Source organism: Mesoplodon mirus, assembly GCF_964341445.2.
Source record: "Mesoplodon mirus genome assembly, chromosome: X".
Taxonomy (NCBI): Eukaryota; Metazoa; Chordata; class Mammalia; order Artiodactyla; family Ziphiidae; genus Mesoplodon; species Mesoplodon mirus.
In genome coordinates this window covers 89,037,911-89,109,999 of record NC_138981.1, presented here as the reverse complement: position 1 = coordinate 89,109,999, position 72,089 = coordinate 89,037,911, and the positions used below count along the sequence as shown (strand labels likewise).

General features: G+C 40.0%; 2 protein-coding genes across 2 annotated transcripts in view; both read left to right on the top strand.

Moving 5' to 3' along the window:
- Window positions 1-28,301: 28,301 nt before the first annotated feature.
- LOC309796797 (TATA-box-binding protein-like) lies at window positions 28,302-29,211 on the top strand (the record flags this gene model as incomplete). Its single annotated transcript, XM_082610138.1, has 1 exon — window positions 28,302-29,211. One exon carries the CDS (start codon window positions 28,302-28,304, stop codon window positions 29,208-29,210), a length of 909 nt encoding a protein of 302 aa, XP_082466264.1. The 3' UTR covers window position 29,211.
- Window positions 29,212-69,076: 39,865 nt separating this feature from the next.
- Window positions 69,077-72,089, top strand: part of RAB9B (RAB9B, member RAS oncogene family) — a 6,653-nt gene continuing 3,640 nt past the window's right edge. The window contains exon 1 of the mRNA XM_082610542.1: window positions 69,077-69,142. The gene's annotated coding sequence lies outside the window, so the exon portion shown is untranslated. The remainder of the gene's footprint in view (window positions 69,143-72,089) is intronic.

Here is a 72,089-nt window from a genome sequence, read left to right as displayed (position 1 = left end):
AATATATTTCCGTTTGCATTCTCTCTGTGGAGACTGTGATTTTGCCATTTTTCATTTTCTGATGCCCTGAGGGTTTTGCTCAGTCCTGGAGACAATGGTTGCCCAACTATTCCCGTGATTTCCAGGAACACCCCTATGTCTACGAGGAGCAGACATTGCACTTCCATGTCCACCTGTGTCTACCAGGTTGTGAAGCACTTTCAAATCAATTTTGGCATTTCACTGAACGTTATGTTCATCGTGAATTATTTTTAAAGATATCATTAAGTGCATTTGAGGCTATGCTTCCCTACTGGCCCAGTCTACCAAGTCCTCCACCCTCACCTCCAGAGAGATCCAGACCTCCGTGAGCCTGCTGCTGCCTGGGGAGATGGGCAAGCACGCCGTGTCTGAGGCCACCAAGGGGGTCATCAGATACACCACTGGCAAATTAGCTGCCTCCGGACCACCTGAGCATCACAAACCAAAGGCTCTTTTCAGAGCCACTCACTTGGCGGGAAAAGACCTGTAGCTCACAAAAGTGGGATGTGCTCTAGTTTTTGGACCTGTGCCATTCTTCCTCTTTTTAACACCCTTTTATGGTGAAGGAAACACTACCAAATATTATCAAATCTACATGAATATATGTCTCTAGTGCAGTTTTTTCCAAGGAAGATCATGGATTTTACTTAACCATATTTTATTTCATCACTCTTCTAAATGGTCGTTTCTATTAGTTATCTCTCTTGGTCAGCCTTTTTAGGGGTCTTTATTGTCAAAATTATTTTCCTAATAACTTCATTTCCTTTTTTTAGTCTCATTCTGCCACCTAGTACGGCAGTATCATCCAGACTTTTAAAATTTCAATGCCTCATGTTCATCAAAACTTCCAAATCATAATGCTGTCAGGAAATTATCTTGTCACCTTACTAACTCTAAATAGGAATGACAGTAGCATTTCATCAGCAAACATCGTATTGGGTTTTCATTTGAGGTCCATGTTCTCACAGTACCATCTTTCTTTGGTTTCTGAGAATGTTAGGTATCTAGCAGGTTTCAAACATTCACTCAAGGCAATGTAGCAACTTTTGAGATTAACATGACTTTTATCTTTCTGCTTATTCATATAAATCACATTAATAAATTTTCCATTATTAAATCACATTAATACATTTTCCACTATTAAATCACTTTAGCATTCTGGGAAGGAAATAGGTCCTTTGCCATGCGGTCTCATGAGCACGGTCACCAGCATGTCAGAGCTCTGATTTCTCATGACTTCTGCACCCTTGGCCATGTGCTTCTTCAAGGGTCCCCGAAGTCCTATTGTGTCCTGGGGGCTTCAATTTCCTTGTAGCCGCCCACACCCAGGGCTTAGCTGGACTCTGCTTTAAGGCAAAGCAGAGTGGGCTAGGAGAGTGGGCTTGACCCCTTAATTAGTCTTTCCTTCACGTGTTTTTGTTTGAGTCCTCAACTCTCTATGCTCCACATATTTGCCGCACAGCTGTGCTGAGAGGGCCACTGTGCTCAACCCCACTGGCCCACAACTAGGGCAATTTCTGCATTCCAGGCATTCTTCTACCCCTGTTTCTTGACCACGCTAGGACCACAAGCTGGAAAGTACTCAGAAAGCCCTCAAAAAGCACATTTATAATTTGTTTATTCCTTATTCCATCCTCATGGAGAGGCTGGCTACTCCCCCCAGGTCAGACTCCACACTCACTCAGGGGAGCTGCAGATCATTGCCTGGCAGGTGTGTCAGGGTTGCAAAAGCACATGATGTGTGAGGCTGCTTCGCCTCTTCATAGGGACGGTGACCTTGTAATTTCTTGTCCAATTAATGCCGACACTTTTGAGAATAAAAGGCCCACTACAAATCATTGTGCTAGGACAACAGGGAAAATCAGGGTGTGTGGACACCCTTTAAGGGAAAAGAACTGGGGAAAGAGTAAGAACATCTCTTGGGGCTTGGGGATTTGGAGAGCACAACGGTGAGTGGGAAAATGAGAATGCCTCACGTTTTCTTGATTTGTTCTCCTCAGAATTCTGGTGCCTTTGTTTTCTGGAGACAAATAGAGTTGTGAAGCTGCATTAACAAGGAAAAGACACACAACATGGTGACGGTGTCTGTTTGGATCCTGGAACTGCTGTGAGCTAGTAGCGCCAGGCTCCACAGCAAGAGTGATTAAGGACACAGGCTTTGGAGTCAGATTAGAGCCGGGTTGAAACTCCAGCTGTCCCTCTTACTAGATGTGGTGCTTTGGGTAAGTGACTTGGCCTCTCTGGACCTCAGTTTCCTCCTCTGTTGAATAGGGTCTACAAGACTGTTGTGAGGACTCAGTGAGACAATGCCGATGGAGTGCCCAGCGAATGGAGGTTATACTTATTCTCAGGCCGGAGATTCAAGCCCTCAGGCAATCGGAGGGGCGGGGGTGAGACTTGGTGCCAGACAGCTGTATGGACACGCTCTCCTGGCTGCCTTGGCCCCATCTGTTTGCTTAGGGCTGACAGTGAGATAAGGGTGGATGACTTTTCCCTCCGGAGCCTCACTTTAGTGAAGTTGCAGAGATAATGCAGCTCTGAGTTGTGATGGGAAGTTGCTAGGGAGCAGGTGGAAAGTGCCTCGTTACTTCGCTGGCTTTGGGAATTGCCGACTCGGCGCTCTGTGGGCCAGATGTTCCTCCTCACTCCCGTGAAGCCTCGGCCCCTCACCCTCTCCCTTTCCTAATCCTATTCACATTCCCAGTCTTGACTCAAATCCTACCTTCTCTGTGAAGATGACTTGACCATCCCAGCCTACAGTGACTTCTCTCTCCTTGAGCCTCAGGACCTTCAACTTTAAAATGGGTGTGCTATTTACAACGCCCTTGCAGAAGGGCTGTGATTAGGACTGAATGAGAGAATAGACGTACCATGACAGGTGCAGTGCCTGGTATAGGCCTACCGTGAGTTCCCTGCCTCTTTCTCTTCCTATTCTCTGAAACGCCATGATGCATGCGCCATGCTCGGGATCAGATGCAGCCTTCTACTGCCAACCATTCAGGAGTATGCTTGTGCTAGCTCTCCATTCAATTGTAATGTCACATATGTTGGGGGCTACATTTTATCCCTCCTCACCTTTCAGTAGCCAGCTCTACAGAAATCGCCATAGTAAACATTTTTTTTTAATTGAGCACTATATGATTCTATGTGGCAGGCACTCGGCTACATATGTTATACACATATGTCTAGTACTTACCCTTTGCCCTTATATTTTCCTCTTGGACAGGTAAGTGTAATTCTCCCTGTCAAGAAGTGTGAGGCTCAGAGAGTTTGGGTTAACTACGACCCAAGCTCCCACAACTAAGTAAGCGGTCTAGCTAAGAATCAGATCTGAGTTTGACGTCTATGCTAGATTAAGTGTGCAATGAATAGCTCTGAATGGGTGGGTGGGAGGATGGACAGAAGTAGAACCCAGAGTAGGAGTGCCTGTACTGTTCCTAGGACTTTGTAGAGGGAGGCCTGCTTGACAAAAACCTCTAGGTATTTGGATTCAGTGGGTCCCCAAGCTTAGTTAAGGGGATACAGTGCCACCTGGACAGGAAAAAAAGAGAGGGGGGTGATGACTCAAGCTGAACCCCAGGGAAACTGTCCCAGGGAATTCCATGGTGGCTCCAAGATTCCAAAAATCAGCTGTGGAGAACCCACCCACTGGCCATTCTCAAGGTGAATTCTAGAATAAGCACGGGTTAAACAAACCTCCTTTGAAGAGGAGTGTTAACCCAGAAAGGTTTGAATTCCCTTGGAGTCAAGGTGGGGCATTTCACTCCAGTACGTCCTTGGTGAAAATCAGGACAGAATATCAGGCCTGCAATGTATGATTACGTGTGGGGATAAACTGTGCTACGTTCTTGCCTCAGGTATGGCGATGGGGAGAGCGGAGGGGATTTGACATTGAATTCGGCAGACTCCAAAGCCCCTATGGCTTGACACTGGCCTGGGAACCCATGATAATGACCTCACAGGCTAGAAGGCTAGTGGTCCTCGGCAAAACACAGTGCCCAAACCGCTGGCCCTGGGCCTGAGCAGATCAGGCTGGTGGGACTGTGCTCAGTGAGGCTTTGCCTGGGTCCGGTAGAGGCGGGTCTCCTACAGGTGAGTGAGCTTTAGGGGTTTATGAGCTGTATCATTGGTCCAGCCAGATCTTCCAGAGGCCTTTCCTCTTGGCCTTTTAAGGGACAGATAATCCTACCGCTAAGAAAATGGTTTCAATCATGAAGGGGAAATAGCCAATTTTTATTACTAGAAAATGGAATGGAATGATACGACCAGTGAAAATAGCTTACTACTCCAAATTTCGGAAGAGTTCTTTTTACAAATGTGTGTATAAAAAAATCTTACTTGAAATACTCGTAATCAACTTCTTGCCATATTCTTGTTTTGGTTTTTTATCTTCTTTTTAAATTTAGGCCCGCTGCCGGCCAAGCTTCTGCTGCCTCAGGTTGCTGCCCTCCTCAGCTAAGACACTGTAGGGTATCCAGTGGGAATGCTGCTTGGAAGTCATGTCTCTCGGGGGCCTGGCGGCAGCTGTGGTTCCAGAGGCCGCGGCCGCGGGGGCCGGCGCGGTGGCCCTGCTCAGCTCCCGGGCCGTGGCGCTGGGCCCCGCCGAGGCCTGCGCTGCACGCCAGGGCCCCGGCCGCGGGCTCGGCGAGCAACTGCCTGCTCAGCGCGATGGGCGAAGCGGCGGAGTGCGCGGGGACGCCGCGCGAGGGCGGACGGGCGCGCGCGCGCGCGCCTGCGCCTGGAGGCGGGAGAGGCCGTCCGCAATGCCCGGCGCCCCCTGAGGGCCCTCTTGCCATATTTTGATGCATGGGACAAAAGACATGTCCGGTACGGTCTCTGAATTCATATCATTAAATCACCGTGATTAACAACCAGCCAGCAAAGTAAACCAGAGTGAATGAAACGTTCCAGTATACTCCATAATCTCTAAAGGCCGAATCTCCCAAGAAGGCTCTTACTGGTTTTCACTGTGCCACACTCTAATATTTTGGCCCAATGGCAAGGAATCACATCTCTTTCTCCCCTCAATCTCAAAAGCTCCTCGTGCCTAGAAGACTCTTTTTTGCTTCAAGCCCAGGACAACTCTTCACACTTTCAGTCCATTGGTAGGCCTCAGGAGCTGCAGGCTTTTCATTGGCTGAGCCGATCCAGAGTGGTGCTTGGGCTGCTCTGATTGGATGCTTCCAGCATCCTCCCCAGGGTGCCACAGTGCATGTCAAAAAGGTTTCTGTTTCCAAGAACAGTAGAAGGTGCTCTTGGGGGAAAAAAACAACTACCATTAATCTGAACAAGTCAGATTAGTAAATTCAGTTTCTTCCCCTTTGGATAGGTATTTTTTCTTGGACATTTTGCTTTCATTATTTCCCTGCTGTGTTTGGGTCCTCGTTTCTGCTTTTAAATGATTTCCCTGACACTAGTCATGTTGAAAAAGGTTGAATGGGTTATGTTTGTCCTTATAATGCTATTTTCTCAGAGTTGACGCTTATCATTAGTTGTTTAAGCAGTAAAGCTTTTTCCCTTAGTTTATCATTTCAGTAAACCACACTGTTAGATCATGTTTACTCACGGGGTGCCCTTTCTCCTTACACATGTACTTCTTTGGTCTTATCCTCTTCAATATCATACCACTGTATTCCTCTCTTTCTTACATTTCCTGTGTATCAGTCGTCCTTGAGCTTTTCCTAGAGATCTTCTCATCCAAAATTTTGTTTTTGGTGTGTAAGATCATCTGGAGGTACCACAGAGAGGGATTTACCTGCAGGTCCTTTGGTGGTAGTTTGTCCTGGTCTCCTTGGGAGTCTAATCCTTTTGGTTCTTTGAAATATTTTCCTATGATTCTTATCATATTCAACAATGTAACAAAATAAGATTCCCACACCGGTGGCTCATTTATCATAAATCTTTCGTCTGATGGCCCCAAGGATAGTTTCTCAGGTCTATTGCCCCGACAGAGTTCTCCACTGGACCAGAGAAAAAAGAATTTTAGAGCTCTCCTTGATCAGCCAATGGCCCCCTGCATAGCCACACACCTCAGAGTGGTCACGCTCTCTCTAGTATCCTGCCTTGCCCAATTCTTTCTCCTGAGTTTGTGGGTTTCTGAAAACATTAAAAAAACATTTTCTGTTTTGTCTCCCACGACGGTACTGTCCCTTTTCTCAGGGCCTGATTTCAGTAGGTTGTCCATAATATGTCTCCCTGGGTGCGTGAGGTACTTTTCATGTTTTCACATCCTAATCAACAGGGAATTTTACAAATTATTTTCAGAGTATAAAACGAAGGCCAAACATAACTGAAGAAACACTGGTGTCTAAAACACATCACAATTCACATTTTTTAGCACTTACAAGGACTGAAATGATAGAATATCTTCCCTCTTCACAGTGGTGGAAAGTCAGAAACTTTGAAAAAGTGATAAAAACTATTCACTCTTCAAATTCTTGAGGAAAATTACGTGGAATGTGTCACCTTATTTTCCCATAAGCAGTCAGCAGTGTTCTCTTTTCTATTATTATGGTTATAGGAGTATCGACAAAACACTGCTTACAATCAAACATCAATTTTAGCACACAGAGAAAAGCCCTTTCTATACACTATTAAATTGGAAGCAATGGGAGATGAGAATGGGATGATGAGAAAAGAAAGGAGGGCTACACGAAAATCCTGACAAGTACAACCCATAACAGCAGAAGCATTCAGCTGGCCCACAGATACACGAGAAATAATAAATAATTGCTGCTTTACTCCACTAAGTATTGAAGTAACTTACAATGTAGAAATTGGTAAATGATGCACTATGATGAAAAGATTCACTTTTTTCCACAAAGCTCAGGGATTTGAATGCATTCACTCACCATCAAAATCTGTTTCAGTAAGACTTTCCATCAATATTCTATGCTTACATGTGTTGGAAAAACTCCAATCTGTTACTATACCACCTCGTAAGCATCAAACCAGTGTTTATGTGTGAATAGAACCAGTGTTCTCTTAATAGAATGGAAGAGTCAGGAGATATGCCCACCTATATCTCAAAATTCATGTCTTTGCGGGTTGAATTATTTCTCCCTAAAGCTCCTATGTTGATCTCACAAAGCTTTACACCTGACAAGTGATTCTATACAGAGATAGGATCTCTACAGAAGAAATCAACTTAGACTGCCTTCATTAGGATGACCCCGAAAACAAAATGACCTGTGTCCATATTAAAAGGGGAAATATGGGCACAGACACCCTCATAGAGGGAGAAAACCGGGAACAGATGGAGGGGTGTCTGCCATCTCCACAAGACAAAGGGAGAGGCCTGGAACACAGGCTTCCTTCACACCAGTCTGAAGGAACCAAACCTGCTGACACCTTGATTTTGTTCTGACCTCGAGAACTGTGAGACATTATGAACGTATCCTTCAAGGAAACCAATCCCTGGCATTTTGGACATCAGCCACAGGGAACCAGTACGATTAGAAACATACAACGAAGCAAGCAAAAGCAAGCCAATAATCGCACCTGATACCCGCTTTTTTACCAAGGCTGAGCATCCACGAAGGCACTTACCCCTTCAGCCCAGAAATCCAGCTTGAACTTCAGACCCAGGGTTGGGGCTCACCGTTGCTGGCCTCTCATTGCTTGACTCAGAGACGAGTGGTGCTTCAGCTTCTCTGACTGGACCTCCCATCCTCCGAGGCCTGTATCAACAAGGTGGTTTTTAAAAAGAGTAAAGACTGAAAAGTATAGAAACAGATTACCTGAACAAGTTGGAGCAGACCCTTCAGTTCCAAGATTAATTTTTTTCCGGGTAGTTTAGGATCTGCAATCGATTTTCTTCCTGGAACTTTCGCATTTAGTTACTCGTTTACCATGTTTGGATCCACACTTTAAATGAATTCCATAACATGGGTAGTGGAGAAAAGAGTTTGAATGCGGTACTTTTGTCCTAGCAATACTATTATCCACGCGTTGATGGTTCTGATTAGTTGATTAGGCAGTGAAGGCTCTCCCTCAGTTTGTCTTTACAGTAAACCACACCGTTAGATTGCGACTGCTCACTAGGTGCCCTTCTTTCCTCAAGCACCCACTGAAGTGGATAATCACAATCGCTCACTCCCACTTCCCAAATTCAATGGCATAAATAACTACATTCCCATTATCTTTGTTTCTTTCTCGATTTCCCACGTTGTTCACCCTTGCACGCCCAGTCTTCACTCTCCAGCTCTATTATGCTGAATTTGTAATATGTTACAAAAATGATCCTATTTCATTTCTGAATCCGCGAATGCAAAACATGCAAAGCACAGTAGCAGTCTCCTGGTGTACTAGATCACTTAGAATGTTTTTACAGAGACCATAGCCTTGAGACCAGCACACTAAAATAACCTAGGTAATGCATCTCTGTTTCACATGGAGAGAAACTGGTATTTTGATGCAGCAACCATTAACGTGATAGACATTACGTGATTTTCTGTAGTCAGCTCTTTTCAAAGTGGTCCACATTTGTTTCTCAGAAAAGGCACCTGGCTCTACCAAGAGTTTGGAGTTCTGAATTTTTTTTTCTCCTGTGTGTACAACAATTTTTACTTCCTACACAGAGGAAGGTATGCACCTGATTTCATGGTAGATTTTAATGGCAAGCTGTGCAGCAAGTGCTCCTTTTTTCTAACCCTTTTAAGTTTCACCTTTCCCGAATAATAATAAGTAATGAACTTCATGAGGGGGCTTATTTGCCTAAATCCTATTTCTAGAGATCTCAAAGAGATCTCTGAAGGCAATATTGGGCCCCTTCTTACTTGCAGTTTTGCCTGAATTCTCTCTTGTGTCCTGTCCTGCCCCCCATTTTACTCTTCAGCAAGTGGTTCTGTGTCTAAGCTGGAATATTTGGTTTCTGGTCTCTCCACAGAATGACCCCCCAAAATTTATGAATTTTATACTTTTTATGTCTTTTCTCTCATTGTTTGCCTGAGAGAGACATCCTTTACCTGCTTCTACATCCTTGCCATTAGCTGTGGCTCACAGGCCTAGTTGCTCTGCGGCATGTGGGATCCTCCCAGACCAGGGCTCGAACCCATGTCCCCTGCATTGGCAGACAGACTCTCAACCACTGCGCCACCAGGGAAACCCGAAAGTTTTCCTTTTAAAGATGGAAAGTTTCTCTTCTAGGGAAGAACTGATTAGATGCATCTGTGGGAATTCTTTCAATATTTTCAAAAACCAGGGTATCAGAAAAGTGAAATGTTTGTGAAAATTTTGTTTTGCCACTTCTGTAAGCTATTATCAGTCCCCATTTATATATTTAGATGTATGCTTAAACTGGGATATGTTGAAACTCTATAATAGGGGTAGTTGATGTATATAACTGCTCCTCCACGTTTCCTATTGCATGTCACGCATAAAATACTTCTGAAAAATTCCATAATACGCTCATGCGAGGATGAGAATAAATTGGGAAATGAAATTCATAGGAAAATAAGTTAGACCTCATAAAACTCTATAAAGCCCGACATAGACAAAGCACTAAAACTGGGTTCAAGCAGAGGTTGTAATATTGTAGATAATCTAGCTTTTCTCTCTTTGTGTGGCTGAGAGTGACATCCTTCACAGGTTGGTACATCCTACTCCAGGGGTACTGAGAATTCCTTTTTAATTTTTCAATTTTTTTCTCAAATTATAGACGAGTTACAATATTTTATCACTTTAGATTTATAACAAGTGATTCAAAATTTTAGATATTATACTCTTTTTAAAGTGATTATTAAAGAACTGCTATATTTCACTCTGCTGTACAGCATATCCTTGTGGCTTATTTTCAAATGCCAAATGAATAGTTTTAAATATATGAAATAATAATCTCTAATGAAAACCATAGTAAATTACAAAGGACTGCAATCATGGAGTGCCTTCTCTCTCTCCAGCGATGTGCAAAGCCAGAAATAAATTTTTTGAAAAACGAAATAGAAAAATCAAAAAATCCTTTGAAATTCAGCAACATATTTATAGAAAAAGAAAACAAGAAAATCGATTCACCAAGAAGAAAACACAATGGATATTAAATTCCATAAATATTATTAAAAGCATTAACATTCAAATTACTTGAGGTAGAGGAAGGAGTCATCTTAGTTATCTTAATTGCTGAGCACCCTCCTCTTATTTTCATGCAAGGAGATAGAGACATGTCCCACTACCAGATATGGATGACTATACTTAGATCACCATGCTTAAAAGCAACTATTTGAAGGGAAAAACAACAAGTGAACTATCACACCTCTTTCCAACTTGATCTCCAGGCTGAGTATCACAGGAAGGGTGTTATTAGATCAGCTCTGGACACCCCACCACACTCTGGGCCAATTGCTTTGGCTCATGGGCTGCCAGTCCCTCGTGGGCTGCTGCTCTGGAGATGCTGGTTAAATCTGCTGTCAGTGGATGATCCCTTCATCCATGCACAACTGCAGTTCAGTCAAGGTTTTTGGATGAAAACCGAAAAGGTAAAGACTGCAAAAAGGAAAAATAAAGAAAAAAAGGATTCAGAGAAATCTGAATTAGGTACAAAGAAATTTCACAAGTTATTGTCACAAGCTTGACTCTAGAAAATTAGTTTTCTCTCAGTTTACACTGCTTTGCGGTCCTATTTTATGTATTTAGATGAATTAGGATTTGAGATATGTTGAAAGAGAATAAACGGGTTGGTGTGGTTTTTATATCTGTTACTGCATTTTATCAGCTACTATATCCCACATAAAAATCTCTGGATGATAATGCTATATACAGGTGGAAGAAATGCAATATCAGAGTCCTCACACCGAGAACACAAATGAAAAATGGTTACTCATGGGCTTCCCTGGTGGCGCAGTGGTTGATAGTCCGCCTGCCGATGCAGGGGATACGGGTTCGTGCCCCAGTCCGGGAAGATCCCACATGCCACAGAGCGGCTGGGCCCGTGAGCCGTGTCCGGAGCCTGTGCTCCGCAACGGGAGAGGCCACAACAGTGAGAGGCCCACGTACCGCAAAAAAAAAAAAAAAAAAAAAAGGTTACTCATAAAATGATTAAAAATAATTAATCGTTAACAAATTTAAAATTCTTTTTTAACATTATTTGGTTTCCTGAAATACCTCGCATAGAGGATAAATATAAGAGAGGTTGGTTGGGAAAACAGAAAAGAAGAAAAGAAACACTCAGCAATGTCCCTATTCTTTAAGAAACCACCAGAGGAGAGAAAAGCAATCAATAAGTTGGAAATACTTAAAAATTAAAATCAAACTACTTTCAAGAGCCTAAGATAATTCAGTCAAAGGCATACTTAAAGGTATTCATGGAGAAATAAGTTACATAAATTGAAACAAAAAGGGACTTTAGAAGAATTGAGGAAATGTGGGTCATCAGTGTGGTTTCATACCCAATGACTAGGCTTCCAATAGCGTTTCCTCTTGGACTTTTCAGGGACAGCTAATCCTACCGCTAAGAAAATGATGTCAATCATGAAGGGGAAAAAGCTAATTTTTATTACTAGAAAATGGAATGTAATGATACAACCACTGATAATAGTTTACTATTTCAAATATCTGAAGAGTTCCTTTTACAAATGAGTATATAAAAAATCTTACTTGAAATACTCATAATGAATTTCTTGCCATATTTTAATGCAAGGGCCAAAAACATATCCGGTACAGTCTCTGAATTCATATCATTAAATCACCTTGATTAAACACCAGCCAGCAAAGAAACCACAGTGAATGAAACGTTCTAATATACTCCATAATTTCTAAAGCCCGCATCTCCCAAGAAGGCCCTTATTGGTTTACCCTGTCTCACAGTGTAGTATTTTGGCCCATTGTCAAGGAATCACATCCCCTTCCCCCCTCAATGTCAAAATCTGCACGTGCCTGGAAGACTCTTTTTGCTTCAAGTCCAGGACAACTCTTCACACTTTGAGTTGATGGCCATGCCTCAGGAGTTGCAGGCTTTTCATTGGCTGAGCCGATCCAGAGTGGCACTTCGGCTGCTCTGATTGGATGCTTCCAGCATCCTCCCCAGGGTGCTGGGGTGCATGACAAGAAAGTTTCTGTTTTCAAAAACAGGAGAATGCACTGTTGGGGTTAGACACCACCTAAGATTAATTTGAACCAGTCCGATTAGTAACTTTAGTTTCTTCCACCTTGGATAGGTATTTTTTCTTGGACATTTTGCTTTAATTATTCCTGTCCTGTTTTTGCATCCTCGGTTCTTCTTTTAAATGATTTCCCTGACACTAGTCATGTTGAAAACGTTTGAATGGGGTATGTTTGTCCTTATAACACTATTTTCTCAGAGTTGATGCTTATCATTTTTTATTTATGCAGTAAAGTTCTTTCCCTTAATTTATTATTTCAGTAATTCACACTGTTAGATCGTGATTGCACACTAGGTGCCCTTTCTCCTTAATCACCTTCTGTATATATATATATACACCACAACTTCTCTATCCATTCATCTGTTGATGGACATTTGGCTGCTTCCATGTATTGGCTATTGTAAATAATGCTGCTATGATAATTGGGGTGTATGTATCTTTTTGCTTAATGCTTTTATTTTTTCCAGATATACACCCAGGAGTGAAATTGCTGGCTCATAATTCAGTTTTATTTTTAGTTTTTTAAGGAACCTCCATACTATTTTCCATAATGGCTGCACCAATTTACATTCTCACCAACAGTGCAGAGAGGAGTTATTTTGAATCTGTAGGAAATCCACTATGTCTGATGGTCAGTTAAAACATGGTCCTCAATCCCCAGGCCACAGACCAGCACTGGCCCATGGCCTGTTAAGAACTGGGCCTCAGAACTGGCGGTGAGTGTTGGGCGAGAGAGCGAAGCTTCATCTGTATTTACATCCACTCCCCATCACTTGCATTAAGGCCTGAGCTCTGCCTCCTGTCAGATCTGTGGTGGCATTAGATTCTCATAGGAGCGCAAACCTACTGTGAACTGCACATTGGAGTAATCTAGGTTGCGAGCTCCTTATGAGAATCTAATGCTTGCTGATCTGATGTGGAGCTGAGACGGTGATACTAGTGCTGGGGAGTGGCTGCAAATTCAGATTATCATTAGTAGAGAGGTTTGACTGCACAGAGAGCATAATAAATCAATTGCTTGCAGAGTTATATCAAAACCCTAACAGTGAGTGGCAAGTGAAAACAAGTTCAGGGCTCCCACTGATTCTGTACTATGGTGAGTTGTATAATTATTTAATTATATATTACAATGTAATAATAATAGAAATAAAGTGCACAATAAATGTAATGCCCTTGTATCATCCTGAAACCATCCCCCCAGCCGGTTCATGGAAAAAATTGTCTTCCATGAAACTGGTCCCTGCTGCCAAAAAGTTTGGCGACTGCTGAGTTAAAATGTGTTTCTAAAAGGAAAATAAGCAAATTGAACAAATTAGTATGGAATTTTCAAAATTGGTTTCTAAGAGATCTGTATTATGGTATAGGTTATAAAATTGCAAATAATAAAATAGCTTTTTGGTGCCTATCTGTTGGGAAGGGAGGTTAAATAACATAGTTGCTGGCATTCAGAAAAATCCCTCTTATATGATTAGAAAAATGGCAAAAAAGGATGAGACACATATGTATACATGAGGGTAAGTAGGGGTTGTTAATATCAATCCTTCTTCTGCTACCCTGAAATCACTAGGCCTAGGCCATGAGGCTTATTACCTAGATAAGGGAAGAGTGGCATCAAAGATCATGGATTAGGAAAAAAGAAAATATGACATCAAGAAACTCTCACCTGGGCCTTCCCTGGTGGCGCAGTGGTTGAGAATCTGCCTGCTAATGCAGGGGACATGGGTTCGAGCCCTGGGCTGGGAGGATCTCTCATGCCACGGAGCAACTAGGCCCATGAGCCACAACTACTGAGCCTGCGCGTCTGGAGCCTGTGCTCCGCAACAAGAGAGGCTGCGATAGTGAGAGGCCCGCGCACTGCGATGAAGAGTGGCCCCCGCTAAAATAAAAAATATATATATAAAATAAAATAAAATAAAATAAAAGAGTGGCCCCCGCTTGCCACAGCTAGAGAAAGCCCTCGCAAAGAAACGAAGACCCAACACAGCAAAAATAAATTAATTAATTAATAAACTCCTACCCGCAACATCTTCTTAAAAAAAAAAAAAAAGAAACTCTCACCTGACAAGAAGAGAAAGTAGAAAACTATTCGGCTTCTAGGAAATTATGTACAACTTAACCTAATATCTCCATAACAATGAGCTCACCTAGTGCCCAGATCTTGATTTCTAAAACCATTTTCCAATGAAAGGACCCAGGACTCCTTAGTTAAAGGGTTGATTCTAGAATTGGAGCAGAAAATATACAAGATGATCCTAGAGTATCTTGTAGTGTCAGTAAGTAATAAGGTGCTCAAAAAATCCCACAAAATTTAGAGTATGTCAAAGGGATACAGGAGTCAACTGAAAGAGTTCCCAATGGCCAGAGCTAGAGTAATTTGAGCAAGAAAATAAAGAATGCAGTATTGGATTATAACTCAAAGTATAAAATAAATATCCAGGAGTCCATACTACTATAAATAAATGATGAAAATAAATAATTGGGAAGAAGAGATAAATCTCCCCTGTGGAGGAATCCACATATTTTAGATACTCTTCCCTCAAAGAAGTGAAGCATATCTCCCTATGACTTAAGTATGGGATGTGTATAGTGACTTCCTTCCAAATTGTACAGTATAGAAAGAGGGTAAAAAGTATAACTTTACAGTGAAGAAGCCTGACACATTAAAAACTCAGCCAGGTGATCAAGGTTAACATCAACAGGAGTAAGTCATGATACTATACACCTTTAATATGTTGTGATGAAAATGGCACTTTACCTCTGTGGTCTTCTTCCCCAAAACACATAACCCCAATATAATCATGAGAAACACATTAGACAAATCTAAGTTGAGAGATATTCTACAAAATACCTGACCAGTACTCCTCAAAACTGTCAAGGTCATCAGTAACAATTAAAATCTGAGAAAAATGTCACAGCCAAGAGGAGACTAAGAAGACATAACAGCTAAATGTACTGTGATATCCTGGATGGTATACTGAAACAGAAAATGAACATTAGGCAAAACCATAGAAATCTGAATAAAGTATGGACTTTATTTAATAATAATGCATCAGTATTTGTCCATTACTTCTGACAAATGTACCATACTGATGTAAGATATTAATAATAGGGAAAACTGGGTGCAGGGTATATAGGAACTCTGTACTATCTTTGTAATTTTTATGTAAATCTAAAACTTTTAAAATAGAAAGTTTATTTTTTTAAGTTAACCTATATTTCATCCTAAGACACTCTTTGCTAACAATGACCCCACTGTCTGAAATATCTTTCTTGTTATATTTGTCTATTAAAAATCCTAACTATCTTTCAAAGTCCAGCCCTTATGGTTCCACTTCCATGAAGGCTTCTATGATCTACAGAACCAGAGGTGACAGTTTCTTTCTTCTGAATCCCCAAAGCACTTTGGACCTTTCTTATGCTATTCATTATATATCGCCTTCTAGTACAGTTAGTTATGTGAACCTCTTAGCTCGCCTTTGCCTTATAAATCTCTGGAGGGAAGAGAGTATATCTTTAATTCAGCAAACACTGATTTAATGCCCAATGCATGCCAGACACCCTGTTAGGGTTTGAAAGGAACAAGGATGAATGGGATTCTCCCTGTGAGTTACTGAAGGAACTCACAATCTAAAGGGGGAGGTAGAATGTATACAATTATAATATAAATCACACTGTGATAAGTTCTGTGGCGAATTAAGCTATTGACTGCCTTCTATGTACCAGGAACTTTAAAGGCATTCCTTTATTTAATCCTCATACAACCTGAAAGATAAGCATTATAATTACATTTTACAAATGAGGAAATTTAGACTTAGAGAGGCTAAATAACTTGCAGAAAATCAGGGATTCAAAGACAGGTATATTAATGTACAAAGCCCATACTCTTTGTATTATACCATGATTTAACACAATGCCTGCCATCTAGTAGATGTTCAAGAAATATTTGTTGAATGAATGACTAAAGCACTAGCACCCACTATCCTCTAATTATACATATTACATATGCACACTACATAGAACAATTTAAAGAAGTGTAAACAAAAAGATTAAAACTTTTAGTACCTACTTATTAATCCTCAACTGCAATCCTCAACTGATCCGTCACTACCTAATCTGGTCTTTTAATTATTTGGTAATTCACCTTGACATCTACCGGGCTCCTCCATGTCAATAATTCTCAATTGCTGAAGAACTGTGATCCCTTACATCATTAAAGAATGGTTTTCCAGGCTTCCCTGGTAGTGCAGTGGTTAAGAATCTGCCTGCCAATGAAGGGGACTCGGGTTCGAGCCCTGGTCCGGGAAGATCCCACACACCACAGAGCAACGAAGCCCGTGTGCCACAACTACTGAGCCTGCTCTCTGGAGCCTGTGCGCCACAACTACTGAAGCCTGTGTGCCTAGAGACCATGCTCCACAACAAGAGAAGCCACCGCAATGAGAAGCCTGTACACCACAACAAAGAGTAGCCCCACTCGCTGCAAGTAGAGAAAGCCCACATGCAACAGTGAAGACCCAACGCAGACATAAATAAATAAATAAATAATTTATTTATTTTTAAGAAAAAAGAATGGTTTTCCACAACTGTTTCCTACAACAAACCTCTGAAGGCTTGCTGAAGACAACTGAAGAGTTACAAACAGAGGTTCATTCAATAACAAATATTCATTTAACACCTCATATATGGCATATACTCTGCCAGCAACTGTCAAGTAAACAAAGTTTAATTAGTGGCATGCTTATCAAGCCATCATCCTAGTTAGTTTCTTCAGGCCTCAAAATCCTACAGCAGCTACTTCGTTAGTCATGAGGGAAATACAAATTAAATACAATTAAATATCATTACACACCCAACAAAATGCCTAAAATCAAAAAGACCGACAACACCCTGTGTTGGCAAGGATGTGGAAAAACTGGAACTCTCAAACACTGCAGGTGGGAGTGCAGATTGGAACAATCACTTTGGAAAACTGTTTAGCAGTATCTACTAAAGCTAAGAATATATGTGTCCAGTGATCCAGAAATTCTACTCCTGAGTATATACCTAAGAAATGAGTGTATATGTGCACAAAAAGACATGCACAAGAAAGTTTATTGCCACACTGCTCATGATAGCCCCAAATTGAAAACAATTCAACAGTAAGATGGATAAAAAATTGTGGTATGTTCACATGATAGAGTGGCAATAAAAAAGACCAATTTTCATTCAGGCAGCAACACAAATGAATCTCACAAAAATAATGTTGAGTGAAAGAATCCAGGTAAAAAGGAGTACACAGTGTTTCATTCCATTTACATAAAGTTCAAAAACAGACAAAAATAATTGATGCTGTTAGAAGTGAGGTTTATGGTTCCCATTAGATGACGTAGTAATTGGGAGAGGGCACATTGGAGAGCTTCTATGGTCCTGCTAACGTTCTGTTTCTTGATTTTGGTGCTACTTGCACCAGTGTGTTCACTTTGTGAAAAATGCATGGATCAATTTGTGCGCTTTTCTGTGTGTTATACTTCAATTAAAAAAAAAAGCTTACTCTAAACCAAACCCTTCAGCATCTTCCATCCTTTTAGCAGAGTCTCCTAAACTTGCCTGATCATGAGGATCACGTGGGGTGCTCGTTTAAAACATAAATTTCTAGTCCTGATCTCAACCTACTGAACAAAGATCTCTGGAGGCAGAGGAGTGCTGAGAATCAGCATTTTAAAAACAATCTTCTAAGTATATTCTCTTTTTTAAACCTTTACTGGTGTATAATTGATGTGTTAACACTGCACATACTTAATGTATACAACTCTGTGAGTTTGGAGGTAACTATTCACCCATGAAACCATCAACACTATCAAAGCCATAGACATATCCATCACCACCCAAAGATTCCTCTCACTCCTTTATTATTATCTGTGTGGGCATGTGTGTGTGGTAAAAACACAATGTAAGATCTACCCTCTTAGAAAAATTTTAAGTGTACAGAAAGACGAATCTTGAGTAAGTTAATTCTTTTTTTTTTTTTTTTTTTGCGGTACGCGGGCCTCTCACTGCTGTGGCCTCTCCCGTTGCAAAGCAGAGGCTCCGGATGCACAGGCTCAGCGGCCATGGCTCACGGGCCCAGCTGCTCCGCGGCATGTGGGATCTTCCCGGGCCGGGGCACGAACCCGTGTCCCCTGTATCGGCAGCCGGACTCTCAACAACTGCGCCACCAGGGAAGCCCAAGTAAGTTAATTCTTAACTTACCCAAGACTGTAATGTCAAAAAAGACATAAGATATAATATAGCTATGTATGTATTTGAAAAGACAAGAGATCCAATTTATGAATATATATGCCCTTGAAAAGATCTATGACAGGGAAAGTAATATATTCCTCCACTATATAAAAAAAAGCGAAGAGTTAGGGAGGAATTTTCAAATGTGTTGGGAAAGAGAAGTAATCAAAATGAGTTATGAAGCCAAATAGTTAACATTAGTAAGATAAAGGATTAGAAGAACTGATTGAGATAAATTCATACCATCTGTCCAGTTTACACTTAACCAAAAAAAAATAAAGAAAGATGCCGTAAAATTGATAGGACTTAAGTGAAAGAAAAAAATAGAAGTCATGCAAAATGAAGTGAAAGATGTCATCACTTCTTATCATGCTGTGGTAAGAACCTAAATTAATTCCTGAAAAGATTAGAAAGTTGGAAAAGATGTATAGAGGTTAAGTGAATTCTTACTCTTAGAGGAATTAGAAATACGGTAAAAGGAATAACTGATGACATATAAATCCTGTTCGTCTTTCAAGGTGTCCAAACAGTGAGTGTGTGTGTGTGTGTGTGTGTGTGTGTGTATGTGTGTGTGGTATTTAATGTATGTGTGTGTGGGTGGTCGATAAAAATATTATTTTCGGGAAAAAGTAAAGTCAAAGTCTAAAGAGAAAATAGATCTTCTCTTCTGTAGAAGCAAATTGAGGGATCTCAGAAATCTACAGATGAAGAAGGGAAGAATGTGTAAGGCAAGGATAATGTATTACCTACAGACCTTATAGAGCTTTAGTGTGTATTAGAATCTTTAGTGTGTATTAGAATCACCAAGCTCTAAGGAGTTTATGAAAATGAAGAATCCTGGACCCCCTCTCCGAAGGACACTGATGTAGCAGAGCTATACAGGAGCCAGGAGACTGCACTTTAACAAGAACACCACCCCCCTACACGCACACATACATCACACTGAGTTTCTGATGTACACTAAAGTTTGAGAACCACTAAGCCATGCTGTAGCCTAGGAAGAATGGTGAAACTATGGGTAGTGAAAAATTTCCAAGTGCCTCTGTATCCACTTCCTCCATATTAAAAGTCACTGATGTATTTAAAATGGATAACCAACAAGGACCTACTGTATAGCACAGGGAACTCTGCCCAATATTATGTAACAACCTAATTGGGGAAAGAATTTAAAAAACAATAAATACATGTATATATATATATATAACTGAATCACTTTGTTGTACAACTGCAACTAACATAACATTGTTAATCAACTATTCTCCAATATAAAATAGAAAGTTAAAAAAAAAGTCTTGGAAAGGAGCTAAACACCTAGGTCATGTGGCTGAGCCTAGGTCATATGTCTGTATCCTAGCTGTTAAGAGCAGGAAGTAAGAATGTTTGGCCCCTCTTGAGCTCTGTTGTGAGAGGCAGGGCACTTTCTTCCACCAAGATACACACAATAGACAACTCCCCCATACATGAAGGGGGTTCAGATGTTATGCAACCATAAAAAGATTGGCAAATATTCACCATAAGACATCACTTGTGAAAATCTTGATTAAGCTATTGAAGAAAAGGGTTTCTAGGTTGGGTGGCCTCATTGCTGAGCCACTTTGAGATCAGTTAGTATTAGTAAGTATTTTGAGATCAGTAGACCAGCAACTGATATGAATTTCACAGTTAAGGACACTGACTCAAAGAAGTTAGCATGACTCACTGAAGGTCACCTAAGTAGAAAGTGGCAAGACTGGGGTAAGCCAGACTCTATAGAGAAGGGAGGATTTCAGCTGGTCCTAAAGGAAAGGGAAGAGTGAAACTACCATAGAAGGAGATAGAATGGGGGTGGGGAGAGTAGGCTTGGGGTACCTTATGAGTAGAATGATAAAGTAGGACTAATATCATATGTTTGGGGAAAATGGAAGAGTCCAGTTTAACTTGATTGGAAGGCTTGTACAGAGGGAAAGTATAGGGGAGATAAAAGGTAGATAGGAGCCAGATCTTAGAGGGCATTACATGAATGTTTTAGGAGGAATAATCTGGCCATAGTGTATCAGATGGCTTAGAGCCTGGATGCAGGGATATTATTGGAGTGGGAAAAAAAAATAACATGTATAGAAGCTGAAGCCGCAGAGTCAGAAGGTCCTCAGAGAAGTTACTTAACCTCTCCTTGCCTCATATTTTCACACCTGTAAAATAAGGTTAATAGTAATATCTACCTCATAGAGTTGTGGTGAGAATTAACCAAGATAATGGATGTAAAGGCCTAATGACTGTATTAGTCAGGGTGCCAGCAAAAAAAAAAGGAGGGACTCTTAACAAATTTGTGAGTAGGGTGTAGGGAAATCACAAGGAATGGTAAAGTACCCAGGGACAAATAACAGTAGGGTTATCACCCCTCCTAGAACTGGAGGAGTAGAGGAGGAAGGAGAGGGAGAAGTGTGAGAAGTTAGTTGATGAGAGAGAGAGATGTTGAGAGGGTCCTCTATCAGATACTGAGCTTAGCCATCCCACCGTGACCCTACAGGGAATGAGTTGAGTGAATAAATACCCTGACCTCACTCTCCTCAGATCTCCTACCAGGGCTTCTCAATGGTGGAACCCAACAGAAAGCCATTATATAAGGAAGCCCATTAATGATGTCAATATAGGTCGATTTCCTCCTTGGACACATGGCATGGGGAAAGTGAGGAGGGATGAAGAGTGAAACTGGAAGAGCAGTAAGTAACCAACAATCAGGGGTAGTGTGATAAAGATTCAGGCCCTGCAAGGCCCTAAGCCTCATGGCTTGCTGGGGCAATTGTGCCCTTTACGATTTAGGAGATTCTGGGGAAGGTTTGATGCTTATGTTAATTCTGGTCACCAATGTCTGTGAGTTTCTGCTTCTACTGTGTTCTCATTCTCTTCTCATGCTTCCTGGATATATGGTTCCTTTTCTGTACTGTGTTGCCTCCCTGCTCACTCCTTGATTTCTTCACTTTCCCATATACTACCAATAGCTGTGAGCTCACAGATTTTACTGAAGGACCAAGTATTTACAGTACAACAGCAAACAACTTAAAATTAAATATTAAATATCTCTCACATTGAAAGTTCCTTAGCCATTCTAATATGGCTTGAGTTTTCTCAATGCTGCTCAATTCTCCTTCTCCATCTTTCAATCTTTTCCCTAGTTTTCCTCAGATCACAAATACCCAAACTCTGGCATTACTGCTACTTTCTCAAGCAGAGATGTTTAGCTCCAGGTTTATTCCAACCATGCCCCAAGGGTAATCTTTGAGCAATCAAAATGATCCATCAAAGCATTTGCTAAAACAAACACAGATCTCTTCCCCTAAGAGGAAATTTGTAGTTAGTTAGCTCTTAAACAGACACTTTTATTTTCTCCCCATTAGTTAGTTCAGTTGTTTTTCCGGCATGAGTTGATGAGCATCTGGTCTGATAGAGTGGTAAGAGGATTGAAAACAGAGGGACAGATGTGAGGTACATTAGATGAGAAACATAAATCAATAGACCATGATGACTAAGTAGATATGGATGAGAGCCCAAGAGAGGGAAGAGGGCCAGCTTAACAACAGGGTTTGCAGTCTGGGTGACTAAAAATATTGATGCTTTAGGCTTAGCTTTCCTGGAGCCTGCTGAGAGCCATGTCATCATTTTCTCCAGCAAAATAATTGATTTGGTCATCATAAAATGTTGGGTTCTGTCTCTCTGTCTCTCTCTCTCTCTCTTGCTCTGTGTGTGTGTGTGTGCACACGCGCTCACAAACGTATGTGTGTGTGTGTGTGTGTTTGTGTGAACTCAGTGGAACTCAGTAGATTTAGGGTGAAATGAGAAAATTCTGGTCAGGCAATCCCTAACAACAAGACCTACCTATCTTTGGCCTTGCTGAGAAATGTACTTTGTTCATGCTCTATTTTTGTTGGAAGGACACTATTATCAGGATGATCTCTGATGTCTCACAAAGACAGATGGAAGCTCTATGACCTCATCTTTTTCATCCATTGAGAGTAAGGTAGTTTCAACCCCAGGGTAGGCTTCTCACTTTGGACTCCTCCTGCAACTTTCCCATTTTTCCTTGCTGTCAGTTGTCCTCTCCCCTAGCTTACTGCCCTCCAGAAGACAGAGAAGGGAGTCTGGGCCACAGCTATAGCTGCTTTAACCCACATTCCATCACCCATAAATTGCTCACACTAAACCATATTCCTTAAATATTAAAAAAAGTGATTTTCTTACAGTTGATCCTAAAGCACTGCAGGAGACTAATAGCTAATGTGCCCTTTTCAACAATAACAATTTATTGAGACATAATTCACATACTATAAAATTCAACCTTTGAAAGTATATAATTCTGTTGTTTACAGTATATCCCTTGAGTTGTTAAACCACCACTACTATCTAATTTCAAAATATTTTCATCACCCCAAAAAGAAATCCTGTACACTTTAGCAGTCACTCCTGACCTCCCTTCCTTGTAGGCCCTGGTAACAATTAACTTACTTTCTGTTTCTACATATTTACCTATTCTGGACATTTCCAATAAATAGAATCATTTTGTGTCTGTCTTCTTTTATTTGGCATAATTTTTCAAGGTTTATCCATATAGTAACATGTTTGGTACTTCATTCCTTTTTGTAACTGAATACTATTCCATGTATGGATATTCTATATTTTGTTTATCTACTCACCAATTAATGGGCATTTGGGTTGTCCCACCTTTTAACTATTGTTAATAACAATGCTATGAATATTTGTGTTCAACTTTTTGTGTGGACATATGTTTTTTTTTTCTCTTGGCTATATATCTAGGAATGGCATTGCTAGGTCACATTTTGAGGAATACCCAAACTGTTTTCCAAAGTAGCTGAACCATTTACAATCCCATCAGCAATGCTTGAGGGTTCTAATTTCTCCACATCCCTGTCAGCACTTGTTATTGTCTGGTTTTTTTAGCCATCCTGTGCAGAGTAAGATGGTATCCCATGGTGGTTTTGATTTGCATTTCCCTGATGACTAATAAGGTTGAATGTTTTTTATATGCTTATTTTCTATTTGTATATCTTCCTTAGAGAAAGGTCTATTCATAGCCTCTGACCTTTTTTTTTAATTGGGTCATTTGTTTTTTATTGTTCAGTTGTAAGTGTCCTTTATATACAAGTTCCTTATGAGACATATGATTTGCAAAAATTTTCTCCCATTTTGCATGTTGTCTTTCCATTTTCTTGATGATATAATTTGAAGCACAAAAGTTTAAAATTTTGATGTTTGATGAAGTCCCATTTAACTACTTTTTCTTTTGCTGCTTGCACTTTGGGTGCCATGTCTAAGAAACCATTGCCTAATCCAAAGTCAGAAAAGATTTACTCTTGTATTTTCGTTTAATAGTTTTAAAGTTTTAGCTCTTACATTTAGGTCTATGACTTATTTTGAGCTTATTTTCATATATAGTGTGGGGAAGAGGTTCCCAACAAGTGGCTGCAAGCCAGCTTGCCCTATCTCTCAGTTTCAGGATTATTTTGCTGGTAACTAGCTATTCCATTCATGCCTTCTAAATTCTTGCTGCACACAATGGGCTACTTCTCACTACTGATACTAAATCCCTCTCTCACCACCTACTTTGTCAAAATATGGCTGAACTAAAATATAATGACCTGAGGGTTTTTTCCCCTTTTTCTTTTTTTAATTTTAATTTTTATTTCATTTTTAAAAATATTAATTTCATATTGGAGTATAATTGATTAATAATGTGTTAGTTTTAGCTGTACAGCAAAGTGATTCAGTTATACATATACATGTATCTATTCTTTTTCAAATTATTTTCCAATTTAGGTTGTTACATGGTATTGAGCAGAGTTCCCTGTACTATACAGCTGGTCCTTGTTGGTTATCTATTTTAAAAATAGCAATGTGTACATGTCAACCCCAAACTCCCATTCTATCCCTCCCCCCACCCTCTGCCCCCCCGTAACCATAAATTCATTCTCTAAGTCTGTGAGTCTGTTTCTGTTTTGTAAATAAGTTCATCTGTATCATTTTTTTAGATTCTGCATATAAGCAATATCATATAATACTTGTCTTTCTCTGTCTAACTTACTTCACTTAGTATGATAATCTCCAGGTCCATCCATGTTGCTGGAAATGGCACTATTTCATTATTTTTTATGGCTGAATAATATTCCATGGTGTGTGTGTATGTGTATGTATGTGTGTGTGTGTGTGTGTGTGTGTATGTGTATGTATATATATATATATATATATATATATATATATATATATACCACATCATCTTTATCCATTCATCTGTTGATGGACATTTAGGTTGCTTCCATGTCTTGGTTATTGTAAACAGCACTGCAATGAACACTGGGATGCATGTATCCTTTTGAACCATGTTTTCCTCAGGATTTACGCCCAGGAGTTGGATTGCTGGATCATATGGTAGCTTTGTTTTTAGTTTTTTAAGGAAGCTCCATACTGTTCTCCATAGTGGCTATACCAATTTACATTCCCATCAACAGTGTAGGAGGGTTCCCTTTTCTCCACACCCTCTCTAGCAATTATTGTTTGTAGACTTTTTGATTATGGCCATTCTGACTGGCGTGAGGTGATACCTCATTGTAGCTTTGATTTGCATTTCTCTAATAATTAATGACGTTGAGCATCTTTTCATGTGCCTGTTGGCCATCTGTATCTCTTCTTTAGAGAAATGTCTATTTAGGTCTTCTGCCCATTTTTTGATTGGGTTGGTTATTTTTTGATATTGAGCTGCATGAGCTGTTTGTAAATCTTGGAGATTATTCCCTTGTCAGTAGCATCGTTTGCAAATGTTTTCTCCCATTCTGTGGGTTGTCTTTTCATTTTGTTTATAGTTTCCTTTGCTGTGCAAAAGCTTTTGAGTTTCATTATGTCCCATTTGTTTATTTTTGTTTTTATTTCCATTACTCTAGGAGACAGATCAAAAAAGATATTGCTGCATTTTATGTCAAGGAGTGTTCTGCCTATGTTTTCCTCTAAGAATTTTATAGTATCTGGTCTTACATTTATGACCTTAGAGGTTTTCTTTAACAAGAAAAAAGAAAAGCCTCTGAAGTCAATTGTTGCTACAATTGGCACGAAATCCCTTTCTCACCACTTACTTTGTCAAAATATGGCTCAGCTAAAATCTAGTGACCGTAGGTTGTTTTTTGTTTGTTTGTTTGTTTTGTTTTGTTTTGTTTTTAGAGGAAAAAAGAAAAGCTTCTGAAGTCAATTGTTGCTACACTACATCTTTCCTACTTGTAGGTGAAATGGAAATTACACAGCTTATTTCTGCCATCTGCTGTCAGGAACAGTTCAGACAACAATTGGTAGCCCCAGAAGTTAGTGGACAGGGTTAGCAATCTTAAATGCTCCAGGGCTTGGGTAGGCAATAGGAGTGCGTGCAACGTACTGGTTAGGAACTATATGAACTGCTAGCACCAGCCCATAAAAATTTGGCAGCAGTCCCTCACCTCCAGAGAATTACTGCCACAAGGGGACATTGTTCTAGTAAGGCCAGATTTTGGGTTTTTTTTTTTTAAGAGAATCCAGAAATCTAGATATTAAATGTGAACTCTCCCAATTTTAACTGATAATTTAAGAAAACGTAAGTGCTGTACAGACCAAAAAAACATGTGTTTAGGATAATAGTGCATATCCTCTCTTTCTCCTGCCACAGTCCCAAAAATTTTTTTGATAAATACAAGAGTCAAAATTAAAAACAATTTTCTCTAATGAAGTTCAAGTGATGTTAGCAGTGGCCCAGCATCTTCAGGATACCTGACTCATTTTGGAATCTGAAGACCTGGGCTTTCTTGAGGGCAGGGACCAAGGCTTTTGTATCTTTGTATCCCCATCAGTGAGTTCATTGACCTGGATAAAGTAAGTGCTCAATCAACACAGAATAGTTGAACAGCTTTATGCTTTGACCCTGCTACTAAACAGCTCTGTGATCTTGGGTGAATCAAATAACTTCTCTGAGTGTCCATTTCCTCATTTGGAAAGTACGAGTTATGAGGCTCAATTTTTATAAAAGTGTTTTTTATACAAAGATGACTTAATAGTGGTGACAGACAAGCTAAATAAAGGAATGTTTAAGTTCTTCATGAAGAAGTTCCTGAGCATAAACTGGGTAAACCACAACCTAAAGGTCCTCAGATTTGGGGGAAACCAATGTGATACTAAAAAGAACCCTGATGAAAATCAGCTACAGAACAAATTGACACAGACTGAGAAGATGCAATATTTCAGCTTGAACATAAATTAGAGTAAATTGAATGATTAAGACTAAATCCACAACTTTGCCTTCATACACTGTTCAAAATTCTCTGCCTAATTAATTTTGTGAAATATGAACATTTCCAATCATTAAAATGTCATAAATTGTGATTGTGAGAGTCAAGTGTCAAGATGAAGTGATGAATTGCAATTTAGACATAAAGTTTCCCAAAATTACCTGATCATAACAGTCACCTCACAGTGGGAGTTTGTTAAGATACAGATTTCCAGGCCACCACTCCCCTCAAGATTGTGATTTAGTAGGTCAGGATGGATAGAATCTGTTTTATCTGCATTTCACAAGGCCCCAAAGTGACTCATATGATCAGACAAGCCCCAATGTGACTCATATGATCAGATTTCCTTTCTGATCTTGAGTTCTTGAATCAGTTTTCCCTCCACTCCTACTTTATTGTCTTTGTCAATGACATAATAATTCTGATCCATCAGTGTGGGACCAGTGAAGATCCCTGACAGAACTGAGTCAGACAAAAGGATGTGCTGGTTATATCAGCATGGTTGTGACACTGGCACAGGTCTGGTCAGAATCTAAGATTAGGCAGGAAACAGCAACCAGGTCAATGTGGGTCACAGGGGCAGAGCATGACTAGATAAGATTTAAGGCACATTATATAATGCCAAAAATGTACCCCAAATCCAGGGAAGGCTCAAACAGGTCTGATTATAGCTCCAGGAAAAGCTCAAAGGAAATAGTGGCTTCAGCTACATTCTCCAATTACATTTTAATAAGAGCAGTTCAGGACTTCTGGCTGGCAGTTATCCCAGGAAAAGACCCTTTGGTGAGTGATCCTTAACCTTCTCTGGGTTATGAACTCCTTTAAGAATCTGATCAAAGTTGTAGAATTTTTCCCTAGAAAAATACACAGATTAACATATTCACAAATTACTATATACAATTTCAGAGGTTTCATAAACCACCAATCCTATTCATAGACTCCAGGCTCAGGACCTTCTTCCACAGACCTTAAAAGACCTTGGCTAAACAGAACCATGTTGAATCTCCTTAGAGGGGAAGTGGGTCTGCGAAGGACTACTCATTGCTCGGAAGGCTGAATTTGATATCAGAGGTTCCTGTGTCCATTAGGCTAGACTGCCAAAATCTATGAAAGGAAGCCCTCATGCTTGTTATTTTAAATGTTTTGGTTCAACAAGTATTATCTATGTAGAGTTCATTTTATTCCAGGCTAGGACCTGAGAAATCAGCAGTGAACAAGACAAACAAAAATAGAGCTTGCAGTCTAGTGGGGGATACTGACATTATACAAAGCAAAATACATGAATAGAAGTATTGTAAATTGTAAATGTTAACAAAAGAAACAACCAAGGAGTTGAGATAGAGTTATAGGAGGCAAAGATGGAGGAAATTATTCCTGATAAGAAGGTGAGAGTTATTTCTGCAGTGACTCCAGTGAGTATATCAAAAAAAATCAAATTTGACCAAAAAATGAGGAGATTCTACAAACAGCTCTCTTTTCTGAGGATAAGCAACACTGTTTCTTGGTGTGCATGAAGATAACCCAGAGAGTTAAGGAAGTCGCTAAGAGTGTGCTGGGGTTGCTCTAGGAAAAGACTGAATGCTGAGGCAATTTACAGTCCAAAGCGTTTTGATTTGCCAAGAAGTAAATGAACCTCATGGATCAGAACAACAACCCCCCACCTTATGCCCAGGGCCTGGCCTTCCTTCAGGGTGCCATGACTCCTGGAATCCCTATCTTGAGTCTAATGATGCCTTATGGCACAGGACTGACTCCACAGCCTATTCAGAGCACCAACAGTCTGTCTATATTGGAAGAGCAGCAAAGACAGCAGCAGCAACAGCAGCAGCAGGCCGCAGTGGCAGCCGTTCAGCAGTCGACGTCCCAGCAGGCAACCCAGGGGGCCTCAGGCCAGACACCACAGCTTTTCCACTCACAAACTCTTACAACTGCACCCTTGCCGGGCACCGCTCCCCTGTATCCCTCCCCCATTACCCCTGCCACGCCAGCCTCAGAGAGCTCTGGGATTGTGCCACAGCTGCAAAATATTGTATCCACAGTGAATCTTGGTTGTAAACTTGACCTAAAGACCACTGCACTTCATGCAGGAAATGCTGAATATAATCCCAAGCGGTTTGCTGCTGTAATTATGAGAATAAGAGAGCCCCGGACCACTGCACTGATATTCAGTTCTGGGAAGATGGTGTGCACAGGAGCCAAGAGTGAAGAACAGCCCAGACTAGCAGCAAGAAAATATGCCAGGGTTGTACAGAAGTTGGGTGTTCCAGCTAAGTTCTTGGACTTCAAGATTCAGAACATGGTGGGGAGCAGTGATGTGAAGTTCCCTATAAGGTTAGAAGGCTTTGTGCTTACCCACCAACAGTTCAGTAGTTATGAGCCAGAGTTATTTCCTGGTTTAATCTACAGAATGATCAAACCGAGAATTGTTCTCCTTATTTTTGTTTCTGGAAAAGTTATATTAACAGGTGCTAAAGTCAGAGCAGAAATTTATGAAGCCTTTGAGAACATCTACCCTATTCTAAAGGGTTTCAGGAAGACAACGTAATGGCTGTCATCTATTCCTGCCTCTCCCATCCACTTGTTTTTTTAAATTTTTTTAACATCTTTATTGGAGTATAATTGCTTTACAATACTGTGTTAGTTTCTGCTGTTTTGTTTTGTTTTTAACAAGTCAGTTTTGGTACATTTAGTGGTGTTGTGGACGGCCCCATGTGATGAGAGGATGGATGTTTGGTTGTAGGTTGCAGCATGAAGTGGAGCTCTCCTGCACGTGTACCCCATCATGATGCCAGGAAGGGGTATTATTTCTGCACAGAGAACACCAAAGTGTTACTGTAAGTTGCTCGAACTGGGCTGCTATTGGGGCAGAGCTGCCCATTTATTTATATTTAGATTTTAAACACTTACTGCTGTTGACAAGTGGGTTTAAGGGACAAAACTTTAAGTGTTAAAGCCACCTCAACAATTGATTGGACTTTATTTTGTTTAATTTCTTCCCTATAAACCACAGTTTTTATATTTCTACCAGAAAAGTAAAAATCTTTTTAAAAGTGTTGTTTTCTAATTTGTAACTCCTAGGGGTTATTTTTGGGCCACATTCCAACTTTTCAGTATTGCAGGACAGAATAGAAATGTATAAATGAAAACAAATAGCTGTACATATTTTTCTTCCTTCAGAGTACTCTGTACAATAAATGCTGTTTATAAAAGTGAAAAAAAAACTAGGTGAAAAAAGATCTCCTGAGGAAGAGACCCCCCATGCTGAGATCTAGGGAGTTTGCCTTGAGAAAAGTCAGTGAGGAGTACTATAAATGGAAAGAACAGCATACATAATGACCTTGAAATAGGAAAGGGACTGCCTTGTTTAAGAAAGTGAGAAAAAGACCAGTGTGCCTGAAGAAGAGTACATGATGTGGAGAATGGCAGAAGATGAGAGTGTCGAAATACAAATAGGTCCAATCATGCAGGGCCTTAACAGGTCATGATACATGACTCTGAATTTTATCCAAAGTGTAATAGAAAGTTATCGAATAGATCTATGTAATAAAGTAACGTGATTTATTTAACATTTTAAAAAATCACTTTGCTGAGTGGAGAATGAATTAGATGAGGCAAGAATGGAACCAGAGAGACCAGTTGGGATTCTGTTGTAGTGACTCATGTGTGGCTTGACTAAGATAGTGTCAGTAGAAGTCAGAGGTGGATTCCATATATATGTTGGCACTACAATTGGTATGATTGGCTGCTGTATCTGTTTCAGAGAAGAGTAAGGCAGGAGGAAAGCAAATCAAGGTTTCAGAGAAAGGAATCAAGGAATTCATAAGTTTCTGCCTAGAAAAATTGTGGATGGATGCTGATGCTATTAACTGGAATGGGGAAGATTGTGGATGGGAAGCAAGTTTGGTAGAAAAAAAACAATAGTTTCACTTTTCAACATGTTGTTTGATATTACTACGAGATATCAAAGTGGAAATTTCAAGTGGACAGCTGGATATGAAAATCTGGAAATACAAATTTGAAAATCATCAACATCGGATGGTATTTGAATCCATGAGAACTGATGAACATTGCTAGGGAGAGAATGTAGCAAGAGAAGAGGGTCCATAAAGAGTATGGAAGAATGCCAACTTTTAGAGTCAGTTATAGGATGAGAAGCCAACAAAGGAACCAGAGGTAAAGCAATAAGCCAAGGGAGGAACAAAAAACAGGAAAAACTAGTGTTACAGAAGCTACTATGGACTGAATTGTGTTTCTCCAAAATTCATATGTTGAAACCCTAACCCCTTACATGATTGTATTTGGAGACAGGGCCTTGAGTAAGTAGTTAAGGTTAAATGAGGTCAAAAGGGTAGGGCCCTAATCTAATAAGATTGGTGTCCTTATAAGAAGAGGAAGAGATACCAGAGATCATTCTCTCTCTCTCTCTCTCTCTCTCTCTCTCTCTCTCTCTCTCTCTCTGTCTGCCTCTCTGCATATGTACATATATATCTCCATATGAAGACATATGAAGTGAGAAGGTGGCCATCAGCAAGCCAGGAAGAGAGTCCTCACCAAAACTCAAACCATGTTGGACCTTGATCTTGAACATCCTAGCCTCTAGAACTGTGAGAAATAAATTTCTGTTGTTTAAGCCACCCAGTCTATGGTATTTGTTATGGCAGCTTGAGCTGGCTAATACAGAAACAATGAGGAAAATATTTCAAGAAGAAAGGAGTGCTGTTGAGGAGTCAAGTAAAATGAAAACAAAGCAGTGACTGTTGAACTTGGCAATACTGAGGTAATTATTGACGTTGGGAAGAACAGTATCTCAAGAACTATGATGGAGATGGAAGCTGGAAAATTGTGGGCTGAGGAGAAATGAAGAGGTGAGGATGTGGAGACATCAACTACAGAAAACTGGGTTGGGAAGTTTTGTTGTAAAGGGAATCAGAGAAGCAGAACAGTGGCTGAAGGATGACCTAGATTCAAAACTTTTTTTCTTTAAAAGAATGGGACTAGTAGATGTTTTTTGTTTGTTTGTTTTGTTGTGTTTTGTTTTCTGCGGTATGTGGGCCTCTCGCTGTTGTGGCCTCTCCCATTGCGGAGCACAGGCTCTGGACGCGCAGGCTCAGCAGCCATGGCTCACGGGCCCAGCCGCTCCGCGGCACGTGGGATCCTCCCAGACCGGGGCACGAACCCGTGTCCCCTGCATCCGCAGGCAGACTCTCAACCACTGCGCCACCAGGGAAGCCCATAGTAGATGTTTTATGCTGATAGAAATGATTGCATAGAAACAGAGAAATTGATACAAAAGAGAGAGGGAATAACTAAGTCAAAGAGCAAGTTTCTTAGAAGGTAAGAGGGATAACCTTCAAAGCGTATGTGAGACGTTGGCCTTTGGTAGGAGGATGGATGCTTACTCAGTTGTAAGAGAAAGTAAGAGGAAAATATGGGTGAAAGTACAGATAGGATTGTAGACTTGATGGTGGAAAGAAGTAAGAGTTTTCTGTAATGGTTTCTATTTTCTCAATAAAATACAAATCAAGGCCAACAGATGGGAGTGAAAGTAAAGGAGGAGATATGGGAGGCTTGATGAGAGAGAAAAAGGTTTGAAATAGTGTCCATGTGAAGAGACAAAGTGAAGCCTCCCAGAGAAACATAGTGGCATCATCAGGCAGAGTTAGGCCTGGCCACATTCTGGTTTTTGATCTGGGGGCTGGTTACAGAGTATGTTTACTTTGTGAAAATTCATCAGTCTGTACACAAAATAATGTTTGCACTTTTTTGTATATATGTTATATTTTATTTTAATTTTATGGAAAAAACACCCTTCAACCTGAAAATTAGAAGAAAAAATAAACCTATCCTACCTATCTATCACCTGGTTTCACTTGTTTCCTTTAGATTCCATGGGCAAAAATTAAAACCACTCTCTTGCATATGCATTTATTGCACTTGTCCCTCTCTCGCATCATCGAAATGCTAGCTGAAATCTATTGTTCACCTTCTCTGTGCCTGCCTTTAAGCAAGAAAAGTTTGCTGGAGAAAAAATCTCACAACTGAGTCAACTAGTTCAATTTTAAATCCATGACCTCAGACTTCAAACTCACGCCTAACTCTGCCTGTTGATGCCACTGTTATTATGTCAATGCCACAGTATCTTGATTACTGTGGTTTTATAGTGAGTTTTGAAATTAGAAAGTGGGAGTCTCCAACTCTGTTTTCCTTTTTCAGGAGTGTTTTAACTATTCTGGGTCCCTTGCATTCCCATATCAATTTTAGTGTCAGCTTGTCAATTTCTGTTGTTAAAAATAGGCAGCTATGGGCTTCCCTGGTGGTGCAGTGGTTGAGAGTCAGCCTGCCGATGCAGGGGACATGGGTTCGTGCCCCGGTCTGGGAAGATCCCACATGCCGTGGAGCGGCTGGGCCCATGAGCCATAGCTGCTGAGCCTGCGCGTCCAGAACCTGTGCTCCGCAACGGGAGAGGCCACAACAGTGAGAGGCCCGCATATCGCAAAAAAAAAAAAAAAAAAAAAAAATAGGCAGCTATGATTTTGATAGGGATTGTGTTGGTTCTTTAGATCAACTTGGGATGTATTGCCATCTTAACATTATCTCCTAATCCATGAACATGTGGTGTCATTCTATTTATTTAGATCTTTATTTTAATGATGTTTGGTTGTTTTCTACGTATATGTCTTGAACTTTTGTTAAATTTATTTCTAAGTATTTGTTCTTTTTGATGCTGTTGTAATTTCCTTTTTGGATTATTTGTTGCTAATGTATAGAAATACAATTTTTTTTATATATTGATTTTATATTCTTCAATCTTGCTGAACTTTTTTATTAGTTCTAGTAGTTTTTTAATGGATTCCTTAGGATTTTCTATATTCAACACCATGTCATCTGTGAATAGCGATAATTTTACTTCTTCCTTTCCAATCTGGACACATTTTATTTCATTTTCTGACCTATTTGTCTTGGTTAGAGCCTCAAAGACAATGTTAAGTAGAAGTGATGAGAATGGACACCCTTGTCTTGTTCCTGATCTTAGGTGGAAAGCTTCCAGTCTTTTACCATTAAGTATGATGCTGGCTGTGGGGATTTCACAGATGTCCTTTATCAAGTTGTGGAATTTCCCTCCTACTCCTAGTTTCTTAAGTGTTTTTTTTTTTTTCTTTTTTTGGCTGTACGCGGGCCTCTCACTGTTGCGGCCTCTCCCCTTGCAGAGCACAGGCTCCGGACACGCAGGCTCAGTGGCCATGGCTCACGGGCCTAGCCACTCTGTGGCATGTGGGATATCCCGGACCGGGGCACGAACCTGTGTCCCCTGCATTGGCAGGCGGACTCTCAACCACTGCACCACCAGGGAAGCCCTCTTAAGTGTTTTTTATCAATGAAATCTGGCAATCTGCCTTTTAACTGGGGCGCTTAGACTAGAGGTCAGGAAATTATGGCCTGTAGGCCAACTCCAGCCCAACCCACTGGCAGTTTTTTTAAATAAAACGTTACTAGAACAAAGCCAGGCTTATTCTTTTATATATTACCTATGGCTATTTTCATGCTACAACAGTAGAGTTGAGTAATTCAGACAAACACTGTATGGCCTTCAAAATCTAAACTATTGGGAGGAGCTTCAAAATGGCGAAAGGGTAAGACATGGAGATCACCTTCCTCCCCACAAATACATCAGAAATACATCTACACGTGGAACAACTCCTACAGAACACCTACTGAACGCTGGCAGAAGACCTCAGACCTCCCAAAAGGCAGGAAACTCCCCACGTACCTGGGTAGGACAAAAGAAAAAAGAAAAAACAGAGATGAAAGAATAGGGATGGGACCTGCACCAGTGGGAGGGAGCTGTGAAGGAGGAAAGGTTTCCACACACTAGGAAGCCCCTTCAGGGAGGAGACTGCGGATGGTGGAGGGGGGAAGCTTCAGAGCCGTGGAGGAGAGCACAGCCACAGGGGTGCAGAGGGCAAAGTGGAGAGATTCCCACACAGAGGATTGGTGCCAACCGTCACTCACCAGCCCGAGAGGCTTGTCTGCTCACCCGCGGGGACGGGCGGTGCTGGGAGCTGAGGCTTGGGCTTCGGTCGGAGAGCAGAGAGAGGACTGGGGTTGGTGGCATGAACACAGCCTGAACAGGGCTAGTGCACCATGGCTAGCCAGGAGGGAGTCCAGGAAAATGTCTGGAGCTGCCAAAGAGGCAAGAGACATTTTCTTGCCTCTTTGTTTCCTGGTGCATGAGGAGAGGAAATTAACAGAGTCACTTAAAGGAGCTCCAGAGACGGGCACAGGCCATGGCTATCAGAGCGGACCCCAGAGATGGGCATGAGACACTAAGGCTGCTGCTGCCGCCACCAAGAAGCCTGTGTGCAAGCACAGGTCACTATCCACACCTCCCCTCCCTGGAGCCTGTGCAGCCCGCCACTTCCACGGTCTCGGGATCCAGAGACAACTTCCCTGGGAGAACGCACGGCACGCCTCAGGCTGGTGCAACATCACACTCACCTCTGCCGCTGCAGGCTCACCCCGCACTCCGTACCCCTCCCTCCCCCAGGCCTGAGTGAGCCAGAGCCCCCGAATCAGCTGCTCCATTAATCCCGTCCTGTGTGAGTGAAGAACAGACGCCCTCAGGAGACCCACAAGCAGAGGCAGGGCCAAATCCAAAGCTAAACCCCAGGAGCTGTGCAAACAAAGTAGAGAAAGGGAAATCTCTCCCAGGAGCCTCAGGAGCAGTGGATTAAATCCCTACAATAAACTTGATGTACCTGCATCTGTGGAATAACTGAATAGACAACAAATCATCCCAATTTGAGGAGGTGGACCTTGGGAGCAAAGATATATATTTTTTTCCCCTTTTTCTCTTTTTCTGAAAGTGTATGGGTATGCTTCTCTGTGTGATTTTATCTGTATAGCTTTGCTTTTACCATTTGTTCTAAGGTTCTGTTTGTCCGGGTTTTTTTTTGTTTTGTTTTGTTTTTCTTTTTTTTAGTATAGTTTTTAGTGTTTGTTATCATTGGTGGATTTGTTTTTTGGTTTGGTTGCTCTCTTCTTTCTTTCCTTCTTTTTTATTACTTTTTAAATTTTTTTAATAATAATGTTTTATTTTAAATAACTTTATTTTATTTTAATTTATCTTTTTCTTTCTTTCTCCCTTTTATTCTGAGCCATGTGGATGACAGGCTCTTGGTGCTCTGGCCAGGCATCAGGGCAGTGCTTCTGAGGTGGGAGAGCCAAGTTCAGGACATTGGTCCACCAGAGACCTCCCAGCTCCACGGCGAAATATCAAATGGTGAAAATCTCCCAGAGATCTCCATCTCAACACCAGCACCCAGCTCCACTCAACAACCAGCAAGCTACAGTGCTGGACACCCTATGCCAAACAACTAGCAAGACAGGAACACAACCCCACCCATTAGCAGAGAGGCTGCCTAAAGCATAATAAGGTGACAGACACCCAAAAACACACCACCAGACATGGACCTGCCCACTAGAAAGACAAGATCCAGCCTCATCCACCAGAACACAGGCACTAGTCCCCTCCACCAGTACGCCTACACAACCAACTGAACCAACCTTAGCTACTGGGGACAGACACCAAAAACAAGGGGAACTACGAACCTGAAGCCTGTGAAAAGGAGACCCCAAACACAGTAAGTTAAGCAAAACGAGAAGACAGAGAAACACAGAGCAGATGAAGGAGCAAGATAAAAACCCACCAGACCTAACAAATGAAGAGGAAATAGGAAGTCTACCTGAAAAAGAATTCAGAATAACGGTACTAAAGAAGATCCAAAATCTTGGAAATAGAATGGGGAAAATACAATAAATGTTTAAAAAGGACCTAAAAGAACTAAAGAGCAAGCAAACAGTGATGAACAACACAATAAATGGAATTAAAAATTCTCGGGGAGCTTCGAGACTAGGGCAGCGCGAAAGTACCAGTGGATAACTTCTCCATCAGTGAAGGAACCATCCAAAGCTGCTAGACAGAAAAAGAGAACTAGAATTTGGGGAAGTGGTTGAAAAGGAAAAGCTACTATTAGAATTGATACACCAGAAATACATCTACATGTGGAATAGCTCCTACAGAACACCTACTGAATGCTGGCAGAAGACCTCAGACCTCCCAAAAGGCAAGAAACTCCCCACGTACCTGAGTAGGGCAAAAGAAAAAAGAAAAAAAAACAGAGACAAAAGAATAAGGACGGGACCTGCACCAGTGGGAGGGAGCCGAGAAGGAGGAAAGGTTTCCACACACTAGAAAGCCCCTTCGCAGGCGGAGACTGCGGGTGGCAGAGGCGGGGAGCTTCAGAGCTTCAGAGGAGAGCGCAGCAACAGGGGAGCGGAGGGCAAACTGGAGAGATTCCCGCACAGAGGATTGGTGCCGACCGGTGCTCACCAGCCTGAGAGGCTTGTCTGCTCACCCGCCAGGGCAGGTGGGGCTGGGAGCTGAGGCTCGGGCTTCGGTCGGATCCCAGGGAGAGGACTGGGGTTGGCGGCGTGAACACAGACTGAAGGGGTTAGTGCACCACAGCTAGCCGGGAGGGATTCCGGGGGAAAGTCTGGATTTGCCAAACAGGCAAGAGACTTTTTCTACCCTCTTTGTTTCCTGGTGCGTGGGGAGAGGGGATTAGGAGCTCTGCTTAAAGGAGCTCCAGAGACGGGTGTGAGCCACGGCTAACAGCACGGACCCCAGAGACGGGCATGAGACGCAAAGGCTGCTGCTGCCGCCACCAAGAAGCCTGTGTGCGAGCACAGGTCACTCTCCACACCTCGCTTCCGGGGAACCTGTGCAGCCCGCCACTGCCAGGGTCCCGGGATCCAGGGACAACTTCCTCGGGAGAATGCACAGCGCGCCTCGGACTGGTGCAATGTCCTGCCGGCCTCTGCCGCCACAGGCTAGCCCCGCACTCCGTACCCTTCCCTCCCCGAGGCCTGAGTGAGCCAGAGCCCCCGAGTCAGCTGCTCCTTTAACCCCGTCCTGTCTGAGCGAAGAACAGACACCCTCCGGCGACCTACACGCAGAGGTGGACCAAATCCAAAGCTGAGCCCCGGGGGCTGTGCGAACAAAGAAGAGAAAGGGAAATCTCTCCCAGCAGCCTCAGGAGCAGTGGATTAAATCTCCACAATCAACTTGGTGTGTACCCTGCATCTGTGGAATACATGAATAGACAACGAATCATCCCAAATTGAGGAGGTGGACTTTGAGAGCAAGATTTATTATTTTTCCCCTTTTCCTCTTTTTGTGAGTGTGTATGTGTATGCTTCTGTGGGAGATTTTGTCTGTATAGCTTTGCTTTCACCATTTCTCCTAGGGTTCTATCCATCCGTTTTTTTTGTTTGTTTGTTTGTTTGTTTTACTTTTTAAAAATTTGTTTCTTAATAATTATTTTTTATTTGAATAACTTTATTTTATTTTATCTTACTTTATTTTATTATATTTTACCCACTTTCTTTCTTTCTTTCTACATTTTCCTCCCTTTTATTCTAAGCCATGTGGATGAAAGGCTCTTGGTGCTGCAGCCAGGGGTCAGTGCTGTGCCTCTGAGGTGGGAGAGCCAACTTCAGGACACTGGTTCACAAGATACCTCCCAGCTCCACATAATATCAAATGGCGAAAATCTCCCAGGGATCTCCATCTCAACACCAGCACCCAGCTTCACTCAACGACCAGCAAGCTACAGTGCTGGACACCCTATGCCAAACAACTAGCAAGACAGGAACACAACCCCACCCATTAGCAAAGAGGCTGCCTAAAATCATAATAAGTCCACAGACACCCCAAAACACACCACCACACGTGGACCTGCCCACCAGAAAGACAAGATCCAGCCTCATCCACCAGAACACAGGCACTAGTCCCCTCCACCAGGAAGCATACACAACCCACTGTACCAACATTAGCCACTGGGGACAGACACCAAAAATAATGGGAACTATGAACTTGCAGCCTGCAAAAAGGAGACCACACACACAGTAAGATAAGCAAAATGAGAAGACAGAAAAACATGCAGCAGATGAAAGAGCAAGATAAAACCCCACCAGACATAACAAATGAAGAGGAAATAGGCAGTCTACCTGAAAAATAATTCAGAATAATGATAGTAAAGATGATCCAAAATGTTGGAAATAGAATAGAGAAAATGCAAGAAACATTTAACAAGGACCTAGAAGAACTAAAGATGAAACAAGCAACAATGAACAACACAATAAATGAAATTAAAAATTCTCTAGATGAGATCAATAGCAGAATAACTGAGGCAGAAGAACGGATAAGTGACGTGGAAGATAAAATAGTGGAAATAACTACTGCAGAGCAGAATAAACAGAAAACAATGAAAAGAACTGAGGACAATCTCAGAGACCTCTGGAACAACATTAAACGCACCAACATTCGAATTATAGGGGTCCCAGAAGAAGAAGAGAAAAAGAAAGGGACTGAGAAAATATTTGAAGAGATTATAGTAGAAAACTTCCCTAATATGGGAAAGGAAATAGTTAATCAAGTCCAGGGAACACAGAGAGTCCCATACAGGATAAATCCAAGGAGAAACATGCCAAGACACATAATAATCAAACTGTCAAAAATTAAATACAAAGAAAACATATTAAAAGCAGCAAGGGAAAAACAACAAATAACACACAAGGGAATCCCCATAAGGTTAACAGCTGACCTTTCAGCACAAACTTTGCAAGCCAGAAGGGACTGGCAGGACATATTTAAAGTGAAGAAGGAGAAACACCTGCAACAGAGATTACTCAACCCAGCAAGGATCTCATTCAGATTTGATGGAGAAATTAAAACCTTTACAAACAAGAAAAAGCTGAGAGAGTTCAGCACCACCAAACCAGCTTTACAACAAATGCTAAAGGAACTTCTCTAGGCAAGAAACAAAAGAGAAGGAAAAGAACTACAATAATAAACCCAAAACAATTACGAAAATGGGAATAGGAACATACATATCGATAATTACCTTAAATGTAAATGGATTAAATGCTCCCACCAAAAGACACAGACTGGCTGAATTGCTACAAAAACAAGACACGCATATATGCTGTCTACAAGAGACCCACTTCAGACCTAGAGACACACAGAGACTGAAAGTAACAGGTTGGAAAAAGTTATTCCATGCAAATGTAATCCAAAAGAAAGCTGGAGTAGCAATTCTCATAACAGACAAGATAGCCTTTAAAATAAAGACTATTAGGAGATACAAAGAAGGACACTACATAATGATCAAGGGATTGATCCAAAAAGAAGATATAAAAATTGTAAATATATGTGCACCCAACATAGGAGCACCTCAATACATAAGGCAACTACTAACAGCCATAAAAGGGAAAACTGACAGCAACACATTCATAATAGGGGACTTTAACACCCCACTTTCACCAATGGACAGATTATGCAAAATGAATATAAATAAGGAAACACAAGCTTTAAATGATACATTAAACAAGATGGACTTAATTGATATTTATAGGACATTCCATCCAAAAACAACAGAATACACATTTTTTTCAAGTGCTCATGGAACATTCTCTAGGATAGATCATATCTTGAATCAAGCCTTGGTAAATTTAAGAAAACTGAAATTGTATCAAGTATCTTTTCCGACCACAAGGCTATGAGACTAGACATCAGTTACAGGAAAAGATCTGTAAAAAAATACAAACACATGGAGGCTAAGCAATACATTACTTAATAACGAAGTGACCACTGAAGAAATCAAAGAGGAAATCAAAAAAAAAATACCTAGAAACAAATGACAATGGAGACACGAGGACCCAAAACCTATGGGATGCAGCAAAATCAGTTCTAAGAGGGAAGTGTATAGCAATACAATCCTACCTTAAGGAACAGGAAAAATCTTGAATAAACAACCTAACCTTGCACCTAAAGCAATTAGAGAAAGAAGAACAAAAAAAACCCAAAGTTAGCAGAAGGAAAGAAATCATAAAGATCAGATCAGAAATAAATGAAAAAGAAATGAAGGAAACCATAGCAAAGATCAATAAAACTAAAAGCTGGTTCTTTGAGAAGATAAACAAAAGTGATAAACCATTAGCCAGACTCATCAAGAAAAAAAGGGAGAGGACTCAGATCAATAGAATTAGAAATGAAAAAGCAGAAGTAACAACTGACACAGCAGAAATACAAAAGATCATGAGAGATTACTACAAGCAACTCTATGCCAATAAAATGGAAAACTTGGAAGAAATGGACAAATTCTTAGAAATACACAACCTTCCAAGACTGAATCAGGAAGAAATAGAAAATATGAACAGACCAATAACATGCACTGAAATGGAAACTGTGATTAAAAATCTTCCAACAAACAAAAGCCCAGGACCAGATGGATTCACAGGCTAATTCTATCAAACATTTAGAGAAGAGCTAACACCTATCCTTCTCAAACTCTTCCAAAATATAGCAGAGGCAGGAACACTAACAAATTCATTCTACAAGGCCACAATTACCGTGATACCAAAACCAGACAAGGATGTCACGAAGAAAGAAAACTACAGGTCAATATCACTGATGAACATAGATGCAAAAATCCTCAACAAAATACTGGCAAACAGAATGCAACAGCACATTAAAAGGAGCATACACCATGATCAAGGTGGGTTTATTCCAGGAATGCAAGGATTCTTCAATATATGCAAATCAATCAATGTGATACACCATATTAACAAAGTGAAGGAGAAAAACCATATGATCATCTCAATAGATGCACAGAAAGCTTTTGACAAACTTCAAAACACATTTATGATAAAAACCCTGCAGAAAGTAGGCATACAGGGAACTTTCCTCAACATAATAAAGGCCATATATGACAAAACCACAGCCAACATCGTCCTCAATGGTGAAAAACTAAAAGCATTTCCACTAAGATCAGGAACAAGACAAGGTTGCCCACTCTCAACACTATTATTCAACATAGTTTTGGAAGTTTTAGCCACAGCAATCAGAGAAGAAAAGGAAATAAAAGGAATCCAAATTGGAAAAGAAGAAGTAAAGCTGTCACTGTTTGCAGATGTCATGATACTACACATAGAGAATCTTAAAGATGCTACCAGAAAACTACTAGAGCTAATCAATGAATTTGGTAAAGTAGCAGGATACAAAATTAATGCACAGAAATCTCTGGCATTCCTATACACTAATGATGAAAAATCTAAAAGTGAAATGAAGAAAACACTCCCATTGACCACTGCAACAAAAAGAATAAAATATCTAGGAATAAACCTACCTAAGCAGACAAAAGACCTGTATGCAGAAAATTATAAGACATTGATGAAAGAAATGAAAGATGATACAAATAGATGGAGAGATATACCATGTTCTTGGATTGGAAGAATCAACATTGTGAAAATGACTGTACTACCCAAAGCAATCTACAGATTCAATGCAATCCATATCAAACTACCACTGACAATTTTCACAGAACTAGAACAAAAAATTTCACAATTTGTATGGAAACACAAAAGACCCCGAATACCCAAAGCAATCTTGAGAACGAAAAACCGAGCTGGAGGAATCAGGCTCACTGACTTCAGGCTATACTACAAAGCTACAGTAATCAAGACAGTATGGTACTAGCACAAAAACAGACATATAGATCAATAGAACAGGATAGAATCCCCAGAGATAAACCACACACATATGGTCACCTTATCTTTGATAAAGGAGGCAAGAATATACAATGGAGGAAAGACAGCATCTTCAATAAGTGGTGCTGGGAAAACTGGACAGCTACATGTAAAAGAAGGAAATTTGAACACTCCATAACACCATACACAAAAATAAACTCAAAATGGGTTAAAGACCTAAATGTAAGGCCAGACACTATCAAACACTTAGAAGAAAACAGTGGCAGAACGCTCTATGACATAAATCATAACAAGATCCTTTTTGAAACACCTCCTAGAGAAATGGAAGTAAAAACAAAATAAACAAATGGGACGTAATGAAACTTAAAAGCTTTTGCACAGCAAAGGAAAGCATAAACAAGATGAAAAGACAATGATCAGAAATGGAGGAAATATTTGCAAATGAAGCAACGGACAAAGGATTAATCTCCAAAATTTATAAGCAGCTCATGCAGCTCAATAACAAAAAAATAAACAACCCAATCCAAAAATGGGCAGAAGACCTAGATAAACATTTCTCCAAAGAAGATATACAGACTGCCAACAAACACATGAAAGAATGCTCAACGTCATTAACCATTAGAGAAATGCAAATCAAAACTACAATGAGATATCATCTCACACCAGTCAGAATGGCCATCATCAAAAAATCTAGAAACAGTAAATGCTGGAGAGGGTGTGGAGAAAAGGGAACACTCTTTCACTGCTTGTGGGAATGTGAATTGGTACAGCCACTATGGAGAACGGTATGTTGGTTCCTGAAAGGACTACAAATAGAACTACCAGATGACCCAGCAATCCCACTACTGGGCATATACCCTGCAAAAACCATAATTCAAAAAGAGTCCTTTACCAAAATGTTCATTGTGGCTCTGTTTACAATAGCAAGGGGATGGAAACAACCTAAGTGTCCATCATCGGATGAATGGATAAAGAAGATGTGGCACATATATACAATGGAATATTACTCAGCCATAAAAAGAAAAGAAACTGAGTTATTTGTACTGAGGTAGATGGACCTAGAGTCTGTCATACAGAGTGAAGTAAGTCAGAAAGAGAAAGACAAATACCGTATGCTAACACATATATATGGAATCTAAGAAAATAAATGTCAAGAAGAACTTAGGGTAAGATGGGAATAAAGACACAGACCTACTAGAGAATGTACTTGAGGATATGGGGAGGGGAAAGGGTAAGCTGTGACAAAGTGAGAGAATATCATAGAAATATATCCACTAATAAACATAAAAGAGATAGCTAGTGGGAAGCAGCCGCATAGCACAGGGAGATCAGCTCGGTGCTTTGTGACCACCTTGATGGCTGTGATAGGGAGTGTGGGAGTGAGAGAGATGCAAGAGGGAGGAGATATGGGAACATATGTATATGTATAACCGATTCACTTTGTTATAAAGCAGAAACTGACACACCATAGTAAAGCAATTATACTCCAATAAAGATGTAAAAAAAATTCTCTAGAAGGGATCAATAGCAGAATAACTGAGGCAGAAGAACGGATAAGTGACTTGGAAGATAAAATAGTGGAAATACCTACTGCAGAGCAGAATAAAGAAAAAAGAATGAAAAGCATTGAGGACACTCTCAGAGACTTCTGGACCTCTCAGAGACCTCATTAAACTCACCAACATTCAAATTATAGGGGTCCCAGCAGAAGAAGAGAGAAAGAAAGGGACTGCGAAAATATTTGAAGATATTATAGCTGAAAACTTCCCACATATGGGAAAGTAAATACTTAATCAAGTCCAAGAAGCACAGAGAGTCCCATACATGATAAATCCAAGGAGAAACATGCCAACACACATATTAATCAAACTATCAAAAATTAAATACAAAGAAAAAATATTAAAAGCAGTAAGGGAAAAACAACAAATAACATAGAAGGGAATCCCAATAATGTTAACAGCTGGTCTTTCAGCAGAAACTCTGCAAGCTAAAAGGGAGTGGCAGGATATATTTAAAGTGATGAAAGAGAAAAAACTACATCCAAGATTACTCTACCCAGCAAGGATCTCATTCAGATTTGATGCAGAAATTAAAACCTTTTCAGAAAAGCAAAAGCTAAGAGAATTCAGACCACCAAGCCAGCTTTACAACAAATGCTAAAGGTACTTCTCTAGGCAAGAAACACAAGAGAAGGAAAAGACCTACAATAACAAACCCAAAACAATTAAGAAAATGGTAATAGGAACATACATATCAATAATTACCTTAAATGTAAATTGATTAAATGATCCAAACAAAAGACATAGACTGACTAAATGGATGAAAGAACAAGACCCATATATATGCTGCCTAGAAGAGATGCACTTCAGACCTAGGGACACATACAGACTGAAAGTGAGGGGATGGAAAAAGATACTCCATGCAAATAGAAATCAAAAGAAAGCTGGAGTAGCAATTCTCATATCAGACAAAATAGACTTTAAAACAAAGACTATTAGAAGGGACAAAGAAGGACACTACATAATGATCAAGGGATCAATCTAAGAAGAAGATATAACAATTGTAAATACTTATGCACCCAAAATAGGAGTACCTCAATATATAAGGCAAATACTAACAGCCGTAAAAGGGGTAATTGACAGTAACACAATCATAGTAGGGGACTTTAACACCCCAATTTCACCAATGGACAGATCATCCATAATGAAAATAAAGAAGGAAACACAAGCTTTAAATGCTACACTAAACAAGATGGACTTAATTGATATTTATAGGACATTCCATCCAAAAACAACAGAATACACTCTCTTCTAAAGTGCTCATGGAACATTCCCCAGGATAGTTCATATCTTGGGTCACAAATGAAGCCTTGGTAAATTTACAAAAATTGAAACCGTATCAAGTACCTTTTCCAACCACAACTTTATGAAACTAGATATCGGTTAGAGAAAAAAATCTGAAAAAAATACAAGCACATGGAGGGTAAACAATACACTACTAAATAACCAACAGATCACTGAAGAAATCAAAGAGGAAATAAAAAGTACCTAGAAACAAATGACAATGAAAACACAACGACCCAAAACCTATAGGATGCAGCAAAAGAAGTTCTACAAGGGAAATGTATAGCAATACAATCCTACTTTAAGAAACAAGAAACATCTCAAATAAACAACCTAACCTTACACCTAAAGCAATTAGAGAAAAAAAGAACAAAAAACCCCAAAGTTAGGAGGAGGAAAGAAATCATAAAATCAGGTCAGAAATAAATGAAAAAAGAAATGAAGGAAATGATAGCAAAGATCAATAAAACTAAAAGCTGGTTCTTTGAGAAGATAAACAAAAGTGATAAACCATTAGCCAGACTCATCAAGAAAAAAAGGGAGAAGACTCATATCAATAGAATTAGAAATGAAAAAGCAGAAGTAACAACTGACACTGCAGAAATACAAAAGATCATGAGAGATTACTACAAGCAACTCTATGCCAATAAAATGGACAACCTGGAAGAAATGGACAAATTCTTAGAAATGCACAACCTTCCAAGACTGAACCAGGGTGAAATAGAAAATATGAACAGACCAGTCACAAGCACTGAAATGGAAACTGTGATTAAAAATCTTCCAACAAACAAAAGCCCAGGACCAGATGGCTTCATAGGCGAATTCCATCAAACATTTAGAGAAGAGCTAACACCTATCCTTCTCAAACTCTTCCAAAATATATCAGAGGGAGGAACACTCGCAAACTCATTCTACGAGGCCACCATCAGCCTGATACCAAAACCAGACAAACATGCCACAAATAAGAAAACTACAGGCCAATATCACAGATAAACATACATGCAAAAATCCTCAACAAAATACTAGCAAACAGAATCCAACAGCACATTAAAAGGATCATACACTGTGATCAAGTGGGATTTATCCCAGGAATGCAAGGATTCTTCAATATAGGCAAAACAATCAATATGATACATCATATTAACAAATCGAAGGAGAAAGACCATATTATCATCTCAATAGATGCAGAGAAAGCTTTTGATAAACTTCAACACACATTTTTGATAAAAACCGTCCAGAAAGTAGGCATAGCGGGAACTTTCCTCAACATAATAAAGGCCATATATGACAAACCCACAGCCAACATCTTTCTCAGTGGTGTAAATATGAAACCATTTCCAGTAAGATGAGGAACAATACAAGGTTGCCCACTCTCACCACTCTTATTCAACATAGTTTTGGAACTTTTAGCCACAGCCATCAGAGAAGAAAAAGAAATAAAAGGAATCCTAATCAGAAAAGAAGAAGTAAAATTGTCCCTGTTTGCAGATGGCATGATAGTATACATAGAGTATCCTAAAGATGCTACCAGAAAACTACTAGAGCTAATCAATGAATTTGGTAAAGTAGCAGGATACAAAATTAATGCACAGAAATCTCTTGCAATCCTATACACTAATGATGAAAAATCTGAAAGTGAAATTTAGAAAACACTCCCATTGACCATTGCAACAAAAAGAATAAAATATCTTGGAATAAACTTACCTAAGGAGACAAAAGACCTGTATGCAGAAAATTATAAGACACTGATGAAAGAAATCAAAGATGATATAAAGAGATGGAGAGATATACCACGTACTTGGATTGGAAGAATCAACACTGTGAAAATGACTATAGTATGCAAAGCAATCTACAGATTTAATGCAATCCCTATCAAACTACCACTGGCATTTTTCACAGAACTAGAACAAAAAGTTTCACAATTTGTATGGAAACACAAAACCCTGAATAGCCAAAGCAATCTTGAGAACGAAAAACAGAGCTGGAGGAATCAGGCTCCCTGACTTCAGACTATACTGCAAAGCTACAGTAATCAAGACAGTGTGGTACTGGCACAAAAACAGAAATGTAGATCAATGGAACAGGATAGAAAGCCCAGAGATAAACCCACGCACATATGGTCACCTTATCTTTGATAAAGGAAGCAAGAATATACAATGGAGGAAAGACAGCATCTTCAATAAGTGGTGCTGGGAAAACTGGACAGCTACATGTAAAAGAATGAAATTAGAACACTCCGTGACACCATACACAAAAATAAACTCAACATGGGTTAAAGACCTAAATGTGAGGCCAGAAACTATCAAACTCTTAGAGGAAAACAGTGGCAGAACGCTCTATGACATAAATCATAGCAAGATCCTTTTTGACCCACCTCCTAGAGAAATGGAAGTAAAAACAAAAATAAACAAATGGGACGTAATGAAACTTAAAAGCTTTTGCACAGCAAAGGAAAGCATAAACAAGATGAAAAGACAATGCTCAGAAATGGAGGAAATATTTGCAAATGAAGCAATGGACAAAGGATTAATCTCCAAAATTAACAAGCAGCTCATGCAGCTCAATATCAAAAAGACAAACAACCCAATCCAAAAATGGGCAGAAGACCTATATAGACATTTCTCCAAAGAAGATATACAGATTGCCAGCAAACACATGAAAGAATGCTCAACAGCATGTATCATTAGAGAAATGCAAATCAAAAGTACAATGAGATATCATCTCACACCATTCAGAATGGCCATCATCAAAAAATCTACAAACAATAAATGCTTGAGAGAGTGTGGAGAAAAGGGAACCCTCTTGCACTGTTGGTGGGAATGTAAATTGTTGCAGCCACTATGGAGAACAATATGAAGTTTCCTTAAAAAACTAAAAATAGAACTACCATATGACCCAGCAATCCCACTACTGGGCATATACCTTGAGAAAACCGTAATTCAAAAAGAGTCATGTACCACAATGTTCACTGCAGCTCTATTTACAATAGCCAGGACATGGAAGCAACCTAAGTGTCCATCGACAGGTGAATGGATAAAGAAGATGTGGCTCATATATGCAATGGAATATTACTCAGCCATAGAAAGAAACGAAACTGAGTTATTTGTAGTCAGGTGGATGGACCTAGAGTCTGTCATACAGAGTGAAGTAAGTCAGATAGAGGAAAACAAATACCGTATGCTAACTCATATATATGGAACCTAAAATAATAATAATAATGGTTATGAAGAACATAGGGGCAAGACGGGAATAAAGATGCAGACCTACTAGAGAATGGACTTGAGGATATGGGGAGGGGGAAGGGTAATCTGGGACAAAGTGAGAGAGTGGCATGGACATACATACACTACCAAATGTAAAATCGATAGCTAGTGGGAAGCAGCCGCAAACCACAGGGAGATCAGCTCAGTGTTTTGTGACCACCTAAATGGGTGCGATAGGGAGGGTGGGAAGGAGGAAGACGCAAGAGGGAAGAGATATGGTGATATGTGTATATGCACAGCTGATTCACTTTGTTATAAAGTAGAAACTAACACACCACTGCATAGCAATTATACTCCAATAAAGATGTTCAAAAAAAAGAAAGAAAAAAGTTAAATAAACTATTGGTTATCTGATCCTTTACAGAAAATATTCACTGAATACTGATTTATACAATTTACTTTTAATCTCATTATGGATATGGTTGGTTTTAAATCTTGCTATTTTTTAATACTTATTCTATCTGTCTCTTTTCCTTTTTTCCTTCTTTTTTTGCCCTCTGGATTAATTGAAATTTTATTAATGATTTATTTTATCATCACAATTGGCTTATTAACTGTATTTCTTTGTTTTATACTTTCTAGTGGTTGCTCTGGCACTTACAATCTGCTTCTTGTTACAATTTAATTTATCTTGATCAACTTTCAAATAAACATACCATTTAACACATAGTGTAAGAACTTTACAACAGTATGTTTTCTTTTCCCCACTGCTGTCCTTTGTACTATTGTCATATGCTTTACTTGTGCAAAATATTGGGGAGGGCGGTTTTGCTTGCTTTAGACAATTATCTTTTTTTGGTGTTCACATTTTAAAATTTATTTTAAATTTTTCATATGGTAACTTTTCTTTCTTTCTTTCTTTCTTTCCTTCTTTCTTTCTCTCTCTCTTTCTTTCCTTGTTTCTTTCTGTGTACAATTCTATGAATTTTGACCAAAAACATACAGTTGTGTAAACTCTATCACAATCAAGGTTCAGAACGTGCCGTGGATGCTGTTCTGTCATACTTGATCCTTGTAAGAAGCACTTATTTTTACCTTTCAGGGTTATACTACCTAATTATTTTCTCACTAAATTGGTTGTTGGGCAGTGCAATGATTTACAAGTTCCTTGAGAGGTAAAGGGCAGTGTTGTAAAATTGAGAGAACAAATTCTTTCTCTTCTGAACACCCATAGTTATCTCCTGATCACAGTTCACGAATGCACTTATCCTCATCAGCAGACCAGGGAGAAATCACATGTCCCTGTCCCCAGGATAGCTCAGACTATTTGTTCTCAAACTTTAATTTACCTCAGAATCAACTGGAGGGCTTATTAATATGCAGATTGTGGAGTCCCACACCCAGAGCTCAGTAGGTCTAGAGTAAACCAGACAATTTACATTTCTAACAAGTTTCCAGGTTAGGCTACTGCTTACACATAGTGTAAACACACTTCAATAACCATCAGTTCAGATTATAGCTATCATCACAAAAAATTCTGCATTGCTTGTTCTTGCATGCCTGTTTCAGGCTCCTCTATTTTATGGTAGCAGTGAGGAGGGAGTGGGGAGAGGGGAAATGGGTGCACCTGAGGTAGATTTTAGACTTCTGGTACCATCGCCAGCACTAATACCATGTAATGCACAAGGTGAGAAACAGTTATGTTATATTTGCTGGTGTTTGCTGCTGCTTGTTGTCTGATACCTTGTAAGTGAACAGGAAACCCATAACTCAAAGAACTAAAAACAGATAATCATAAAGATGAAAGTATTTGAAAGCTACTCATTGTACCCTCTAAACATTGAGGCTTTTCTTCCTTTTTTTTATAAAGACTGAGTTTTTCCATGAACTGGCTCATCTGAAGTACTTTCTATATTACCCAGATGTCCTCCCATAGTCAGTGATATTGTATTAACTTCGTTTTTTATTTCAAAAAATACTTATGTCATCTTTCTCTTTATGTAGGCCCTAGAAACGCTTCAAACAAATGCATTGGAATTCCATAGCAATGTGAAATAATAGTAAGAAGATCATGACATGAACCTTCCCTTCAAATCGGATTAATTATGTAGTTAGAGGTATTTCAAGAGGTGAGGTCTTTCATCAGTTTATTTTACCCTTGACTGAAATTCATCAGAAGAAAATAACTCTTTCTATTGGCTCTCCTTTTGGTCATATGGTGGCATGATTTTTTTTAAAAATAGCTTCTGAAACTTTAATGCAATATACAAACAGTAGTTATCAATACTCTAAAATTCCCTTATGAAAGAATTACAGAACTGTGTGAGAGGATAACCTCCTCCTACCCTATCCAGATTAAAACCCAATAACTAATTAATGTAAGACATTTAAATTTGGGTACTGCTTTTCATTTTCCAAAGTGCTTCATGGACATTATCACATTTAGTTGTTCCCAGCAACTTTATGATAATGGCAGGGTAGGTAATATCACCCTCATTTTATAAATGAAGAAACTGTGGCTGAGAGGTTAAATGATTTATCAGAGGTCACATACATCCTAGATACATACATCCAAGAGTCAGCCAGCACCAAGACCCAGGCATGCTGAAAACTGGTCTCATGTTTTTCCATGATGTCAACTGCTTCCTCCAAATAATAATATAAACATATTTCACCCATACACTACTCTAGTTTCCTTTATACGTAACCATGAATCCCTTGACATTCCTTCCAGTCTGTGTCTTAATGTACTGTAGATATTGCTGTTCATCTGTAGTGAAAGATCTACACATAGCATTTTCTACTCTGGGAACTGAATGTTTGAGTGTTTGGATTATTGTATTGACAGAAGGTGGAAGCTATTTTTCTTGATGGGGAAATTAAAACTCTGTTTTTTCCAGCAAATGGCAAATTTTATACTGAATTATAGGCCAATACAAATACTTTCCATGTAAACAGAGTCCCTTCTCTAAATCACTACAATGCTGTCCAAGACATGACTGTCCTAGCTTCCTCTCTGTAATAATTGATGTCGTTAAGGCTGTTGATATCCTATACATATTGTAGCATTTAGACTTTTAAACTTTTTTATTAAGATTTTATTTTTGAAGTTCACAAGAAAATCTAGGAAAGGCAGAGATATACCCTCTCCCCCACATGCATAGTCTCCCCTATTATCAACATCCCACGAGAGAGCAGTACATTTGTTACAATTGATGAACCTACATTAACACATCATAATCATTCAAAGTTCATAGTTTACCTTAGGGTTCACTCTTGGAGTTGTACATTCTATGTTTTGGACAAATGTATAATGACATATATCCATCATTATGATATCATACAAATTATTTTCACTATCCAAAAATCTCCCTGGCAACCACTGATCTTTTTACTGCTCTCCATAGTTTTTCCTTTTCCAGAATGTCATATAGTTGGAATCATACAGTATGTACCCTTTCAGATTGGCTCCTTTCATTTAGTAATATGTATTTAAGGTTTCTCCATGTTTTTTCATGGATTGATAGCTCATTTCTTTTTAGCACATAATAATATTCCATTGTCTGAATGTACCAAGGTTTATTTATCCATTCACCTACTGAAGGCCATCTTGGTTGCTTCCAAGTTTTAGCAATTGTGAACAAAGCTGCTATAAACATCTGTGAGATCTTCAAGATGGTGGAGGAGTAAGATGTGGAGATCACCTTCCTCCCCACAAGTACATCCAAAATACATCTACATGTGGAACAACACCTACTGAATGCTGGTAGAAGACCTCAGACTTCCCAAAAGGCAAGGAACTCCCCACGTACCTGGGTAGGGTAGGGCAAAAGAAAAAAGAAAAACAGAGACAAAAGAATAGGGATGGGACCTGAACCTGTGGGAGGGAGCTGTGAAGGAGGAAAAGTTTCCACACACTAGGAGGCCCCTTCACTGGTGGAAACGGGGTGTGGGTGGGGGATCGGGAAGCTGCAGAACCATGGAAGAGAGCACAGCAACAGGGGTGCAGAGGGCAAAGCAAAGAGATTCCCACACAGAGTATCGCTGCCAACCAGCACTCACAAGCCTGAGAGGCTTGTCTGCTCACTCACCGGGACGGGTGGGGGCTGGGAGGTGAGGCTCAGGTGTTGGAGGTCAGATCCTAGGGAGAGGACTGAGGTTGGCTGCGTGAACACAGCCTGAAGGGAGCTAGTGCACCACAGTTAGCTGGGAGGGAGTCCAGGAAAATGTCTGGACCAACCGAAGAGGCAAGAGACCGTTGTTTCGGGGTGCACGAGGAGGGGGGATTCCTTCCCTGTCTGCCCACAGAAAGCAGAGCAACACCTAAATGAGCTTCAGAGATAGGCATGAGCCACGGCTCTCAATGTGGACACCAGAGACGGGCATGAAACACTAATGCTGCTTTTGCAGTGACCAAAAACCCTGTGTGAAAACAAAGGTCAATAACCACACCTCCCCCCCTGGGAGCCTGTGCAGTTTGCCACAGCCAGAGTCCCGTGATCCAGGGACAACTTCCCCGGGGAAAACACACAGCATGCCTCAGGCTGTTGCAACGTCACACCGGCCACTGCCACCACAGGCTGGCCTCAGATTCCGTACCCCTCCCTCCCCCCAGCCTGAATGAGCCAGAGACCCCTAATCAATCAGCCGCTCCTTTAACCTCCTCCTGTCTGGGTGAAGAATAGATGCCAGAGGGCGACCTACAAACAGAGGTGGGGCCAAATCCAAAGCTGAACCCTGGGAGCTGTGTGAACAAAGAAGAGAAAGGGAAATTTCTCCCAGCAGCCTCAGGAGCAGCAGATTAAATCTCCACAATCAACTGGATGTACCCTGCATCTCTGGAATACCTGAATAGGCAACGAATCATGCCAAAATTGATGCAGTGGACTTTGGGAGCAACTGTAGACTTGGGGTTTGCTGTATGCAACTGAGTAGTTTCTGATTTTTATGTTTATCTTAGTATAGTTTTTAGCACTTGTTATCATTGTTGGATTTGTTTACTGGTTTGGTTGCTGTCTTCTTTGTTATTACTTTATTTATTTATTTACTTTAATATTATTTCTTAATACATTTATTTTATTTTATTTTATTTATTTAATTTTTTCATCCTTTTCTTCTGAGCCATGTGGCTGGCAGTGCCTTGGAGCTCCAGTGGGTGTCAGGCCTGAGCCTCTGAGGTGAGAGAGCCAAGTCCAGGACACTGGACCACCAGAGACCTCCCAGCCCCACGTAATATCAATCAGCAAGGGCTCTCCCAGAGATCTCCATCTCAATGCTAAGACGCAACTCCATTAAATGACGAGCAAACTCCAGTGTGGGACACCCCATGCCAAACAACTAGCAAGACAGGAACAAAAACCCACCCATTAGCAGAAAGGCTGCCTAAAATCATAATGATCACAGACACCCCAAAACACACTATCGGACATGGTCCTGCCCACCAGAAAGACAAGTTACAGCCTCCTCCACCAGAACACAGACACCAGTCCCCTCCACCAGGAAGCCTACAAAACCCACTGAACCAACCTTACCCACTGGGGGCAGACACCAAAGACAATGGGAACTACAAACGTGAAGCCTGCACAAAGAAGAACCCAAACACAGTAAGTTAAGCAAAATGAAAATACAGAGAAATACACAGAAGATGAAAGAGCAAGGTAAAAACCCAACAAACCAAACAAATGAAGAGGAAACAGGCAGTCTACCTGAAAAAGAATTCAGAGTAATGATAGTAAAGATGATCCAAAATCTTGGAAACAGAATGGAGAAAATGCAAGAAATGTTTCACAAGGACCTAGAAGAACTAAAGAGCAAACAAACGATGAACAACACAATAAATGAAATTTAAAATTCTCTAGAAGGAATCAATAGCAGAATAACTGAGACAGAAGAATGGATAAGTGACCTGGAAGATAAAATAGTGGAATTAACTACCACGGAGCAGAATAAAGAAAAAGGAATGAAAAGAATTGAGGACAGTCTCAGAGACCTCTGGGACAAAGTTAAACTCACCAGCATTTGAATTATAGGGGTCCCAGAAGAAGAAGAGAAAAAAAAAGGACTGAGAAAATATTTGAAGAAATTATAGTTGAAAACTTCCTTAATATGTGAAAGGAAGTAGACAATCAAGTCCAGGAAGCACAGAGTGTCCCACACAGGACAAATCCAAGGAGAAACACATCAAGACACATGGTAATAAAACTATCAAAAATTAAATACAAAGAAAAAATATTTAAAAGCAGCAAGGAAAAAACAACAAATAACATACAAGGGAATCCCCATAAGGTTAACAGTTGATCTTTCAGCAGAAACTCTGCAAGCCAGAAGGGAGTGGCAGGACTTATTTAAAGTGATGAAAGAGAAAAACCTACAACCATGATTACTCTACCCAGCAAGGAGCTCATTCAGATTCCACAGAGAAATTAAAACCTTTACAGACGAGCAAAAGCAAAGAGAATTCACCACAACCAAACCAGCTTTACAACAAATCCTAAAGGAAGTTCTCTAGGCAGGAAACACAAGAGAAGGAAAAGACCTACAATAACAAATCCAAAACAATTAAGAAAATGATAATAGGAACACACATATCGATAACTACCTTAAATGTAAATGGATTAATTGCTCCAAACAAAACACATAGACTGGTTGAATGGATGAAAAAACAAAACCTGTATATATGTTGTCTATAGGAGACCCACTTCAGACCTAGGGACACATACAGACTGAAAGTGAGGGGATGGAAAATGATATTCCATGCAAACAGAAATCAAAAGAAAGCTAGAGTAGCAATTCTCATATCAGACAAAATAGACTTTAAAATAAACATTATTACAAGAGAAAAAGAAGGAGACTACATAATGATCAAGGGATCAATCCAAGAAGAAGATATAACAAGTGTAAATATTTATGCACCAAACATAGGAGCACTTCAATACATAAGGCAAATACTAACAGCCATAAAAGGGGAAATTGACAGTAACACAATCATAGAAGGGGATTTTAACACCACACTTTCACCAATGGACAGGTCATCCAAAAACAAAATAAAGAAGGAAGCATAGGCTTTAAATGACACACTAAACAAGATGGACTTAATTGATATTTATAGGACATTCCATCCAAAACTGAATACAGTTTCTTCTCAAGTGCTCATGGAAGATTCTCCAGCATAGATCATATCTTGGGTCACAAATTAAGCCTTGGTAAATTAAAGAAAATTGAAATCATATCAAGTATCTTCTCTGACTACCGTGCTATGAGACTAGATATCAATTACCTGAAAAAAACAGTAAAAAATACAAACACACGGATGCTAAACAATACACAACTAAATAACCAACAGATCACTGAAGAAACCAAAGAGGAAATCAAAAAATACCTGGAAACAAATGACAATGAAAGCACGACAACCCAAAACGTATGGGATGCAGCAAAAGCAGTTCTAAGAGGGAAGTTTATAGCCATACAAACCTACCTCAAGAAAAAAGAAATATCTTAAATAAACCACCTAACTTTACACTGAAAGTAATTAGAGAAAGAACAACAACAACAACAAAAAACACAAAGTTAGCAGAAGGAAAGAAGTCATAAATATCAGATCAGAAATAAAAGAAAAAGAAATGAAGGAAATGATTGCAAAGATCAATAAAACTAAAAGCTGGTTCTTTCAGAAGATAAACAAAAGTGATAAACCATTAGCCAAACTAATCAAGAAAAAAAGGGAGAAGACTCAAATCAATAGAATTAGAAATGAAAAAGGAGAAGTAACAACTGACACTGCAGAAATATAAAAGATCATGAGAGATTACTACAAGCAACTCTATGCCAATAAAATGGACAACCTGGAAGAAATGGACAAATTCTTAGAAATGCACAACCTTCCAAGACTGAACCAGGAAGAAATAGAAAATATGAACAGACTAATCACAAGCACTGAAATGGAAACTGTGATTAAAAATCTTCCAACAAACAAAAGCCCAGGACCAGATGGCTTCATAGGCGAATTCCATCAAACATTTAGAGAAGAGCTAACACCTATTCTTCTCAAACTCTTCCAAAATATATCAGAGGCAGGAACACTTCCAAACTCATTCTACGAGGCCACCATCACCCTGATACCAAAACCAGACAAAGATGTCACAAATAAGAAAACTACAGGCCAATATCACTGATGAACATAGATGCAAAAATCTTCAACAAAATACTAGCAAACAGAATCCAACAGCACATTAAAAGGATCATACACTGTGATCAAGTGGGGTTTATCCCAGGAATGCAAGAATTCATCAATATACACAAATCAATCAATGTGATAAACCATATAGACGAATTGAAGGACAAAAAACATATGATCTTCCCAATAGATGCAGAAAAAGCTTTCGAAAACATTCAACACCCATTTATGATAAAAACCCTCCAGAGAGTAGGCACAGAGGGAACTTACCTCAACATAATAAAGGCCATATATGACAAACCCACAGCCAACATTGTTCTCAATGGTGAAAAACTGAAACCATTTCCAATAAGATCAGGAACAAGACAAGGTTGCCCACTCTCACCATGATTATTCAACAAGATTTGAAAGTTTTACCCACAGCAATCAGAGAAGAAAAAGAAATAAAAGATTTCCAAATCAGAAAAGAAGAATTAAAGCTGTCCCTGTTTGCAGATGACATGATACTATACATAGAGAATCCTAAAGATGTTACTAGAAAACTACTAGAGCTAATCAGTGAATTTGGTTAAGTAGCAAGATACAAAATTAATGCACAAAAATCTCTTGCATTCCTATACACTAATGATGTAAAATCTGAGAGAGAAATTAAGGAAACACTCCCATTTACCACTGTAACAAAGAAAATGAAATACCTAGGAATATACCTACCTAGAGAGACAAAAGACCTGTATGCAGAATCATACAAGAAACTGCTGAAAGAAATTAAATATGTTACAAACAGATGGAGAGATATACTATGTTCTTGGATTAGAAGAATCAACACTGTGAAAATGACTACACTACCCAAAGCAATCTACAGATTCAATGCAATCCCTATCAAACTACCACTGGTATTTTTCACAGAACTAGAAGAAAAATTTTCACAATTTGTATGGAAACAAAAAAAAAAAACTCCAAATAGCCAAAGCAATCTTGAAAAAGAAAAATGCAGCTGGAGGAATCAGGCTTCCTGAATTCAGACTATACTACAAAGCTACAGTAATCAAGACAGTATGGTACTGGCACTAAAACAGAAATATAGATCAATGGAACAGGATAGAAAGCCCAGAGGTAAACCCAGGTACATATGGTCACCTTATCTTTGATAAAGGAGAGAAGAATATACAGTGGAGAAAAGACAGCCTCTTCAATAAGTGGTGCTGGGAAAACTGGACAGCTACAAATAAAAGAATGAAATTTGAACAATTCCTAACCCCATGCACAAAAATAAACTCAAAATGGGTTAAAAACCTAAATGTAAGGCCAGACACTCTAAAACTCTTAGAGGAAAACATAGGCAGAACACTCCATGACATAAATCACAGTGCTATCCTTTTTAATCCACCTCCTAGAGAAATGGAAATAAAAACAAAAATAAACAAATGGGACCCAATGAAACTTAAAAGATTTTGCACAGCAAAGGAAACCATAAACAATATGAAAAGACAACCCTCAGAATGGGAGAAAATATTTGCAAATGAAACAACTGACAAAAGATTAATCTCCAAAATATATACAGACAGCTCATGCAGCTCAATATCAAAAAAGCAAACAACCCAATCCAAAAATGGGAAGAAGACCTAAATAGACATTTCTCCAAAGATGATATACAGATTGCCAACAAACATGTGAAAGGATGCCCAACATCACTGATCATTAGAGAAATGCAAATCAAAACTACAAAGAGGTATCACCTCACACCAGTCAGAATGGCCATCATCAAAAAATCTACAAATAATAAGTGCTGGAGAGGGTGTGGAGAAAAGGGAACCCTCCTGCACTGCTGGTGGGAATGTAAATTGATACAGCCACTGTGGAGAACACTACAGAGGTTCCTTAAAAACTTAAAAATATAACTACCGTATAACCCAGCAATCCCACTACTGGACATATAACCTGAGAAAACCATAATTCAAAAAGAGTCATGTACCACAATGTTCACAATAGCCAGGGGATGGAAACAACCTAAGTGTCCATCGACAGATGAATGGATAAAGAAGATGTGGCACATATTTACAATGGAATATTACTCGACCATAAAAAGAAATGAAATTGAGTTATTTGTAGTGAGGTGGATGAACCTAGAGTCTGTCATACAGAGTGAAGTAAGTCAGAAAGAGAAAAACAAATACTGTATGCTATCACATATATATGGAATATTAAAAAAAAATGGTTCTGAAGAACCTAGGGGCAGGACAGGAATAAAGACTCAGACATGGAGAAGACTTGAGGACATAGGGAGGGGGAAGGGTAAGCTGAGATGAAGTGAGAGAGTGGCATGGACATATATACACTACCAAATGTAAAATAAATAGCTAGTGGGAAGCTACTTCATGGCACAGGGAGATCAGGTTGGTGCTTTGTGACCACCTAGAGGGGTGGGATACTGAGTGTGGGAGGGAGATGCAAGAGGTAGGGGATATGGGGATAGATGTATACGTATAGCTGATTCACTTTGTTATACAGCAGAAACTAACACACCATTGTAAAGCAATTATACTCCAATAAAGATGTTTTTTAAAAATCTGTGTTCAGGTTTTTGTGTGGACAGGTTTTCCACTCCTTTGGGTAAATACCAAGGGCTGTAACTGCTGGATCATATGGTAAGTGTATGTTTAGTTTTGTAAGAAACTGCCAAAGTGTCCTCCAGCATGACTTAACATTTAGATTTTCAGCTACTAGATTGTAATTCACAAGACCAGGTGCTGTGACTGTTTTTGCTCACCACCAAACTCCTACATTCTAAAGCAGGGCCAGACACAAAGTCAGCAAGTATATTTGCTGAATAGATGGATGAATTAATTACCTGAATTATGGAATAAAGAACATGCTCACAAAATTTGCAAATAAAACCAAATTTGATGGGTCTAGCATCTTAAAATACATAGTAAGAATTTTCTGTGACCCGGACAAATGGGTGAAATGTCCAGAAATGAAACATAATAAACATTGATAGGGCAAAAGATGTAACCATTTTCAGAAATGATTTTTAATATTATAAATGTGGTCAATGCATATTTGTACTGACTTCATGTCTAGCCACCTTATTTCTATAGGAACAGTGACAAAGTTGTGGGTGTTTAGTGAAGAAGAGAAGAATGAAGGATGTAAAAGTCAGGTCCACATGAAGACTGATTAAACGACTTGCACATAATTAACCTGGGAAAGAGGAGACTTAAAGGGTGTATGAAAGTAATCCAGATATTTAGAGGTTTGTTACATTGAATAGAGATTGCACTGGCTAGCACGTGGTGTGCAGATTGCCACCATCCCAGTCCTTTCCCCACAGCAGATATCACAACACATTTTCACATTGTGACATAAGCAGTAAGTTTCAATTTATCTAAATTGGCAAATGAGGTGAAACTGTCACATATTAACTAAGCAAACAGATTTTATGCTATATATAAAATTTAAGAAAACTATTTTTATTTCTAAGGCAATAGGAAGATGAAACTTTACCTTAACTTTAACATTACAATCAATATAAACTGATCTTTCATAGGCTTAAAACACAATGCTTTCTTTCTTTTTTATTTTTTTAAATTAATTTTTTATTGGAGTATAGTTGCTTTACAATGTTGTGTTTGTTTCTACTGTACAGCAAGATGAATCAGCTATACATACACATATATCCCCTCTTTTTGGGATTTCCTTCCCATTTAAGTCACCACAGTGCACTAAGTAGAGTTCCCTGTGCTATACAGTATGTTCTCATTAGTTATCTATTTTATACATAGTAGTGCATATATGTCAATCCCAATCTCCCAGTTCCTCCCACCTCCCCTTTCCCCCTAGGTATCTATACATTTGTTCTCTACATCTGTCTCTATTTCTGTTTTGCAAATAAGATCATCTATACCATTTTCCTAGATTCCACATATATGCGTTAATATATGATATTTGTTTTTCTCTTCCTGACTTACTTCACTCTGTATGACACTCTCTAGGTCTATCCACGTCTCTACAAATGACCCAATTTCATTTCTTTTTATGGCTGAGTAATATTCTATTGTATATATGTACCACGTCTTCTCTATCCATTCCTCTGTTGATGGACATTTAGGAACAATTCTCATAGAGGACCTATTGAACATTAGTGGAAGACTTCAGACACCTAAAAGGACAAGAAAAATCCCCTCACAACTGGGTAGGATGAAAGAAAGAAGGATAAAAGGAAAGAGGAATCAAAAAAGGGACCAGCAACCCTGGCGGGAAGCTGAAGGTGAGGGGAGTTCTCTGAACTCAGAAAAACTCCCTCATCGTTGGGAAATCAGCTGAGACAGAAAAGAACCTTTGGGGAAATCAAAGGAGAATGCAGCAGAAGGTCTGTGGAAGGCAGGACAAAGTAAGAACTGCACACATGGTCTACACTGCAACTCTGTGCATTCCAGCCTGAGTCGTGAGTCGCCTGCTGCGGAGGGGGTTGGGTGCTGGAAAGTGAGGTTTGGAGCGTGGACAGAGGGAGGGAACAGCTGTTGGCTGTGAAAAGACAGCGTGAAGGGACGGGAGTAAGGAGCTCCACAACCAGGAAAGTTTGCAGGAAAAGTACGAGACCCCATAGAAGAAAGGCGTCATTGTTGAGTGGCATGCAAGGGGTGCGGCCACTATCACACTGCTTTCTTTAAGAAAAGTGAGTGACTTCCCTGGTGGTCTAGTGGTTAAGAATCCGCCTTCTAATGCAGGGGACGCGGGTTCAGTCCCTAGTCGGGGAACTAAGATCCCACATGCCGCAGAGCAACTAAGCCCGGGCATGGCAACTACTGAGCATGCGGGCCACAACTAGAGAGCCTGCATGCAGCAACTACAGAGCCCACGTGCTCTGGAGCCAGCACACCACAATGAGGATCCCGCATGCTGCAACGAAGATCCTGCATGCCGCAACTAAGACTCAACACCACCAAAAGTAAAATAAATAAATAAGTATTTTAAAAAAAGAAAAGTGAGTAACCTTACTTTGGATATTTTACATTAGCCAACACAATTTTCAAAACATTAACTTTTACACAAACCATCATGTTATGACTTACACATTCATCTGAACAATGTTTTGCAGCATTTGCAATAACTATAAGACAACAGATCTGTAATGATCTCAAAAGAAATAAAGGTAAAGTGCTGAATGTTTCAGCCTTAAGAAAATTCTTATCTTTTAAAAGAGAAAGTTTGGGTATTTTAGGGAACAATAACTTTTTGCACAGAGATACTGAACATTGTATTCGCTTTGAATTTTTTTCTTTTGCTGACAAGTAATCTATTTTTAGAAGCTACTCACCATCATCAAAGGAGGAACTTGTATTTCTGATTTTATTTTTCTTTCAATTAAGAGAGACTTCTACAAAACCTATCTGCCATCTCTGAGGTCAGAACTAGTACCAAAATAAGGAGAGTTAGAGGTTGCAGATTTCATCATTTCATAAGAAAGAACTTTCTAACAAAGTAAACTGTCTAAATAATGGAATGGGCTGCTTGTGAAGTCATTATTCAGAGGCTGAATGACCACTAGTCAGAGAGTTGTCAAAGGAATTCCTGTAGTAGGTGAGAGGCTAGAAAAAGTTCAGGGTTCCTAAATACTTGTACATGGGCCAGCTTATCACAATCCCCTAGGGAACTTGTTAAAAACATACATTTGTGGGCCCCACCACAGAGATTTCAAAGTCAGGGACTTGAAATCTATAGTTTTGATAAATCCTCTATGTGATTTTAATGTGCAGCTAAGTTCGGAAATCAGTGGATTCAATCAGTCACTCTAAAAGCCCTGCCAAAACCAAGAGTCTATATATTGAATTCTGAAGGTACCAGGGGGAAGTGGGTTTTCTATTAAAGGGGAACTTCAAAGGGTAGAAAGGCTTCAGTGAATGGGCAAGATGTAGGTTACTATCCTTAGTTTTTCAGGTTCCAGAAACTTGAAAGGAGACTGATACATGCTATTCAAACTCATGGTGGCCATGTGCCAATTTATCCACTTACAATGGATAAATTGTAAACTTACAAAATTTCCATATGGATTTTATGAACAGCTTATAAATATCTACAAAGACACTAGCTGGAATTCTGGTAGGGACTGCACTGAATCTGTAGATCAATTTGGAGAGTATTGCCATCTTAGTAATATTAAGTCTTCTGATCCACAAACATGGGATGTCTTTCCATTTATTTAGATCTTTTTAATTTCTTTCAACATTTTGTTGTTTTTAAGAGTATAAGTTTTGCACTTCTTTTTATAATTATTACTAAATATTTTGGTTTTGATGTTATTATAAATACAATTTTCAGATTCTCCTTGCAATTTATTTATTGAATAAACCATGCTGTTTTCTGTGGACTTCCCCTTCCCAACCTCCCAACTCTAAACTCAAGTCTTACATGTTCTTGCTTACATTCTTGTGATGTTATTTAACATCATTTTCCTTTTTCCTAAAAATTCATAGTTATATCTAGAGGTTTGATTGGATTCAAATTTTACTTTTTTAGCAAAATACTTCATGGGCACTGCTTTGTTTTTCCATTAAGAGTCAGATGATATTTGGTTATTACTCTTGTAATGTTAGCAGACTTTGATGATCATTGCCTATATCCATTAATTCATTAGCCGTTGTAAAATTCTATCATTCCTTCTGGATTTATTAGGTGGAAATCTTCTACTGAAACATTCTCCTCATGAACTATTTGGTTACACAGAGAAAGAATGTATATAAGAAAGGCAGGTTAAATGTTCAGTTCATTATTTTATTTACCAGTTTTAAAATAATGAGCTAGTTTCATAACTTTCTCCAAGTTGACAAATTACATTTTTAAGTGTCATCATGAATTCATGTATTTAAACATATTTGATATATTTCAATCCATTGTAGTTATTGTGTTTTCTGATGTTCAAATTGCTTCATGTTTGGCTAGTGAGACTCTCTTCAATTTGGCTCCTAAGTCCTTTTAACACAGCCCTAGTAGTGTACCTGTATAGGGAAAAAGCCAGTCATAAGTCCAGGCTGTTATCTGTGTTTCTGACCAATCAGCTATAAAACAGAGGTTCCCATGACCTCCTCCCCATTGAATTTTATTATTTGCTAGAGTGGCTCACAGATCTCAGGGAGACACTTAAGTTTACCAGTTTATTTGAGGATATGATAAAGGATACAGTAAACAGTCAGATGAAGAGCTACATAGGGCGAGGTCTGGGAGGCTCCCGGTGGATGAGCTTCTGTCCCTGTGGAGCTGGGGTGCATCACTCTCCCAGTATGTAGATGTGTTTGCCAACCTGGAAGATCTCCAAACCCCATAATTTGGGGTATTTTTATGGAGGCTTCCTCACATAGGCATGGTCAGTTAACTCCATTTCCAGCCCCTCTCCTCTCTCTAGAGAAGTGGAGGATGGGGATGAAATTCCAAGCTTCTAGTTATGGCTTGGTCTTTCTGGAGATCAGACCCCATCCAGGAGCCATGCAAGAACCCACCCAGAGTTGCCTCATTAGAACAAAAGATATTCCAATCACTCAGGAAATTCTAAGGGATTTAGGAGCCTTGTCAGGAACTGGGGTCAAAGACCAAATATTAGAACAAAAGATAGCATTCTTATCACTCAGGAATTTACATGCATTTCAGGGGCTCTGTGCCAGAAACTGGGGGTAGAGACCAATACGTATATTTTCTATTATCTTGGGGCTCCATATCTTCTTTGCTATCTGGTGTGACAAGATACTTCAGATTCATCCTGGACATATCTTGCCACAGACCTAGAATCAGCCATTTCTCTAAGAAACTTTGATTCCGTTTACTGGGAAATTATATTTAGAATCTCAGTCTGGGCACTAAAGGTGCTCTTTGGTACTGGGATTTTCACTGTTTTGAACTGTTTTCAGTGAACAGAGCTTGAAAATACATGCATTTTCAAAATAATAAAACTGAGTTCATACTGATGTTTTCAATAATTGGATTATCTTCAGAGATCTTTCCTTCAGGCTATGGAAAATCTTGCAAAGCATACCTATTCCACAAGATTATTCACATATCAAGTGATAAAAAATTATTGTGCCACCAGACCAAATGACTTGCTTTTGGACAATGATAGGTAAATATCGACAAATTCTTACTGCCCAATTTCCTTTTTACAAATCTGTGCTACTATATTTTCTGAATAAAATATCAGATGGTCCCATAAGTATTATTGTAAATGTGGGGACAACAGAAGAAAATACTCAAAATCAGAATTATCTGGATATATGGCATGTATAGTTGCCATGTAAATACTCTAGGCCAAGGATGCCAAGCACATTGCCTCATCCATGGTAACCACCACTAACTAATCACTCTTTTCTACTGAGCTAGATGTGCCTTAGAATTTTCACAGCACAAGTCTCCAGGAAGCCACTATAAATTAATCTGAGTGGCCAAGCAAGATGACATATACTACCACCCACGTTTAAGGCAAGCCAATGTCCTGTTATCACATTACAACTTTGTACAATTAAGACAGCAGTTGCCAAATTGGGTTCTGAGGTATACTAGTCCTGTTGACAGATGTTCAATAAACAAAAGGAATTTGTGGTCACAGAAGTTTGGTTTTTAAAAAGTGCTTTCTTCACTGCAAGATTCCAAGAGCCTTTAATGTTCTAATATGCATTGTGATTCTCCAGGAAAGGAAATAGTATGCAGTGTTTATGAATTTATTTGAACCCTTCATGGAACTCTTTTTTTCATAAGCATCTTATGAACATGAAATCAGGCTTTTCTTTTATATTAATCACATTCAAATTATGTCTTCTTTAAGCCCAGATCAATGTATTTAAAACCGAATTAGGGGCTTCCCTGGTGGCACAGTGGTTGAGAGTCTGCCTGCCGATGCAGGGGACACAGGTTCGTGCCCTGGTCCAGGAAGATCCCACATGCCATGGAGTGGCTGGGCCCGTGAGCCACGGCTGCTGAGCCTGCACGTCCAGAGCCTGTGCTCCGCAACGGGAGAGGCCACAACAGTGAGAGGCCCGTGTACCGCAAAAAAAAAAAAAAAAAAAAAAAAAAAAAAACGAATTAGGATTGGGGGCTTTTGGACATAATAGATTTCATACACTGAATGCTGATTTTTGCATGTGTGTGTCACTCTCCAAAGGTAACCTTTTCTCCAGTACCTAGAGACAATTTTGGTTTAGTCTCCAACCTACTGACTACAGTATGATTCTAGCTTTGGTAGAAAAGTGGTGTGTGGGTGTGTATGGAGGTGTGTGTGTGTGTGTCTGTGTGTGTAACTGTGTTACAAGGATAGGATTATATTATTTCATTATGCATGGAAGCATTATTGATGGAGGGCATGGCTTGACAGATCTCAATGATGGATCATTTAGAATAGTCCAGTCCAAGAGCCACAAAACCTACAGCTGGTATTTTGAAACTTTGAGCTATCCACCTTGTGCTGTTCCCTCCTAACTAGTGGTAGTCATGTTGCTTCTATTCTACGCAGATGGTAGTTGCTTTTCAAGTAGCCTCTAGAGACTCTTTTAATTTAGGAGTCTTTGGGCTAACATAGGATTTTGCTTAATCCTAAGGATTAATTAATTAATCCCTACGGATTCCAACATTCTGCAAATATGTAATGCCTTCAGAAGTTATGAGCTTCTGACTACAGAACTGGGTATCTAAGCTTAGAAATTAAAAGGCCCTTAAAACTTGCAAATAGGTTTGGGGAGATTCTCAGAGATGACTAAACTGTTGGAAAATAGCATCTATGAGAAAAGGACAAAAAAATCTAGATTCATATAAAGATGAGACTCTAATTTGAAGGACTGTTATTTTGAGCAGTTCACAAAACAGTTCAATACAGGGCAGAAAGAAAACATTGGAACATCAACATGTTTGGTTTTTTGTCATTCTTTTAAAATTTCTGTGTTGGAGTATTTTCAATGTATATGCATTATAATGTATATATAAAATAGATATGCACAGTAGGACATGTATAAAATCTATAAATACATATATGGGGGCCCATGCTCAAAAGTTTTCTTTTATCACAGATAAGAATGTGTGAGTAAAAAATTTCTTTAAAGGATTATGTGCATTTCTTCTCCAGCAGAAGAGTGTTTTAGTGTGTTTGTGTAGCGGGCAGGACTGGTTTAAGTAGGAGCACATTCATATTCAACAAATATTTTCTGAGCATGTCCTATGTAACAAGCATTGCCCTCGGCTCTGCAGATATGGTGGTGAATCTAAACAGTCACAGTCCTTGACTTTATAGTGCAATATAGTATAGTGGAGGAAGGCAGTTATCAAGCAAATAATCATATATTTAAATATCTCATCATAAAGACAAGCTACAGAATGGGAGAAAATATTTGCAAATGATATGACCAATAAGGGATTAATATCCAAAATATATAAACAGCTCATACAATTCAATATCAAAAAATCAAACAACCCAATCCAAAAATGGGCAGAAGACCTGAATAGACATTTTTCCAAAGACAACCAGGTAGCCAACAGGCACGTGAAAAGATGCTCAACATCACTAATCATCAGAGAAATGCAAATTAAAATCACAACGAGCTATCACCTCACACCTGTCAGAATGGCTATCATCAAAACGAACACAAATGACGAATATTGGAGAGGATGTGGAGAAAAGGGAACCCTCGTCCATTGTTGGTGAGAATGTAAATTGGTGCAACCACTGTGAAAAACAGTATGGAGGTTTCTCAAAAAACTAAAAATAGAACTACCATATGACCCAGCAATTCCACTCCTGGGCACATATCCAAAAAGAAGGGAAAACACTAATTCAAAAAGATGCACCCACCCCAATGTTCATAGCAACATTATTTACAATTGCCAAGATATGGAAGCAACCTAAGTGTAAGTGTCCATCAACAGATGAATGGACAAACAAGATGTGGTGTGTATGTATGTGTATATATATATATATATATATATATATATATATATATATATATATATATGAATACTACTCAGCCATAAAAAAGAGTGAAATTTTGCCATTTGCAGCAACATAGATGGACTTGGAGGGTATTATGCTAAGTGAACTAAGTCAGACAGAAAAAGACAAATACCATATGATATCACTTATATGTGGAATCTAAAAAATAAAACCAACCAGTGAATATAATTTAAAAAAAAGCAGACTCACAAAGAGAACAAACTAGTGGTTACCAGTGGGGAGAGGGAAGAAGGATGGGGGTAAGAGATTAAGAGGTACAAACTATTATGTATAAAATAAGCTACAAGGATATATTTTACAACACGGGGAATTTAACCAACATTTTATAATAACTATAAATGGAATATAACCTTTAAAATTGTGAATCACTATGTTGTACACCTGTAACTTATACAATATTGTATATCAATGATACTTCAACTAAAATTTTTTTAATTAAAAATTTTAAAATAAATATCTCATCATAAACTGCTAAGTATTACAAAGAAAAGTACAGCAGGCTATATAGGAGGCTACAAGAGAATAAATTGGGGCACTTACTCTATTCTGGGGTTGAGGTTACCCTGAGAAAGTGACATTTAAGCTGGGGTTTATGGAATTGACTGAGTGGTTGACTTGGGAAGAGGCAGAAAGAGCGTGGCCTAGGTAGAGGGAGGGTTCGTGAAGGCCATGAGCGGGCACGTGGAGAGTGAGGCGTAGTGCCACTTTAGGGACAGGTTATCAGACAGCAGGGAAGCTTCAAAGATGAATCTGCCTGACAGAGATGGAGTGCAGGCTAAACGACCCCAGAAGCTCCACCCTCCTTTGATTTCAGGGAAAAAAGTCACAGATTAGTTGGAGGAACCAGAGGGGCACAGGAGACAAAAAGAAATGACTGGTTGGGTGGCTAGGCACAAATGGAACATTGCATTCTACCCCAGCAACATTTCTGGGAACCTCAGATAACGCTCTTAGGATGGCCCTCTAGAACGGTAACCTGTAAGGGTAAACGGCAGTGTGTCTTCTATGCCTGAGCTCCAGATGTGAACCTTTCCTTTTGGATTGCCATGGGAATTTCATGAGCAATAGCCAGCTAGAGGGCCTAGTAATGTGTCGTGATCATGTGTTTCCCTGAGTTATTTTAAACAAGAGTGTGTATGTGCTATCCTCTTGGCAAAAGCAGAGGGTTTGGAGGTAGGATAAATGAGGTAGGTCGAAGAGTGGTTGCCAGAAATGGGGCTGTGGCTACAGAGGAGCTAAGTGGGAGAGCAATATTTGACGGTCCATTGTCGCTGTGCCTACTGATCTGCGAGGGGAGAGGAGGAGGACAAAGGAGACCAGGGTTGGACACTGATCATGAAAGAAGTGTGAGCGAGCCAGGGAGCGCTCTCGACGCGCGAGGGCGGGAGGCGTCTACCCCGGGTCCCTGGCGCCGAAAAAGGGGCGCGAGGAGGCGGTGCGGGCCCCGCCCCCTCCCCTGGCGGGCGCGGGCGCGAGACGCTGTGCGGCGGCAGCAGCGGGCGCGAGCGGCAGCTGTCAGGCCACCTAGGTCCAAGCTGCACTTGCCGCCTCGTTGAAGACGAGGAGGCGGCAGGAGCAGTGACGGTGTCGCCGAAGAGCCGGACTGCCGGCACGCAGAGCTGACCGGCCTGGCCCCCGCGGCCCTCTCCCGCCTCTCTCCCATTGTGTTGGGTAAGGTGCCGGTGCGGGGGCAGCGAGAGTGGCTTAGCGGCCGGAGGACGCGGGAGGCCAGAAGGTGGGAGGCCCGGGGGCAGAGGGAGAGAAGGAGGTCTGGGTGATCCCCGGGGGCAGTTGCACCTTGGGAAAGGGGCCTAGGCGCTGCGGGGTCGGAGTTGGGGGGTGGGTAGGTGACGGTGGAGGGGGGCGTTGCTGAGTAATCAAGAGCAGCTGCCAAAGCCCAGCAGAGAGGCGCAGGGCTCTGTGGGGAGCGGTTGTGGCTCAGTGCGCATGCGCCAAGCCGCTGGTTCTCAGAGCTGGGGGCGAGGTGAGACAACCTGGGTTCGAGGTAGTTGGAACTATGCACGACATATCACTTTCTGGGTCCCCGATGCTAACAGTACCCCTGTCATGGAGATGCCAGCATTCCCAGCCTCCTAAGGAAGCTGCTTTTCCCTGTACCCTGCTCACTTAATGTCACCCAAACCTTACCTATTCGTCTCCAGGAGGTCTACTCAGGAAGTGGCCTGTGGACAGTGCCAAATTGCTACCTAGTGTGCCTTCGGGCTCACAGCCCCAGAGCTGTCGTTGTGAGGAGTGAAAGGCTGGAGGTGAAATTCTACATTGGACCCTTCTAGTTGTATGTAGGATATAAATATGGGCATAAATGTAGGAATATGCATGACAGCTGTAGCATGACAGCTGTGGCATTTGCACTCAGAGTATGGATGTAGCTGATAACTTGTTAGATCTACAAAATGAATCCAGTGCGTCAGAGGGCTTCCCTGCTACGGAACCCTCCCCCATCCCCAGCCCCACGCATCAGGTTGCATTGGAAACAATCTACACCATTTAAGGTAGAGGGTCTCAAAATCCAATCATTTCTTATTTGTATTGATTTTTACGTAGATTAAAGAAAGCCCCACCCAGTTCTCCAGTGCAGTATTTCCAAATATTGTTCCAGGAATCAACAGCGAGTTGAAGAGCCTCAACCGGTGTGTCACCATAAGATGGGCTTTCTCCACAGCTCTAACTATGGCTCCTCGCCTGTGCAGATTGCCACCAGGGCCACTCTCACCCACTGCCTAGCCCTCCCCTGTTTCTCTTCCCCCACCCTTAGCCCTGCAGTACACATCCCTCTCAAAACTTGCTCCCAAACAATCTGCACTATGGATTTGAGCATCATTCTACCCATGGCAACCGAACTGGTGTGGCCAGTTTGCTTTTCTTTCTCTTCATTATCACACTAAAATGTACTATTTTCAAAGGTTCAACCTCCTTCTTATCATTGTACTGCCTCCTCCCTCACCTCCATCCCCACCCCCAAGCATCCCCAACTAAATACAGTAATTTTAATAAGCCTGTGTGGGTGCAGACACAGCAAATTCAGAAAGTTTCAAGCGTGTTGAAGAACAAAGAAAGCTAGGGAGTATCAAGTATATCAATTTCTAATTCACCTTACTGTCCAAGACGTAGACCCTAATTGGGAAAAAAAAGTGAATAAACTATCCTTAGCGAATGATTGTTACTCTGTTTTGGGGAGTGGGGTAGGAAAGGAGAATGGCGTCTCTGGGATATTTGAATCATTTAAAGCCAGATCTTTCTCTGAATAGGATCAAAATTAGAATAAACATTTTAGTCCAAATCCTAACCTGATATGGGATCCTTAAGGGATGCATAAGGGAGTTGACTTTCCTATTAAATGTACTTAGGTTTATCAAAGAATTCCCTTGCCTACTTAATGCTATCTTCTTTTAAGTTTTGATTTAAATTTGGCATATTTTGGGGGAGAAAAAAAATTGTCTGGTTTGCTTTTGTACTGTGCTAGCTCTTATTAATTTAAGTATGTACTAAAGGATATCACACTCAAATGAGGATGATGATGATGATGATGATGATGGGGATGCCAGCAGCCACTGTAAACATAATGTGGAGATAATTATTCTGCTCTTATTTTTGGTGGGAGTGGAGAAATTTATATATTTATTTTTTAAATGTGAAGGGAGATGAAGGGAAACTGGAGCATTTCCACTGGCTTTCAACAGGTGGAATTCCTGTTAAGTCCCATCTAGAAAGTGATCCAGATAAGTCCATAACTTCTGCTCTTTAGTCGCCTTTTAAATAATAATATTTGGATATCTTACAGAACTATGGATCTGTTGTACCTGTGCATCAATTCAGAGGCATTAGTTCTGGGTACTTACCTAATTAATAAACAAATATTTATTGATTATCCATATGGAGGACTCTGGTGCTGCATGAAGGGGCTTCAAAGACACATACAAACAAGGGCCTTATGATCCAGGAATTTAGAATTTGGCTGTGCAGGAAAAAAAGATTTTGTTAACAAAATAAGACAGTATAATGATACTATTTCAACTGTAAACTATGAGATCTGAAGCTTATATGTGAATTTATAAACTCCTTAAGGGTAAGACCTTGCCTTAAACATGTATGATTTCCAACAGGGTCTACATTCAGTGGGTGCTCAAGCGATGAAGCTTTGCAAAGTAGATTAGGTACGGAGAAACTAGTGGCAGGGAGAGAAGAGCCAGGAAGATTTCACAGTAGATTAGATACAAGGAGATGTGGACCAAAATGAGGATGGTAGCAGAAGACTGTAAAAGGATACTGCAAAGAAAAATCATCAGGTTTTAGTGACTGAAAGCAAGGAGACAAGCCTAACTGTATTCATTTTTACCTCCAGCAAATAAATGGGAGTTGGAGACAGCAGAGGCAAGTGTAGGGTCACCTTAGTAAGGACACAGCACACAATAGGCACTCAAATGTTTTCTCAAGCATCAGTTGCAGGATTGGACAAGAAGACCCTTAAGGTCCCTCCAACGCTGAGATTCTGTGGTATATGCAAATGCTCAAAACTGTTGGGGAACAAGGCATTCTCAGATATGGAAGAAAGAGAAAAGGAAGAATTGTTATCCTCCCACTGGCAGGCGCTTTCTGA